A 72,089-nucleotide genomic window follows, 5' to 3' on the forward strand; every position below is an offset into this window, starting at 1 on the left:
TTCCACTGTAGGGTGAAGCCCTTTACAGAAAAGTATCAAGTGTTCAGCTGTTTCCTCCTCCTCTCCGCACGCAATGCACAAAGTGTCTATCTCCTGGTACCTGACTCTATACGTCTTAGTCCGCAAAACTCCAGTCCTGGCCTCAAACAACAAAGAACTTCCCCTACAATTATCATAGATATTTTCTTTGACAATTTCCTGTTTAAAGGTCCGGTATGTTTCTAGTGCCGATTTCGTCAGCATCCCTGTTTTCCACAAAGCTCTCTCTGTTCCTTTAACCTTTTTCTTAACCGATAATTGCTGATTTGCCCCCTTACTGCTGTCCAGATATTTGCTTGTCAATTTTCTAGTTCGCTTTCTCCATTTCGTGTCAACATTCTTTATATACAGGTATCTGAAAACTTTCCTAGCCCACCGCTTTTCCTCCATCCTTCTCAATCGTTCCTCAAATGCTATCTTACTGCTAGCCTCTCTGCTCTCGAAAGACGCCCATCCCATATCACCCTGTACCCCCTGATTTGGTGTATTGCCATGTGCTCCCAAAGCTAACCTCCCTACTCCCCGTTGCCTAATTTCCAGCCTTGCTTGAACATCTGGCCTCATACACAGGACCGCATTCCCGAAGGTCAGGCTAGGGACCATCACCCCTTTCCAGATTCCTCTTACCACCTCATACCTATTGTAATTCCACAGTGCCCTATTTTTCATGACAGCTGCATTCCTACTAGCTTTATTCATTACATATTTTTCATACTCTGTCAGATACTCAACACTGTTATTTATCCACACCCCAAGATACTTGTACTCATTCACTACTTTTAGCACGAATTCCTGTATTCTATGCTCGCCGCCCTCTTCATTAAATGTCATGACTGCAGATTTTTCCTTACTATACTTGAAGCCTAATCTATCTCCCTCTGTACTGCATATGTCTAACAACTTCTGCAGGTCTTCCTTGTTGTCAGCCATTATCACTATATCGTCCGCATATATTAGTCCCGGTAATGTCTGTTTAATCAATTCCCCTTGCTTGAAAAAAGATAGGTTGAAACCTAGTCCGCTCCCCTCTAGCTTGGACTCCAAACCTTGCAGGTACAACATGAACAACAAAGGGGACAGAGGACATCCTTGTCTAAGCCCCCGCTGTATCTCTACAGGCCCTGATACATTTTTTTCCCATTTTATGAGCACTCTGTTACCTCTATATATATCTTTTAAAAGATTAATTACTCCATTTTCCACATCCAATGTGCCCAATATGTCCCACAAATGCTCCTGAGTAACGTTGTCATAGGCTCCCCTAATATCCAGAAATGCTAGCAATAAGAGCCTATGTTCCTTTTCCGCAATTTCTATACACTGTGTCAATGAAAATAGATTGTCCTCCAACCTCCTTTGTTTCCGGAACCCATTCTGTAGTTCCCCTAACACCCCCTCGTTCTCCACCCAAGCCTGCAGTCTATCCTTTATAATTTGCATCACCACCCTGTAAACCACAGATGTCACTGTTATGGGGCGATAGTTACTTACGTCTGCTTTGTCCCCCTTTCCCTTATATATCATGTTCATTCTACTTAATCGCCATTCATCGGGAACTTTCTCATCCACTATCATTTTATTCACTACCTGTATTAATGTTTGCTTGGATTTTGGTCCTAACTTCTTTATCAACATAATCGGGATACCATCTGGTCCTGTTGATGTGCCACTAGGAACCTTCTTCTCTGCCCTTTCCCACTCTCCTTGCTCAAGTGAAGCTATTGCTGCAACCGGTTTATCCTCCTTCGATAAATTATGTACCACGTGCTTTGCTGAAAATTTTTCCGTCATCCTTGTTCCTATGTGTTTTATTGCTTCATCTCCTTCTAGTCGAATACCCTCATCTGTAACAATAAACCTTTGTTCTAGCCTAGTTTTATTACTCATTGCATTTAGATGTTTCCAGAATTTTTGGGCTGCTTTTCTATCCTTTTTATTTACTTTTGACATCCATTGGGCACCCTTTCTTCTAATTTTCTCATTAATCAAATAGGATGCGTCCCTTCTACACTTTATGAAGGTATCCCATTTTCTGTCTACTTCGGGTTTTGGTTCCCCCCTCTTTTTGGAATATCTGTGTTCCCTGGATGCTTCCTTGCACTTTTCTATTGCCCTCTTGACCTCCTCATCCCACCAACTCTTGGGTTTGCATCTTTTCCCATTTAGCTTTACTCGCACCTTAGCTAGCTCTTGCTCCAGTAATCGAGTTAATTTGGTATAAGTCCATTCTGTTTCACTATCCTCAAAAATTACTTTCTCGATTTGTTTGGCTGCTACTTCCAATTGCTTTTCTGAGTAAAAATTTCCCCCTGATTGTTTATCATGATTCAGTCCTACATTGCTTTTTCTTCTGAAGCTCAACTTGATACGCTTGTGGTCACTACCTAGACTTCTGGAACCATCTTCATCTATGCTCATTACCCCTAATCTGTTATACATCCTCTGTGACATTAGTGCATAATCTATCGTCGAGTGCAGACTCCCCGCCTCCCATGTTATGAGCCCTTCGCACTTCTCGGTGCTGTTGCATACAACTAAATCATGCCTGTCACACATGTCCTGCAGCATGCTTCCTGTCGAATCCGTGTACCCATCCAGGTCTTCTCTGTGTGCATTCATGTCGCCTAATATAATTATCTCGCCCTGTCCTCCTAGCTCATCAATGTCGCTTGCAATACATTCTAACATTTTCCTGTTTTCCTCTTTCGCATTAACCCCTGTCCACAGGTATACAAAGCCAAGGAGTGTTTGCTTGCCTGCCACTGTTCCTTTTAGCCATAAATGTTCCCTGCATCCCAGTCTAACCCTTTGAAAATTCATACTTTTGTGAATGAATGCCCCAATTCCACCTCCCTTTCTGCTGCCCTCTGTTCTATTGCAATATTCCCATGCGTAGTCTGGGTTACAGGGTGGTTGCTCCATGTCTCTAAGATGTGTTTCCGCTAAACCATATACCATTAATTCCTCCTGTCTTAACTGTTCTTCTATTTCCTCCCATTTCAGTCTATTCCTGCCACCTTGCATGTTAATGAAACCTATATCTGAATTAACATGGCCCTGGCGCTTGCGTCTCTTTCTTCCCCTATGGTTCCATTGTCCGTTTGATCTTAATTCTTCCTTCTCTACACTGGTTCCTTCAGAGCTCTGGGTCCCCCCAAAAAAGCTGTTGCCTGGCGACCTATCCTCTGCGAAGCATGTCAGCGCCATCTAACGTTAGGCTCTGGTGTTTGAGTTATGCGTCCCGTGCGCATGCGAGGCAAAAACAGATGGATACGTGCTCATCGCTTCCCTGTCCAGCCCCCACATTGCGAGTTCGTTTCGTGCCGCCAGGGACGCGTTGCATGCATTTGTGACGCTGTGACGGTGGCCAGGGCGTCGCCATGCCGCCGTGTTCCACGAGTGTAACGAGACGGTCAGGAAAGCAAGCGCGAATGATAGCGGATGATCGCGCGTTTCTTCATCCAGGTTCCTAGATCTGCACGGATGCCAAATGCGGTGTCCCTTGTCGCTGATAACACAGCGCCAAGACACACCATCAAACAATACGCCTGCAATGCATGGTGCGTGGTGGTAACGCGCACGGACAACAAACAACCAACTAAGCCCCATTCTCGCACTCTTAGCCTGGTGCGTTTGAAACGCGCTATCATCCGCTCTCACTTGATTTTGAAACGCGCGATCACCCGACATAACTTGCAGTTGCTTGCCTAGGCGCCTTGTGATTCGCGTGAAACGCGTTGGTTTTCCGGTCGCTATTACATAATATTCAGCGCGACCTTGGCGGCGTAAAGCGCAAGCAATGAGGGGAAATGGGGCCGAGAACCCACGAGCAGGCACCGCTTTATTTTGGCCGCGCATGCGCACGGGACGAATAACTCAAACCCGGAGCCTAACGTTACATAGCACCGACTTAATCCGCAGAGCACCGTCGGCGCGCTCTAGACAAGGCTGTTCACCACTGTACATGCAACACAAATACTGGCAAGAATCGTAATTGAAAAAACGAAGCAAAGATTGCAGACAGAAACGCAGAACGATACAGAACTGAAGGAATAGAGATTTGCACCTAGGTAAATTAACTGGCCGTTACGCCGGTCTCCGTGGATGGAATACTGATGAAAGGCTGAAAATTGGCAATACCCAGGATAATGCGTAAGATGCTGGAACGCCTTCATGAAGGGCATCTTGGTATAAATAAAATGAAAGCGAGAGCACGGCTACCGATGTTTTGGTCTGGGTCCGGAATACAGAAACATAGTGGGCATGACTCCAAAGTGCAAAATGTGCTGCCATTTCACGTATACCATCAACCAGAAGAGCCAGTCATCAAAAGCCCTGCAGCACTTTTCCCGTGGGAAAGAGTTGGGATCGATCTCTGTGACCATTCAGGAGCTTCCTACCTATAGTTGTCTATGATACGTACTCAGGAGCGTGCCATCCAGGCTTACGTGCTCTCAAGACTTTCAACAATTGCCCTAAACTTTCATTTATGTGTTTGTCTCTATCCTATCCTTTCTGTCCCTTCACCTCCATTTCATTTCTCCATTCTGCCTGCTATCCTTTATTACCGCTGCCCCAGCTCAGGTGCTTCAGTATCGATGGCAGATGCAGGGTCTAGCAAAAATCTTTTCTTTCATTTTTATTATTTTAATAAAACCACTTACTACTACTACTTGTCTCTACTCTGCTCTGTTCTACTATATCCTGCTCTCTGTACTCTATTTTCCCTGCGGAAGAGAAGATGTATTGACATGTAGCGTGTTAGGCTATGGTCTTCTGGCCACACTGGTCAGACTTACGGGGTATAAAAGGAAGCGCAACGCCGTAAAGGTGGTTCTTCCCCTGTCAGTCACAGTGGAAGCGTCTTGACATCTGAAGCGCTAACCGGACCGCATGTCGAGGCTGGAGAAAAATTCGGCTCCTTGTAAGCAGTCAAGGGCGTCGTCAATGCGAGGAAAGACACGGGCTTCTTCAAGACGGCAACCAATGCTTGTGCCTGGTATGAGGTGAGGTCGGGGCTGATGGTAGCAGGAAGTGTCTCACCAAAGGAAGCAGAGGAGGAAGCTGGTTGTGCGGCTTTGTAAAGCGAGAGAATAGTCACAGGCTGAGCGCTGGCGATTGAAGCAACAGTAGATCCTTGACGCAGAATAGGCGCAGGCGTAGTGTTTGAGACGGCCAGTAGACAGACCGCGCGAAAAACGAAGCGACGTAACAGTGAAAATTCCTCGGGACATAAAGCGCAGGCTCGGTACAACCAATGCGTCCCCATCGGCAATGTGGGCGGAGAAAACTGAAATGACATCGTTGTCGCCAGAATACAGGACATGGTCAGCGGCAGTAACCATGCGATGAGGCATCCGGTCAGATAGGTCACCCCCCCCCCCCCCCCCGATGGCGGTTTTAATTTTTCTCGTTCTTCAAAATGCTTTTTTTTTTCTTATATGATTGTTTTATACTTTTCGCTCTTTACACTATTCTGCATGTCCGCCTCATTCCTCTCCCTCGCAATCACCTGCGATTTTTCTTGGCATTCACCACCAACTCAGGCAAATCCCTCTGCGTCGGTATGTGCCATGTCTACAGGTGTCGAAAACCAAACTTGAGTAGACATGTATCTCCTGTTTGAGTTTGTAATGCGCCCTGGCCAAATCCCTACCGTGGGTATGTGCCACTCCAACAGCGGGCAACAATAGCAGCAACAACCGTCCGCACGCCGTCATTACAATTATACATGTGGGAGGGCAGCCGTATACTGACTGTTGCATACATCAGAGAAAATTTTAAGAATCTCTCGGTCTAATCGCACGTTTGTTCGGGCTCGAATTTCGCAGAGGTTGCATTTGGTGGTCAGTTTTGTTTTATACTACAATTAGGCGGGGAACTTGCCTGATTCGGTTAGAATTAATCGAAAATCTCTATTGTCTGCGGTGACGGCGGACCGAAACGGAAAACTTTCGCAGCAATCGTACCCGTAGCGCCATCTGTGCTCGCCGAAGGAGCAAGCACTCTACCACTGAGGCTCCGGCGAAACGCAAAGGGGAGAAAGCGGCTGTGCGGCTGGTTTGAAAGTGCTTTGTCGGCTATTTTATTAAAATTGGGCCTAGAAAACGCTGTTGCACGCAAGTGCCTCCCTCCCCGCACCTTGCGTTTCTCCCACGAGTTTCTCCGCAGCCTCACTGCACGGTAGAGTGCTCGTTCTTCTGGAGAGCTCATGATGGCGCTGCCAGCATCATTACTTCGAAAGCTCGCAGTTTCGGTTCGCCGTCGCCACAGACTAAGGTCTCCGATTAATTTTGACCGAATCAGGCAATTGAGTACTCCACCCAAACGTAATATAAAACAAAACTGACTACCAAATGTCACCTTTGTGCGAATTTTGAGCACTAACGAGCAGGCGGTTAAGCCGAGGCAATTTTTTTTTTCAATTCCCTCTGATTTTGCGCAACAGTCAGTGTACAGCCGATCGCGATGCGGATAGTGTCCTCTTCGTTGCCAAACTTCCGTCTGCCATGTCGCTTGTCCCTCGAAGAAAGTGGAAGGTCACTTGCTGCGATGCAGAGCCCGGCAGCGCCTACTGCAGGTGTGAACCAAGACCCATTTGAATATCTTTGCGCGGTGCAGGTCCACGTTGTCAGTGTGTTCAGTTGTGCAAATTCCTGGAGAATTGGGATGGGGGTAAGTTTATATGGACCCCACCGCCACATACCTCAAAGTGTCTACTGAGCCAGGGAGGCAGTTATGCGGCTTTCCCTTAAAATCAACCGCGTTTAAACCTTCTGCTAGATTTCTGAAAAGGAAAGCCGCATAACTGCCTCAATCAGTAGGTGGATGCTAGTGGTGCCTACTCACAGCGCGGTTGAGGTGTCCACTGACCCCGCGAGCCAGTTACACTTGCTGCTTAGAGGCTTCAGACACACCGCTGAACGGGGAGTGCGGCTAGAAGTGCTTTCACACAAAAATATCTAGAATTCCTCGCTTTGACTATAGATGGCTTGCACCGACATCACAGTGGCCACCACGTTAGACACCAGGAGCATGGCAAAAATGCAACCCGCTCCACCCTGTACCATGGAAGCTGTGCATGCGCATGGGTCACCACCCTAGCATCCGTGACATCACACATAAGGCATCCATGGCTGTGCATCCATAGCTGAAAGCTCACTGCATGGGCACCATGAGCTGTTTCACTAATACTAGTACTACATTTGGACACCCTCATGAGCTGTCGGCACCAGATTTACAAAGCATAGTACAATGGTGCCTGAAGGTCACTGCGGTAAGGCTTTTGTCCCAGTGACAAAAGAGAAATTTTTAGTTCTTTGGTTCCTTAGAGGCTTTGGTTTTTATCATTTAAGTTGAACCTTGCTTGAAAAACAAAAATAAAGCCAAAATATTACCAAGAGAATACAATTACTATACAGTAAATATCCACAGTGGCAGCCAAATTTGCCAGTTAATGCGGTGGTATGTGGGATTTAACATCCTGAAACTGCATACAGGCTACAAGAGACTAGTGAAGGGCTCCATATTAAGATCATCTGGGGTTCTTTAACGTGCACTAACGTCACACAGCACACAACCGTTTTTGCATTTTGCCTCCATCGAAAAGCAGCCACCACGTCCTTGGGACCAAGCGTCCTTGTGCTCAGCAGCCAAACACCATAACCACAGAGCCACTACACTGAGTAATGTTTATGACGGGCGGTAGATAGGGCTAGTCAGTGCTCAAACATCATTTCGGGAGCGTTAATATTCGACATGCACACAGGGACAGGCATGGACGAGGGCTCAGTGCCCATGTCGAATTTTTGCACTTCTAAAATAATGTATATGGTTTGTTGGAATAAACATATGCATATTTTGATGCCTTGTGGCTAGTGATTGCCGCAAGGCCGTGTTGTTTGACAGCACAGAAATCAAGAATGCTCCAGGTTCGCAATGCATATAAGAAGCTACTGCACATCTAGGGTGCAACTTAATTTTGGGAGGGAACATGTGAGCATTGCAGTGGTAATGCACACATTGAGCAGTTTCTCCGAAAACCTACCAAACTAATTTAACCATTATCATGCCTAGTCTGTAAAATTCTAGACAACCAAAGTTCCTCGGCTAAAGTACAGCATGCCTGATGGGTGCCTACTCTTTTCGTTGTTTGCCTACCCCATCCCACCAGCAGCACTACATTTTCTGTTGTGTTTTACGCTGTGCAGCCATCTATGCAGATGCAGGCACAGAGAAAGATTTCTTCACAGTTTATATTCGCAGTCATTACAAAACGAATAAAGCCCACACACTATAGCAAAAAAGCAAAGCAGCACTCATCTTGCGCATGCTAACAGTGCAACAGACTTGTGGCTGCCACAGATGAATGTTCCTCCCACATGTTCCTCCAAGACGCACTAAGGAGAAACAAGACAGGGAAGTACCTTGAAAAGGTGCCTATTCCTCTGTCTCACGCCTTTTTATTTCCTGGAATTTTCATACCGCTATAGAAACTGCAGATGATTTCAAAAATGCCCTCTATTTAAAAAAATGAAAATACAGGCTTCAATTCTGTAGCATGTCTAATAGCAATTTCAGTAATTTAGAAAACTGCAAAGACTAGATGTGACATTGTTAACTCTGTCCCTTGAAGACTACACACAACCAGCTTGATATGTGAGAACAAAAGTGCAAACAATTATCACCCCTGCAGCTTAAAATAGTAGAAACTCATCGTTTTTGTATAAGACCATCTCAAAAAGCATTCTTTAGTGCACCTAAAAGCTAGGGCACACAGAGGCACTGTCTCATATTCCTGGCACAATTCATTGAGGGCAATAGCGATTCCTGGCACAATTCATTCAGGGCAATAGCGTGCAGAACACTTTGATGAGCTCCAATTACCCCCTAGCGGACTTAGACAAGCAAGGCTAGTCATAAGCAGACTGTCATTTCTGGCTCATGACGAATCCAGCTTGTGTGTTTTCTGGCACTCTGTGTCTGGTTTAAGGTGTGTAAGACCTGGGCTAAGCACTTTTTTGGTTTGCCAACAGATGGCAGCACAGGTACTAAATGACCATTTTGGTACCACTTTTGAAAAAAAAAGGCCTATTAACGAGTTAAACATATTTCACCACACATTTCTCTATACAGATAGGCAACAGAAAAACTGAAAAGCACAAGAATTCAACACTTTCAAGCACAACCTAAAATGCTCAACAGCAAAAACTAAGAGGCCCACAGAGACATGGGAGCCTTGGCATGAAGACATACTGCTGACAGTACAATACAAACTAGAGTACAGAATAAGAGGCAACAGAAACTACCATGTACTGCCATGTATAAGCTGATGATACACGGAGCCCATTCTTGCCAGGATACATGCAGCTCAATGCATAAAAAAAAAATGCTGATTCAAGCAAGAATCGATTCTCCTACGAAAATTTAAACCGTGCCATTCACCTGGCTCGCTATCACTGACGATCATTTTCACTGACAAGTGGTAGACAGCGCTGGAATCCGAAACTACAGGACCATTGACAGTTTGGTCTGCCGTTAGCTGGCTTTACGTAAGTATGGAAGGCAGAATGGGGCACCGTTTCATTGCCTTTGATCTCCATCTCCCTCCTACTGCTGGCCTTGTGCTTGCATAATTACGAGCTTTTTTGCTTTGAGCGTGCACTCGCTGCAACGCCATCCGACGGAAGAGGGGCACAAACATCAACTTATATTTAGAGGCAACTTTTTTTCATCAGCGAGGGCTACGATTTGGAGGGTCAACTTATATTCGAAGTCGACTTATTGCAGCAATAGTATACGCTAATTTTAGCAGTATTGCTCAGAAACTTATAAGAGAAATCACTCACAACAGACCTCAAACTCTCTTTGCAATAGCAACATGCTTGCTCTAATACAATAGATGTGCAGTTACAGTAGAGCCCCGCTGTTACGTTCCTCACTGCTGCGTTTTCCCGCCTGCTACGTCGTTTTCATCTGGTCCCGGCATAGCTTCCATAGGATCCAATGTATAAGGAACCCCACTGTTACGTAGTAGCTGTGAAAACGTTCCCGCACGATACGTCGCAACTTAGCACCCCAAACACGCCTGGGCTGAAGTAGGCAACGCGCTCCAACCGCCATTTTGGCTTTTGGCGAGTTTTGGCCGGGCTTGGCTATGGAACTGGCTGCAAGAAGCCGCACGCCAGTTCGAGAGGCCGCCACTAGGTGGCCGTTCGTGAACAATGCTCTCACTTTTATGATCGCCGCATGGTTGCTGGACGGGTCGACTCCTCTTCTATCGTGCTATCGTCATTGTGCATTAAGCCTCGTGAACGTCGAACTTGTGCTTAGATGGCGTGCGGAAGAGAGTCGACATTGCCAAGGACCTTGGTCTCCCACCCTCGACGCTTAACAGCATCGCCTCGAAGCGTGCCGAGATAGAGGGGAATGCCGCGCTCTTCGGCCCGAAAGCAAAGCAGGCTCGTGGCAGAAACGGCAAGCCACCATTCTGGACTTTTGTAAGTCCTAAGCGCACTCTCTGGAAATAAATTGTCTATAGTTGAAACTGCACTTTTTTCAATCATTTTCAGAGCTTTCCTCACTGTTGCATTTTCCCGGCTGTTACGTTTTTTTTCCCCGGTCCGGTGAAAAACGCATGAATGGGGTTCCACTGTATAACCAGCTTCCAACTGCCACAGTTGTAGCATGAGCCTAACGCAACAGCTCACATGATTAATCAGACTACAATAGCCACCACACAGCAGTTAGCACAAACACATGCACTCTATACAAGCTGAAGTACCAAAAGTCCTCTCTGTACAACCTGCATTTTTGGCAAGGCTTCACAAATGCAGCTTGGTTACATATCAGTGTGATTCCTCTTGGCTATGGGAAGTATATTTAAGCCAAGTGTTGTGCACATGGGAACAAAGTTTTGGGAATGGGACAGGCAGCCAAAGCAGCATCCATGTCCATAACCAAAGGCACCGCAAAAAAACCAGTTACATTACCTGTCTTACTAGTTACATGCAATCTATAAAAGTTGAAGCCAAGTGTGAATGGGTAGACAGCCACTCTATCCACTATTTCATACAACACTTCTACAAGTTACTGAGATATTTCCAGTCTTCAAAAGCCCTGGAAATGGTAACTTCAAAGCTGTTGTGCTGTCTGACGCAATTTACTTTTCCACAAAAGCTGAATGAAATACATTAGCTCAGCTAATTATCTGGTTCCTGTATCCTGCATCGTCATATTCATTGGAGAAAAAGTGACCATCACACCAGAAAAAACTTATTGGTCCTGTTTGGCCAAAACAAAAGCGATAACCTTAAAATCACGACTGTTTTTCAAGCTGCACACAATGACTATACGAATGCAGCTTTGTAGCACCAACACTAACTTGGCAATTTTTGACACTCCAAACCACATGAAGTTAAGATGCAGTAAAAGCCAGCATCATGAAATTGGCATGTTTACATTAGGGTGAAGTGAGAAAGGCATTTTCCTGTTTCTTGTGTGGTGAAAGCTTTCCCAGCTGAAAAAGTCCATTGGTTCCAATTGGAATTTTTCCACTTGGGACCAGTTAGGTTTTCGGACACCAATTGGACGTGGTTCCAATTGGTTTCAGGGGTGTCAAAAATCAATTGGTTTCAACTGGAACCAATTAGATTTCTTCCCAGGACCACTGGGGAACATTCTGCCAACATTTTACTAGGAAATTGAAATTATGAGGATTGCACACTGTTAAGGAAGTGAAGCCAAACAAACCATCACAAAAGCATCACACACAAGGAACATAAGCTCAATACATATCCACAGAACACACTTTTGCTTCTACTTATATATTCCATTAATGGAACCCTCCTGCTGGAGCCAGTGATGTTTAAGGCACATAAGCTCAATACATATCCACAGAACACACTTTTGCTTCCACTTATATACTCCATTAATGAAACCCTCCTGCTGGAGCCAGTGACGTTTGTCCGTTGAGCAAAATTATTTCATTTACTCATGCTCGCGGTGATGGTGGAAATGATGAAAACAATTCAGCAGGCAAAGCTGCTAATATATTTTTAACAGAAACCTCTTTAGTTCACTGTTGTATGTCAATAATGAGCAAAATGCAGCTGTGACACCCAGCACTTGACACCTCTGTAACCTACTGGAATGTCCAATTGGAATCTCAAGAATCAATTGAATTTATCCAGTTGGACAAGCTGCAGCCAAATGGGTCCGAGTGACTCCAACTGGTTCCAGATAACATCAGTTGGCAAAACCAGCAGGATAAGCTGCTGGCAATTAGAACCCAATAACTGCAATTGGTTCCAGTTAATGCCACTTGGAAGACCAGTTGGACAAGCTGCTACCAATTAAAACCTAGTGACACCAATTGGTTCCACTTAATACCGGTTGGAATTCCAATTGGGACCAATGGACTTTTTCAGCTGGGTTGCTTTCCTTTGGAAGGAATATTGCTTCTGTGCATCTTTAGTGGTGCACATTGCGGGCAACTTCAAGTGCCCAGAATGCAGCTTCACATTCTGACATGAACGCGTATTCTCCCGTAACATGGGCTGTCACTGCAGAGCATTTTAGACTGATGGGAACCATGCTCCCATTCGCTGTCTTACTAATTCTGTGCAAACAGTTGTGTGCTGTGCCAGAGGTATGAAAGTTCCTTCTTTAGCACATGCAAAATTAGGCAATGTGGTACATGAGAGAATGCCTCCTGAAAATTTTCGAAATAAAAGAAAGGGCTACATATGATGATGATGATTGATCAACTTGGTGTTTAAATCTACTCCAAGTTCATAACCTGCAGCTCCAGGTTTTGTGGTGCCCAGCTAAACTTGTGAGCATGAGCAATAGTGTAATCATTGTTCAGAATTAATTGCTTTCATGCTTTGCTTTTATGTTTTCTGTATTGCTTGCTGTGGGAGATTACACTTACACACTTCAACCTTGAGCAAGGAGGTCTAAATTTTTAACTGTAAGCTACTCTTCATAGTCGTTTTTCCTTTCCACACAGCTTACAGCGCTGTCATTTTCTGGGCTCTAAAGGCTTTTAAGTGCTAACCTGTAGGGAATTCTATTCGCATGCACTGATGGCACTATCCTGGGGCAGTGAACTCAAAAGGTGCTTAAGCATGCATAAAAAAAAGAGGCTCTAAAATTTGGTAAGGTATTCATACCTGGATCTGGTGGCAAAAAGTGACATAACAAATGAAAAGCAAGCATAAAATCAACCACCATTACACAGCAACTCAAAAAGCGATACTTCTTTAAGTCACACATATGCAATGAAGCTTTCCACTCCACATGGCCTGCAATGACACCAAGGTAAAATAAAGCAGTTACTGCAGTTAAACCTGGATGTCACAAAGCTCTACATACCGAATTGCTCAATATTACAAAGTTTCTCAATTCCCCAATGCCACCCACTGAAGCGTGTATATTAGTGAACTCCATTTAATGAAGGTGTTGCGGCGGTTGGCCCTGATATATAACGAACTCTCCACGCCGACTATCCATTAACTAGTGCTGTGTTCCTTGAAATTTGGATAAATCACACGAAAGTTTCCTAAAATAAAACACAGACTGCCAACAAACTGCCATGAGAGGAACGTCTATGACTGCAATGAGTGAATGCAGTTGATACAACACGCTGTGCTCCAGTGTCTTCAGCGCCTCTCCACAGCTAACGCAGCTGTCGCAATAGCTTTTGCATTTTTTGCAACACACCAAGCAGCACTACAACAGTTATGTACAAATGCAGCACAAAACAACAGAACGAGTAGTGCACACCCATCGCCACCAGTCAGTTGGTTGCGCAATTCACAGCAGACGTGGCGGGAGTGGGGACGGAGGGTGCGCACCGGAAACAATGGACAAACAGACCAAGACTTTTTTTCTTCCTTCCTTTTTCTTTTTTTACAAGTGACGAGCATGTGGAAAGATGCAAGTGCTTCCGACTCTCCTTGCCCGATGTGTAGTGGTGTCGTGCTTACGTCGTGTGGTCCGTGGTGGAGACAGTGGCGGCTGCTGCCAACGCGATCACGAAATACCTCTTCATTTTTAATGATTTTAGGTAACGAGGGTTTACTGTGAATGTTTGATACGCCCTTGTCATCTACATTTATTTTTCATTTTGGCTTCCTTTCTGCACAAGCCTTCCAAGTTTTCATGCAAAAACTGGGTGTAACCAAATCCTTCCTATAAAGAAACAATTGAGGACTTTTCTCGATTTTGTTATATCCACTGCACTGGTAATGTAAATCTACACAGCAAGTAAAAAAATTTCATGCAACACAGAATGACAGGTCTTATCGAATGCACTGCAGCCAGATATGGCTGGCATGCCATAATATACCATTTTCATCACTACAGGCTTAAGTAATAAGCATGTGCAATGCCAGAGGGTCAACATTCCACTGAACAGTCCACAGTGCATAGTTATGTGAACATTAAAAACTTTTGAATATAATGAATTAAAATAATGCTGTATTTGACTCCGCCCTGAACTAGTTTATGGTTTATGGGGGTTTAATGTCCCAAAGTGACTCGGGCTATGAGAGACGCCGTAGTGAAGGGCTCCGGAAATTTCGACCACCTGGGGTTCTTTAACGTGCACTGACATCGCACAGCACACGGGCCTCTAGAATTTCGCCTCCATCGAAATTCGACCGCCGCGGCCGGGATCGAACCCGCGTCTTTCGGACCAGCAGCCGAGCACCATAACCGCTCAGCCACCGTGACGGCCCGCCCTGAACTTAACAGTACTATTCAGGAAGTTGGAATAGTACTTTTTAGAACATTCACTTCCAAATAAAAAAATCACAATTCATGCATTCATAATGGAACGCACTCTTGCAAGGCACATGGGGATAATAACAAAGCCAAATTCTGGAGCACGCATGCCTGCTGGCATGGGCACAAGAACTACTCTTCCACAAGTGTCTTTACACGGAGCAGTCGCAACTTCCTAATCTTTGCTTAAATGAGCAAAGCCTCGGAACAGTTGAGCAAAATCGCAGCACTGTAAAGTCATAGAATTAAAAAAAAAAAAGAAAAGAGTTACATGCCATTCACACATGCCCAAGATTGCATACTGCATAAAGCTAAACTACATGAATATTTCACCTTTTTATGATAATAGCCAGGCACATCTCACCATACCCAAAGGCCACGACTCAGAGTCACAAATCCATGTAGACTTAAATTTATGGCAATACTCTGAGCACACACAGGAAGAAAAGCATATTTATGTGCATAGCTTCATACCATGAGACTATGGTGCGACACTAAGGGAGCTAAAAAAAATTTCTTGTATATCCCAGGTCACTGCACCGTACTAAAGCTGCAGGTGACTAGTTCAGCCAGTGCAGGCAAATTGAAAAGACCCACTGTCTCACATGCACGCAAGTTTGGTCTCTCCTTGAAGGCAAAAATGGGAGGACTGACAAGCATGCACAAAACACACAGGCAGGATGACAGCAGCCTCTTCAGCTGCGCCGCCCAAAGTACACTAGTCGCGTCAGAGTGGAGGTGATGGAAGGCACTTGCTTCTTGCGGTCCATGGCAGGGTCGCCAGGCACACACGATTCATAGTATAGAGCAACACGACGACAGACCACAGTAAGCATGGACAGCAGGTCTGCAGACCGTGCTCGCTCCTGAAGCACTGAGCACAGACCCTGTACGAACCAGGAACCCTGTGTTGTGTTGCGCCACGAGTAGAAGCCTGCACAAATGAGAAACCAAATGCTGCTACATTGAAAACTCAAAACAGAATTTTATCTCACAAGCGAAGCAGCAATGTGACTACAGAACAGTTCTTTGGATGCCAAGAGTTCGTACCTTCATTTGAAATAGAAATTTAGATGAGCAATAACGAACATTTACCACCAGTAATGAAGACTCTTACGTATGAAACCATTTCTTGTTACGTATTTTTTCAAGACAAAAATAAGTGCAAGCAAGTAACACTGCAACCCTGAAAGCACGAAGGTTACCTTTTAGATCCCATAAAGACTTCACAGAAGGCTTGAAGTGAACCATACTAAACAGGTACAGTAAAACCTCAATAATTTGGACTTCAAGGGAATGAAAAAAATGTCAGATTTATCCAAATGTCGAATTATAAATGGCACCCCAAACCTGCGAAAAACAGTATGCATAAAAGGAAAATTTATTTGGTGAAACCTGTGCAATTGTTATCCCCTTTTAAGATGAAAACTACTAGACAATGACGATTTTTTGCAGTTCCGTCAAATGCTTTAATTCCTGCACAATATCAAGAGTGTTGGAAGCAGAACTTCCCCGTAACTACGCGACTTTTTTCAGCATGTGACGTGGTAGTGCTGGAGCTTTTTTGCATGTGGCGTTGCATCTGACGAGACTGCACAGCACAAACAGCGAACAGCACATGGCGAGCACAGACATTCAATCCGCTGCAAGAGCAGAAATACCACGCGCACGAAATCGAGGCAAGCATGCAATGGTATCAGAGTGGCAAGACGCCTTCGAAAAAAAAAAAAAGCAAAACATGATAACAGATGACACAATCATCATACCAAATGATGCATGCGTGGCCACTAGCCGTGGCTGCAGGCTGGTGGTAAAGCTTCGAAAACTAAATTACGTGGCTGGACACTCAGCCTATCGACGGGGGCCTACTGATCGTCAACACGCCTGCTGTTGTGCGCATGTCAGAGGGGTGAGGGAAACAATGTAATATACGGTTCAGTCTTGACGACGAATATTTGGCTGATCACCCATTGAGCTGGTCATACTCCGACACAGCGAAACTTCAGGAGCCTGTCCAAATTAACCAATGCCAGCCACAGGATGTCTGAATAAACGAACTTCTAACGCCATAGACTTACACAAGCATTTGGAGGAACTTCAGCGCCAGTCCGAATTATCCAAATCCCTGAATTAACAGAGGCCGAATAAATGATGTTTTACTGTGTTGTTACTCCCCATACTTTTCCACCTCGAAGTAAAGAAGTTAGGCAGAAAGCGATGCTCCAGATGTTTCATTACTGTTATGTTTTTTCAGTTTGATCTTTGGATTCCTACGCCATTCACTGTGTGCAGCACACTTCACAGACTTGCGCACATATTCTCCACAGAACGTTATCATTTGCTTCGATACCTTTGATACTTTGCCTTTCAGGCAGTAGCAAGGCTTCCATGTGTAACAGCAGCAGTTGAAAGCCACACTAAGCATAACCGGAATAAGCTAAAGCCTGAATGATATGCACTGTTTATAATGCTGAACAGGGAAGTTGTGCTTTTCTTTCTTCATAGTCATGGCACTTTTAATGACGTTAAGCACTGGTGTGGCACCCGCGCATGTCAGAGGTCAGTGCAGGTCTGCCACTTGCCCTCCGTGCTGAGTGGCCACACACACGTGTACTGGCCTGGCATGCATTGATGAATTTCCAATGCTTTTACCTGTGCAATGTACTACATCAGCCTCTTGTGCAAATGAGGCTCCCTATAATTCAAACCCCAAGTAATCTGAACAAAGTTTCAGCCACTTTCAAGTTGAAGTTACTAGAATTTGACTGCAATGTCCAGCTGAACAACTTATGTTTAACTTCCATACACAAAAATAGGACTCGCAGTAATGCAAGGTTTTAAGCTACATTCTGAAATGCTGTGATAGTAGACAAGTGTCCCTCTTGCTCAACCTGGTGCTTTCACCATGGCTCCCATTGATATGACTTCAGTTTTGATTTTCTGATGTGCTACATTCTCTTATGAAGTTAATGATAACTGTAAGCTACAGCAATGTTCCGACCTGACAGCAGACCATTGCAGTTCATGCTAAGGTATTCTGTCACATAATGCCTCAGTGTCAACCCCTACATTACAAGTGGTTGAGCACTGTGCTACTCCTCACACTAGTAGAGCCAGCCTGTGGGGCTGCTTCTTAAAGCATTCTTCATCGATGCCTCCTCCACCACATGAAAAAATATTGTCACAGCAGGATGAACGTGGCACATTAAGTGCTGGTTCCATTTGAAGTCACTAACTACCAGAACACAACTTTATCAACCCAAAGTGCTAACCTTCAGTCACATTTAGCCATGTTCATAAAAATAATTTTTCTGATGATGTGCACTGCTCTCCGCAGTAATAACTGTTCTGATTTCGATGGCCGGAAAGCCCAAGTCAGCCTAGTGACCACCACTGTGCTCAGCAAATACTGTGGTGCAAGCTCTTGAGAGCATCTTGTAGTCTGTTCCTTGCCAGAAGCAGCAGCAATGTGTCCATTACAACAAAGTCCTCACAAGAAGCACGGACTACCCTAGGGCCTTTTTGTTTCAGTTTGTTTTTGCACCACTTAGCTCCAGTTCTGGGTGCCTTTCCCTTCACCAACCAAGGCAACCTCTCAGTTGCCAACAGTTGCAAAGGCCAGTATTTCCCAAGATGCAGTTGACTCATATATGCTGAAACTTCAGAAGTTCGAAAAAGTTGCAAAATTTTTCTATATAAAATGTTTATTTCACTTGACAATTCAGAATTATCCTTTTATTGGTGGAAATATCTTTCTCAACACCGAATTTCAGCCATCCTACAATGTAGGATACTAAGCAAATACGCTAACTGTTATGTGCGGTAAAGCTTCAAGCATCTGACATTGACTTTAAAATCACGTTTCTCATCACACGCAGTGGTTTCCTTATGACAATGCGCAAAAATTATTTGTTTTTTTTTTTCAGAATTACAATGTCGTTTATGGAGTCAAACATCCAGAGAAGACTGGCGGATATTTCTGAATGCACACAACGCACAAAACTGAACCCACACAACACAAGTCTTGCACAGAAGTTTAGACCCTCTTGAACCGAAATTAGCAGGTGCAGGGTTTTACACAATAACCTATTAGAGTTGCTGTCCAAAAAAGCGAGGTCCAACATGTAGGGTGCTAGGCATACAGGATGTTTCACCTAAAATTTTACACACTTTCTAAAAATAGACTTTTTAAGTTAGAAGAGCACCTTTTTCGGCACTACATTGACAGCGGTGTAGTACATCAGAATACAGCTAAAAGGGGCTAACTAGCAGGCTAGTTAGCTCATTGAATAGTTAACCTTTTAACTATTAATATTAGGGTCCTTAATTACTGAACAGGCATGTACCCAACCGTAAGTGATATCCATATCAGTTTTTATGATTTCGAAAATGCGGTTACCCTCGGTGCTGTGGCCCAACAAATTTTGGCTATTTTGACGAGTTACATGCACTGCAGAGGTTGCTTTACCTGCAAGCTCGTCAAAAGCACATGTATTTTGGCGCGATGTAGCCAAAATTTGTTCGGCTACAGCGTCGAAGATAACCGTGTTTTCAAAATTCTAAAAACTGATATGCATATTACTTACAGTGGGCTACACGCCTCTAAATAATTAAGGAGCCTAAGAGTAATAGTTCAAATATTAACTATCCAATATTAGTTAACTAGCCTGCTAGATAGCACGTCTTAGCTGTGTTCTGATGCACTACACCGCTTGCAATGCTATGCCGAAAAAAGCGCTCTACTAACTAAAAAAGCCTATTTTAAAAATTGTGTAAAGTCTTAGACGAAACACCCCGTATATGGGTTAAATGTGGGAACGAATTCGTAACATTAAGATGAAAAATGAAATTTTGTGCAATGAGACACAGCAAGAAAGTTCCCAAAGGGTACCCTGACAGTACAGCCTGACCTGTTAGACTTTACTCCCCTATTAGGATACATGCTTGGTCAATGAGGAAGGCAGAATGCCCAAAAATCTCCTTGACAAAACTAAAGAACTTACAGTTAATATTAAAATCAACAGTTTCTAAAATGGTTAAGATGCAGCACTCCAATAAGGGTAGACAGCTTTCCCCCCCCGCCCCCCCCAACCCGTAATACTGCCTTGTGGTTGCTCCACATTCTCACCTGCAGATTTGGCTGGACAGCAAATTATGGCGAGCATTAGGACTGGTGCTGTCTTCAGCCAGAACCTGCCAGCTTGAACACTCGGGTTTAGTAAAAGTGTGGACTGTACTCAGTGCACAGCTCAAGTAATGCACAGACCACAAGTTCACAGCACTGACAGCTCATGCACACGCAGCGAGAGCCCAGTTAGATACCAAAGGCTCACAACTCAAGCACTGGGCACAATGTCTGGCATCCTTTTAGCACAGGAATCTGCTGGAATCTGACACATGTTCTCAACTAGGCTAGCACCGTAACAGGCTGCAGCAGCAATGCCAACTGCATGACCTTTTTGTGATGTGCACAAGAAATAGTCGGATTTTTGAACGCGGTGCGTCAACAGTGGTGCATCAAACAGCAGAGCCTTGCGCGTGCCAGCCCAGCGTTGCGCGTGTGAATGGTGTGTGCGAGGCGACGGCGACGAAGAGCGTGGCGAGCATGAGGAGCGGAGAGCTGACGTGTCCGAAAACCAAGGTGTAAAGGTAAAGGAAGACAGCGCAGCGGAGATCGGGTCATTCAAGCAAGGCAGTGGCAGCCGTCGGATGTTGGGTCCGTGCTGCAGTGACCTCCCTTGGATCACTGACGCAAGCCTCCTGCATTCTTTGCATATGTGGAGGTGACTGAGGGTCTGCGCTGCCGAAAGGCACTCTTGGATAGACCGCTTTAAGCCTCTGGCGTTTCATGATGCCGTTGACGGGACCTGGCTACGCAATTCCTGCTGCTGCCAAGTTCCTGCGGCTGTTGACGGGAGACCAGCGGCGTCTCCCTGTGTTCCTCTCCGCTCCTACTACCAGCTGGCTCCCTTCCGCCGCTTCCTTCAGATGCGTCCCACTACAACCACCCGCGTTCGCCCTGTCTGCAAAACATCCCCACTTCACCTGGGATGCTCAGTACCTGGTGAACTCTTTCCTTTATTCTGTAGAGTTGTACGTGTGTTGAGTGTGCGTTTTTCTTGTTTTCGTTTCCGTTTCTTATTGGCCTCTTTCCTTTAAATTATAAATACGGCTTCGTTTTGTTTTCTCTGATCTCTTTGTTGTTTTGTTCGAACCTGTACGCGATAACGTTCCCCTTCGGAAAGTAGGGGACGCGTTACCAATTCGCGACATTTTTACTCCTGCTTACCGGGCACTGTGGAGTAAGCAGCCAAGAAATCAGCATGCGTTGGAATGCGATAAATCTGGCCAGGTGAGTCGGAAGTGTCCAAGACTGCCGGAGTGCCTGCATCCAACCTGTCGCCCCGACAGGCCTGCAAAGCATAGTAAAATGCATTACAGTTAGCAGCAAAAATTCTGCACAATCAAAATAGCAAGACTTTATTTGGTCAAGCGGCTCAAGTAAAAGCAACTCACCTCACACAGCACTATATTTTGCCAGGCTTTCTCATGCAACCCGAAAAACTGTAGATGCACTGCTACGCTGCAGTTTCAGTGCTACACAATTACATCAGGCAATATTCGAAAGGAGCCTGAAACACCACAGCATCAATCAAAAGAAATGTTTCGGAATGAGTAAGTGGCCTTGTGAGCAGTGCGGTTCCAAAAGAATTTCTTGCCAAGCGATGAATAACAGCAGAAAAACTAAAGGTGCATTATCTGCCTTCTGGCCCTTCCTGAACTCAAAACTCTTCCCTTTTTCCATGGATTCGTGCAGATAAGACAGGTTAAAGCTTGTTTGAGCTGACTGGAGCAATTTTCTCCATGGGTGCCTCAGCTCCAAGAAATTTCAGAAATTAAGGTAGCTACTGCTTAGTTAAACAAAATGTTTTTTCACTTCAAATATAGCAACAAATTCCAGTGCACTTGAGCACATTTCTGAGGAGCATGTTCACATTACTGAGGGGACTGTTTGCAAGAGAGTGAAACCCAGAGAGTTTGTACTTCAAGTTGATGCACGTCACGCCTTGAGTGGGAGGCGTTCATGACAGCACTTACTGCACTACTTTCCTCAATTTTCAATGGTACTTGCCCACTGAAATAACACTGCCTGAGAAAGTGATTGTAACAGTCATCACAGTCACTGGAATTTACTAGAGGTTGCACTAAATGTCTGTTGCTTTTACCTAATTTTGTGGCTTATCCAAGATCTGCTCTGGATAAAGTGAGATAGCTGCTACCTTAGGACCCAAACCTCTCAATCTAGCTAGACTCAGTAGAGTAAAATTGCGATAATCCAAACTCGGATAATTTGAATTTTCGGTTATTTCAAACAAACTTCAAAATTTTCTTTGGCTGGCTGTACGGAAAACAGGTTCCAGAAATCATCCCAGACTCGCGATGGCTTCGTTGAGCTCACCCGGCAAAGAATTTGCTCCATCTTCTCCGGGAAAGCAGAGATCAGAATGTCGGAAACAGATCTGTACAGTTTCTTTTGGACATCATTCCACAACCCACTCAAAACAGACAGGGCACCTAAGAGGTAGATTTCTGGGTCCTTTCTAATGCTCGGGTTCTGTAGGGGCCGGTATATCAGATGTTTCATAAACCAAGTTTCATCACGCAGATTATTTCCTGGTCCAAAGGTTTAGGCACCGACGCTGCATTTGGCGGCAGGAAGCAAAGTGCGATGTTGCTGGAACTAGCACTGCAGCGGTGGGCATAGACATTGCAATCCTGGCCTATCAAGTCATCGTTATGGCAAAAAGTTTGCGGGTTATCCATGCTGCTCGACTGGACCTGTAGGTCACCAGAATCGAAATCGCGTTATGCAAGCATCGCAGAGACTTGCTTTTTTCGACCACGAGTGATCAGAGCTTCGTTGATCCATCAAGGTTGGTGGCGAGCAACTTCAGATTTCTTCTCACCTTGTTCACCTCGCTTGATAATTTCCAGTTTCATGGAAAAGGTGATGTTCTGCAGTTTCGCGGCTGCCATCGCGTGCACACACAGATAGTGAAAACCTTGCAAAATTTCCGATGGCAACACAACATACCGAATGTGCGAACTACACAAGAACGCAGCAGACACAGGCACAACTGATGCAACGCACTAAAAGCGCATATTCTGGTTGGCTGGGTATGCGCCCGCTGCCTTCGTCATGAAAAATCTGTGCAATCATTTGTCTGTGCATGCTGTGTAGCACCAATAGCACCCGCACGTACATGCAGGAAAGCTAACCTTCTGTGATGTGTTGAGGGAAAGCCAACTTCTTGAATCGACCGATGTTGTCCTAAGTTCGATCTGTCAGATGTGACTGCTCATTTTTGTACAATATAGCCATACATTTCCCAGTAAATTCACATTATGCCTTTACGGTGCTGAGAAATTATTCAATATAAAGATTTTGATCTAAATGAGTTCAATTTAATCAGGTTCCACTGTACTTTTTCGCGTGTTTGGATAAAAAGACTAGGCTCTGAGGAGTTCCACATCTACACCACGGACAGGTGCACCCAGTGCCGCGCAGCAGCTCATATGGCAAGGAAAGAGGGCATGCTCTCATCTCCTTGCGCCTCCAGCCAGCACATGCTGACAACGCACCTTCATCCGGAGCAGCGCAACACGCAACATTTCAATGGTGAACTATGCAAGGACATCTGGGAACACATCTCAGAAATCGCGTGCATCCCGTCCTTAGACTGGTGCAGGTTGGCGTGCCGCTTCTAGCGCGTGCACAAACATCGTTCGACTCTTTGTGGACCAGAAAACGTCTGGACAATGCACAAATGATGTGTGCATAATGCAGTCACATGACCATATGCCACGCAAGTGAGGTCGAAAAAATTGAGCAATCAGTTGCAACGAGTCCAAAATTTCAGCCGCTGTTATACACTAACTCAGTGGGACGTGTGACTCAGTGCTGTGCAGGTCTGGAAAATTAATCGTCTGAAAAATTTATCACACCCCTTATATTAAAAACGACCAGCATATGAAGAATCACGTGGCAAGGGCTTGAGACTATGATGGCTTGTGTATTTTGGCTTGCTGCCATTTGAACATTGCTGAATGGAAGTTTAAAAGCAGTTATCTTTATGTTGTTTCAATTTATTATTTCAAATAACTAGTGAACTTCACAAACCACCTCTTTTGGTCTCTAATTGATCTCTAATGCATTGCCTCTTTTTCCACCACTAAGTTTCCATCCGCAAAGTACTCACTTAAATTCGAAAATATTTGCTTTGGTTTGGAACTATTCGAACAAAATAATTATTTGCTTCATTTTCGCTTCGAACCGGGAATTCACTATTCCCACGTGCCTAGTAGTAGACCACCGCAAGCGACCTTTGTCTTGCAGTAAACTTAGCTAGGCCTTCTGTGATGATGGCCCAGTAAGTCAAATCCGAATATAACGAACTCGGATAGAGCAATATATGCTTTACACTGAGCACTAAGAAGTTCTTTTATCATATTTTTTATAACGAACTACACATTGGATACACTGAACACCGAGCGGACTGCAATCAGTCACCAAACGCCAGTGATCGGTCACCAAACACCCGCCAACGCACTGTTGAACAGGCTCCAGGTAGTTTCTGGGAAACCACGCTGCTTGACCGCACTTCAGTGAATCCTGTAAACCGCAGGAGGAGCAGGAGCAGCCCTTTAAAATCCGTGCCACCAGCCAGACTCGCTTTGCAGCCGCCTACCACATGATCAAGTACGTGTGAGGAGCTCTGGACCTATCAGCGTGCTTCAGGAGATGAAAGCAGCCCAATAGCCTACAAATGCTACCAGACATCGTCCTCCATCCTCAATGCTTTCTTTCTTTGAGCTTGCGAGCCATGCAGTCGTTCTGCTCTCTCGACTCTGGCTGTGCTTGTGTTGCTGCACACTTGCTTTCCAGCGCTCCATCCTGCACGATGACAGCGAAACAGCGGCAAGCCCTGCTGCTTTCTAACAAACTTCAGATTAGTCACCACGTCGAGAGTGCCGAAAAAAAGTAGGACATTGCCCAGCATTTCAAGATTCCGAGGAGTATGCTAAGCACCATTTTGAAAAATAAGTCGCCCATCAGAGACAATGCACAAGAATGCCCGAATACTGATGGCCGCAGCCTCATGCCCAGAACTGCTTCTTTCATGCTGGACTGTGTCATGAGGTTGCGAGTGTGGTGCACGCAGTGCAAGATGACAGTGACGCTTCCACACTGTGGAAAGAACTTTGCGATGTTCCAGACGCCAAGCAACAGAAGCAGCCTGCAAGGATTTTGTCATGGTTGATGATATCACATCACTGCGACAGCGAGCCTGTTGGACTCTGAAACTGTTTCAGGTGCACTGGTATCTGGCGCTACCAAGGAGAGTGAGGAGCAGCTGCCAAATGATGTCGCATGTCGAAAATGCAATTCTCATTGATGGAGCTAAACGCAGTGTTCAGGCAAAAATTCCTGCCTTCTGCAAATAGGTGTATATTTCTCGCCAATGAATTATTTTTGAAATAAATCATTCATGATGAGTGGCATGGTTTTTCTTTCATCGGCGTGTTCTCACTCCACTGTTCACACCCTCGTGTATAATGAATTTCGTACCGAAGTTTACTGAAGTTCATTAAAAGTGGGTTCAGGTATATCGAATTATTACATATACCAAACAAATTGCATTGAAATATGCTGTTCATTATAACCGGGTTTGAATGGAAGCCCACTGTTGCATTCCCGTGTGCCAAATTTTCCCAGCTGCAAAGTTCTCATGAGCCAGATCCATGCAATACAGCCTCGGCTGTTAAGTCGCAACTGAGGCAGCGTTCCCACATGCTACATCACGAATGTCCCTTTGCATTATAGTTTTACACCATGCCCACATTTTGACAGCCTACCGTATTTACTCGATTGTAAGTCGACCTATTTTTCGAAATTTGAAAATCCGAGAGGCTTGACTTAAAATCGAAACGAAAGCATCGAGCCACAAATAAAGGCGAGACAAACGAGATATCAGGCATGCTACAGCGTGGTTGCATGTTTGCTGCGTGGCTCTGTCGCATTGCCCTTGGTGCTGGCCTTGAGCAGCTGCTATGTAAACGCGCAGAACTGGCATGCCCACCCCACGCGAGGCGGCCGATGGTAGCTGTCGATAAGCAGCAAACTGCCACCGGCCCACTCCCCACACATGGCCACAGATTGCGTCTGCTGATAAGCTGCGGCAGCCCGATAATGCATTCGCTTTCTACTCTTTCTTTTTACTTTCAACTGCGCACTCGGCACTCAAGAGGCATCAATAGTCGATGGAAGGGCGGCCGTTCCAATCGCGGCAGCACTCCCACTCGGAACCACAGCAGCGCCGGGGGTGTCGGTGGCCGACGGAAGAGCCGACGCCGCTCTCGCGTAGTTTCTCTTTGGCTCCGACGCATTCGACAACTGTCGGCCGTGTTTCACAAGTTTTAATGTAGTGCTTCGTCATTCGTCATTTGTGCTCTGGGTCCAGTAATCGACCGGCACTCGTTAACGGCTACATTCAAGATGGCTATCATTCTTTACGCCGAAGAAACGAACTGCGTGCCGGGCAACAAGTTCGACATTCACAACGGGTGATACACGTGAGGCAGCTGCAGAGACCTTCGAATAACCTGGGCATTTCTGTCAGTTCTGTGAACTCCGAATTAATGAGGTTTTACAAGCCATCACGTTATTTTTGTTTCCAGTCTTGTCATGTTATGGATTTCATTTTGCCTGACCACATTACAGGTTGGATACTGTTACGCTGTTAAATTAAGTAGTATACATGTCTGCGCACATATCATGTTTTTTTTTTTTGTATACGGTGCTCAGGCAGCCTAGTTTTGTTTATATCAGCTGCAAAGGACATACACTATTTTGAAAAAAAATATGAGCAACAATGTTTGCTTGTTTATCTTTTAGAATTTATTTTTGTGCTGACCAGATATTCGATATTCGATTCGATATTCGAAGCCATTTTTTCTTCATATTCGTATTCGAAAATTTCAATATTCGCAAACCCCTACAAAAAAGTAATGCCATGCAATTAAGCAAGTTTCTTGCAGCAACATTACTTCAAAGCTCTCTGTAAAAATTTACATAACATATTACATAAGTGTACAAGGATTTGTTTTACATGAAATTAAATGGCATACTTAGAATCAGCACACGAAAATACATGTCCCCTAAAGGCTGTGTAACTAATTTTTTAAAGAGCAAGGTACCCCCTTAACTCTTTCGCTACCGCGCCATAGGCGACCGGGCATATATGACCGACATTTTGAAAAAACCGCCGAAAATTCATTTCGGCGCTTGACACGCTACGCGATCTAGGTTGTTTCTACCGAAACAAGTTCATAATTGCAGCTTTTGTTTTCAGTTTAGAACGTGAGGGGGCGCCGTGAAAAATGAAACTGAACGGCCGCAGCAGCGTTGGCCAGCAAACATGGCGTCCACATTGCCACCCGCTGCTCGATATCGAAATCCGACACCAAGTGCTTCGGCTGGTGTCGGTTCTGGTGTTTGCGACGAAAGCAGTGGTCATAAATCAGACAACGATGTACAAACGTCGGATTTTGGTTCCGACAGCGAGACTTCATCTCAGGGGCCTGGAACATCAGCATGTATTCACACATAAGTTTTGTTTTCGTTCGCTCTACGTTTTCTGCAGTGCATGCGGTCTGTAATTGATGAAAGTGGTTTATTTTTGTGCTTCAGGGCCTTCACAACAAATCTCCGAAACAGTTTGCCAAATGCTCAAGGTCGTGTCACGTTTTTTGAACCGAGACAACGGCCAGGTGTCTATGTCGGCGCATCGCTGCAGAGCGACATTCGGAGATTCCCTCGACCTCTCGGCTTCTTCTTGATGTTCTTCATGGCGGAGGTGATGAAGACTGTACGAAAACACTAATAAGTATGCTTGGATGAAGTTTTTGGACAGGCAAACATACACTCAGCGTGACGGCTCATGGGAAGAGGTGAATCCGTTGGACAAGTTCATTGGAATCGTCATACACATGGGAATTGTCAACCTGCCACGACTATATCTCTGTTGGAATACAGGAATCATCTATTCTGGCCTTCAGACATCAAATAACATTTTCCGAAATCAGTTTTTCGCTTTGCTTGCCTTTCTACACATAGCGGACACGGAGGATTCAGTGACGGCTGCTATTGGCAAATTCATCAATCCTGATGTTCCTGAGCTGGCCCATAAGGCCAAATTTGGTCAGCTGGCTTAAGGGGGGACACCCCTCTTAGAACTTTTTTCCTTATTTATGGGTGGATCTGGTTGCAACTTGCACCATTTGTATATTTTTGCATGCTGATTTCAAATATCTGATTAGTTTTTTTGTAGATTAAATAGTTTTCAAAATTTCATCGAATTCATGTTGCTCATTTGGAGGTGGGCTAATTACTAAACACTCTATGGCATGATGAGAATAGACCTGCCAGAGTGATCTAGAAGGATCATAGAGTGCAACAAGACAAGAATTAATGTGCTAGAAGAATTTCAACCAAAGTTACACCTAGTCAAAATTTGTGACAAAAAGCCCAAGTTGGCAACCAAGATTGATAATTAATTTTGTAAATGTTGCCGTGTAATAACTGAACATATTTTAGTCTTAATGCACTGTCCAAGAGTTTTTCTTTCTAACAAAACAAGAATGCGAGCTATAGCACATATAGTTTAAGAGATATCGCTCCTCCAAAATTGCAGAACCCTGAAAATTGCAGTTTTGAGAAAACGAGAAAAAACATCTCACAGTATCTACATGTAAATTATGTCAATGATTGATATGTCAACATGATCAGAAACTAGTGGAAAGTGAACTAAAGCAAAAATTAATGGCTTATGCCGATTTCAGCCTAAGTTATGCAATAGGCAACTTTTGAAAGGAAAGGTCCATTTGGGTACCCAAGACAGATAACCTTCTCAGTAAATTTTTTCTTGTGGTCATTGCATTTACCTTGGTGTCACATGTGACTCACAAGGTTCCCTTTCTAGCAAAAAAAAATTATAGCAATAGCAAGAACAGGACCGGAGATATTAAAGGGACACTGAGGAGAACCCTATCAAAATTTTTTTGTTAGCAATATCTGATAGTTCGGCATTTCATGGCTTTGTTGACGCTTGTCCGGGAGCGAAAGATGCATTTATTTCAAAGAAATTCGGATTCTAAGTTGAAAAATTTTTTCCCGCCGCTCCGATTCAAACTCGAGAACTCTTATGACGACACGGAGAACTCTTTTATGACAACACAGAACGGAGTGACGTGAAACGTGACGTAAACGGAGACTCCGTGATTTTTGGCGGCTAGCGGTGCGGTCTAGCAGCTGCCGAAATGAAAGCTACCGCCGCCGCACGTTGAAGGCTACCGCCGCCGCACGTTGAAGGCATCTATCGGGGGTCGCCACCGTCGCTTCGTTTACGTTTGCACCGGCGTCTTGCCAGCGTTATGATGGATTCCGCTCCCGAACCCGACGACGTGGTTTTCGCAAAAACTCTGGCCTGCATTTCAGCGACCTCAGCCCCACAGAGCGTGCGATGCTTTTGAGGGAGCACGGTTAGGTTAGGCGCCGGCGGGTGGTCAAGATGATCGACTGGAAGCTCTCGTTTGAATTCTGGGTCTTCCCCCGAATGCACCTCTGCAGCAGGCTCTTCTCTGATAAGCGACTGTACACGGGCAAAAGAGCTTCAGCCACATCGCTTGGCAGACTGTACTTATGCTTCGGTTCGGGCTCCTCTTTTGCTTTTGCAGCGTTGTGGCGGCACCAAGACTGCTCACCAGTGGGACACAAAGTGTGATTGGGGCAGTCATCAGAAGACGTGATGTGGTAATATGTCGCCATCACGGCTCGCTGCATAGCATTCACATTACCTACATTTGACCTTAGCGCTCGGCCATAATATATAGCTAGCTTGTCAACTAGATCAGCTGTGAGCCTTCCTCTGCACCCTTGTGCCTCTGCAAGAGGTTGCACAAAGCTGCTCCCATACGCTTGTGCACATGGTTTATGCAATCCTCCTTGACTACTTCAATGTAGCCATAGATTTTAGCATCCTGAAGGGCATTAAACGTGCGACTGTCCCCATCGCATAACATCGTTGTGTAGCGCATGTTGTGGCGCTGTAGAGACCTCTCAAATAGAATTTTGCCTGCCTCTACCTCCATTTGGCCAGCCTTGCAGTTGGTGTTCTTTTGGCACTCGTGGCGCGATCTCCAGAGTTCATAGCCGTCAGTGTTCGGCTTTGGGCCAGTTTCGCAGCCCAGACAAAAGTTTGACAGCACCACATAATCGAGCACATAACCAGTGAAGAGCTCCACTACGGCACCGACGCCTATATGTGACGAGTGTCCGCGCGTCATCCATGTGCCGTCGTAACACACGGCAATGTTTCCCCTGTGTCCAAAACACAAGTCGTCATATACCTTCGCCACTGCCTGCGCGGCCTGTGCCATAGCTGCCGCGGCTGCTCGAGTAGCAGCAGGTTGCAGTGTGTTTTTCAAGTGCCGTTGAAACGTCTTGTCGTGCATGCCACGCCGCGACAATCCCATCGCCGAAAAGATATCGTTCATTGCTGTCTGGGCGTTACCGGTCGACAGCATTGCTCGACTAGCAAGAATATTGAGCTCGAAAGGATTGCACTTTTTCTCACCGTCAACCCTCCGCGAGTTCCACTCGGCCACAATCTCACCACAGTTGTCACATAGCACGATCAGTTTCACGGCGAGGCCATAGCTCTGGTCGCTGGTAATCAACCTCACGCATCCGCGACACGTTTTGCACCGCACAGCATCCAAGAGGACGTTTGCAACACTGAGGTCAATTATTGCATAGGAGGCTGTTCCGTCTGCGTCTGATCCTGCGGACGCACCACTTACATCGGCGAACAGCGCGGTCTTTCGTGCCGTCGCCGGCGTCGATTTCAGCCGATCAAGTGTAGACTGCTCACGGGCACTCGCTTGAGTTATGTCACTGTTAGTGACAGGCGCGGTGTCAATTCGTACGCGACTACAATCGGCACGAAGAACACCGCCGTTATCCAGCGGAGACGGAGAAGCGTCACCGCCCGCAACGTGACCGTCACGCAATCCCGTACCACTGGCGCTTGCTTGTTGCACAGTATGCAACAATGTCGCGTCATTAACACGTTTTTTTCTTTTTGCACGCTTTCGCCCGAACTTGTGGACAGAGCGGTACTTCTTAGCGCCTCCTGGCATGGTTCTCGCGTTGCACTAGCGTGGTCGGCAGAAAGACAAAATGGCGTCGCCGGGCGTCCGCTTTCCATGGCTAGCTTGCCGGAACCTACCAGACGACACCATTTCGATCACGTGCCTAAACCGGCCAATAGCAGCGCGCGCCGCTATTTATTTTTTCTTTCGTTTTTTTGGCAAAGGCGGCATGTACAGGGTTGCTGCTCTAAAGAAAAAAATAAGCCGAAAGCCCGCGCTTTCGAACGAGACCAAAATGGCCGCGGTAGAGCCTTGATCGAAATTGGGTGTCGTTTGTACACAATTTAAAGGGCAGTGGGTGTGATACTGCATTTTTAAATCGCTTAACTTCTTAATTACGTCGGGTATAATGATAAAAATTTGCATACAGATGCAGAATGGTGCGAGGAACACAAAAATTAAAAGATTAAAAATCTGATTTTTTGGGCCGATTTTCGGTACCAAAGAGCCGTGTCCCCCCTTAAAGGAAGCAGCTCATCCAACAAATCTTAGAGTATGTGTGAAGTAGAAGAAGTCCACGCCCCCAATCCTCCCATAGAATCCATTCGTCACCAACCAAAAAAAAAAGGAAAAAAGAAGGAACTGCAAGGTCTGCTATCGGAGAACAAAACATGAACAAAGAGCAAACGTTATGTGCAGCATGTGTCAAGTCTACCTCTGTTTCACATCTTCACGTGATTGCTTTTCACAGTGGCACCACAATAATGACCGCTGACTTGACCGGCTGTGGAAAGTGCAACAATTTTTCCTCAGAGCTGAAACTTGGAGGAATGACAGCTGTAAACATGTAAACCAGTTTGCACATTCCAGTTTTCCTCTAATCAAGTTCGCGCTTAGTGCAGCAGGTAATTTTTTCTTCTGTATACTTTTTCTGTTTTTGCCACTTTGACTAATAAATGTTCAAGTACATTTACAGACACAACTCTGCTGTTTGTTTCATTCACAAGTGTAACTACATAATAAGCTACAATTTCATGTGTTGCAATATGCACTCGATTTTTTACTTCTTGTGAAAAAAATTTTCTTTCAGTACACTCCAAATCGTCCATATTTCGGCGGTAGCAAAAGAGTTGACAAAAAGTTATGCTGCTTATGCTGACACCCTCAAGCCAACATGGTGAAAATGGCATGCAATTTATAACATAAGTAGTCATAAGTACTGATGATGGGGGTAGAATCAGAGACTTTTCTCAGCAGTGCAGTCCCCGTTTCATGCAGAAAAAGCCTCCACAGTGTTCCTGAACAGCAATCCAACAGTCTGGCACACAGCTTCTCGTTTCTGTAACAGCATCTTTCTTCAGTGTCTGTCTCTTCAAGGAAATGACCTCGTAGCACAAAAGAAAAGGGGGGGCGGGGCACTCACTGGGTAGACTATGCTACCTGCCCTCCTGCCCTTCAAACACAGGGCACAGCACTTCTCTTCATGGCAAGTCATATCAGGGGAGACCACATCACACGCTTAAATTAAACCACCGGATGCGACGTATCTTGTCCCTCAGTTGCTCTACTTTTCACCGTGTATGCCAATCTCCAATTCCTTCGAAGTCTCATCTAAACAAACCTGCAAGCCACTTCGCCAAATAGGCGCAAGTGCATGGCTCTTGGCCTACAGCAGACGGGCGTACACCTTTGCTGCCTGCCATCGCAATTACCAATACCTGCTTTTGCATGGCATCTGTGTGGAACTCGCTTAGTGCCATGCCTTTCACTGCGCCCCACATCAGTTCATGCTAGTTTTAATAAAGCCCAAATGACATGGAATGGAATGTTTACTATGTTTGGAGGCTTGCCACTACACCTGCACATTGCATACGGCAATGCGTCCCCTCTTCCCGAGGGATTGTTAGTGCTGCTTGTTATACTGTTTGTTAGTACTGTTTGTTAGTACTGTTAGTTATAAGCAGGCCTGACCATACACATTACTGGTAGCTACATTCCATTTCTTTTCAAAGGCCAATCCTCAAATGAAACATGACAGCTAAAGAAGCTGTCCAATACAGTATAACCCCGCTATAGTAAACTCGGATATGGCAAAAATTCTGACATAGTGAATTGAAACTGCAGTCCCATTTCACCTTCCACAGATATCTTACTTTTATTTTTGTTCACAGTAAAGACATATTTTATAAAGAAATGGTTATAGTAAAGCTATCACCTGGCCACGGCAATTTACTTCCTACAGAATAGTGACATCGCAGCAAGCGCAGTCCAAGACTTCTCAGAGCCACAAACAGGCAACAGCATAATTGCAAGGCCAACAGTTGGAGGCAAATGGTTATAAAACTGCGCTTTTTGAGATAGCTTAACCACCCAGCTCGGGGCTGAGAGGAGAAGCCAACTTCCTGAAGACCTTGGGGTCGTGAGGCAAGGAGAGGTAGTAAAAGTGCAGTGAGGAGTAGGGCAGGCGAAAAGAAGGGCGAACAATCACACCACATGGCAGTACGGAGCACGCGTCAGTGGTGGCAAAAAGAAGAGGCGCAACAGCACTGGGTGGGCGGGTTTGCCAGGCTCAATTGTGTCGCACGCGTTTTTTAACTATTAGCTCCTAAATAACACCGAGGCTGCAGACGACAACGCTGTGTTCATGCAAAACTTTGGTCTTCATATAGAATCAAACTCCCCCACCGCCAGTCGTGTTATATCCATGCAAATACAGCTTAGACCATTTATAACGTAACCGCTTATAATGCGGGACCGCATTATATGCGGCCTTTTGTGACAACTGCTTCGCTTCCCATTGAGTTCCATGTATTGGCGTACCGCTTAATACATGGCAGCGCATAACCAGACACCGCATATAGTGCAGTTTCTGGAAGACCTCGCGGCCCGCGTACCGGCGCGGGCTCGTGGGTACCGGCGGGCGCGACGAGCGTGCTTCCCCCAGATTACGCAAGGGGGCAACAGGCGGGGTGGGGGAGCGTTGTCGGCATGGTTCAAAGCAAGGCAGAAGGCAGGAGAGGAGAGGAGAGGCCTCTGTTGGGCACAATGATCGGACAAAACTTGAAAGCACGTGATGGCACGACCAGACTAGACTGTACCAGAATGTTTTGAATGGAGCAGCGGAGACCGGTTCTATTGTTAGCCGCGGCCCCTGCTTGTGTAGAAAGTTGCGGCGGCGCTGTCGTTGCCCGCACATGAAGAGCCTAGCTTGCTGGGTTTGGTCGTTGTGCTTGCTTCTGGCAGTTATTGCTATCGAGAAATCTCTACTGGCCTACTCTTCACCTGTGATGCCTCCCAAGCGACGGCTAAATCACTGCTACGCGACAGGGTGCAAGACGAGATATGCTCGAACTTGCCCACCCAAGCCCACAGCAATTCCTAATAACCATCAACTGCCTCAATTATTACAATCTGGCAAAGAGTATCGTTGGGTCAAATGTTCCTGAGGTTATGGTCAGCTCGCTTCTATCAGTCAAGGACCAGGCGGCAGGTTCTCACAAGCAGCAGAAACTTATTGATATGTTGATCAACATGGGCAATCTTGATGAAGCAGAAAGAGCTCTTAACAACAAAGAAGCTATGACAGAACATTCTTATAACAATCAGAGGAGTGACTCAAGGCTTACTTACTATATTGCACGGTACATTGCAAGAAAGTGCATCTTGAAAACAAAATGTCATGTGTGCATAGATCAGCTTCTGTTACCAGCTCCCGATGGCAAAAATTTGAATGCTGCCACATTTACAAAAGCATGAGATTTTGGTGGCTTGCTCTACCCAGAACTGCACCACGACAGCATCATGGATGTGCTTGCTCTTCTGAACAAGAAAGGCATGAACAGTATTGGATGCGATCAGCACTTCAAGGAGCTCATCTCAAATATGACTGGGTTTTACCTTGCGACCAGAATGCATTTTTTTTGTAAAAGGTCTCAACAAGTCTCGCGATTTCACCCGAAGGAAAGCACAGCAGCATTTAAAGTTGAGCCGTGTGTAGAAAATCGAGATGGAAGATTTTGTTGAAGACTAAGTGGGGCACAGTATATGTAAATAAAATTAGTCGTGTCATGCATATTCGTGTATTTTTTTTAAGCAGGGGGGGGGGGGGGGGGGGGGGGGATGGTGGGCGGCTACTGGTGCCTTAAAGGGCCATTTACCACCCTCTGGTCGAAAATATTGTCTACAATCTGTGGTAGTGAGGCATCGTGCTCGGATGGCGCGGCCGCAAATATTTTTTTAAAAGACTCATCAAAAGCGTAGTTACAGCCATCTCAATCAAGCTACTCCGCCATGCTCCTCTCCTTCCTTTCCCTCCCTGAGATTTTTCTCTCTCGCGCCTCGTCGAGTAGGCTCCGCAAGGAAAATTCGCCCTTCTTCCTCCGATGTTAGCTGGAGGCATGGTGTCTGGTGGAGTACATCACATGTCTCCCACATGTCTATGTCATGGCCCCGCCTTGCAAAGAATTCTTTTCTTTCTTTTTCCTACCCGGGATATTTCATGGCGCGAGGGAACGGGGGGAGGGGGGGGGGTTAGCGGCGAGGTTTCCCAACACTTTCTCTATTTTGCTCCTCGGGTTCCCTCTTGGTGTTTCCTCGCGCTTTGTTTCTTTGTCCTTTTTCGCCATAGTCATTTTTGTTTGTTTCAAGCATTTTTTCACCTTGTCCACTCCCTACCCTGCCCTTCCCGGTTGGGTATGCAACAAAACAGCTTGATCCCTGCCTTTTCCCGACCTGTGTTCGTCCCCCACTCCTCCACCGTCAATGCGCATTGCTTGGCGCACGTGCCTTGGCGGCCTTGCTCCGCTGTGCTCACAGATGTTTTTCTGCACTCTGCGCCTTAGATGCGCTTTCCTTCTAAGTCCGGGCGCTCACACTAATCCCATGAAACTACAGAATAAGCTGGATGAGCTCCTAGATGTGGGACGTCTCAACGAAGTTCATGAATTGATTGTGGCATGTGAAGCACTCCCTGAGCACGCTGAAATCGTTGAACGCAAAAGTGACTCCTGGATCACTTATTACGTCATGTGGCCCGGAAGATGTTGAAAAAGACGAAGTAGCAGGCTGTTGCTTCACACGGAGGACTCGAGCTTGCTTCCAGCAGAGTCGTGCCTCGCACGTTACATTAATAGGGGTGGCCTCCTGTACCCGTCTGAGTCCCTAGCAGACCTGGTCAAAGCTATGGAGGATGTTTTTACTTACTGCTTCAGTTTCAACAAGTTGAAAACTGATAGCATCATGGACCTCATCTCTTGCCTGTCTGTGAAGAGGTTAAATATGGTCGGCTGTGAGCAGCACAAAGTAGAAGTGACGAATCAAATCATTCGCTTCTTCACATTGACAAGGATGCATTTTCTTGTTGCTGGAGAAAATGCGTGCAACCAAAAAAAGAGAAAAGATAATGTTCTTGAAGTTGAGACGTACTACATAACTTTCATAATGTTAACACAGCCAACAAAGTTTTCTTTTTTCATGGTATTGTACATTACCCACATTGTGTCTTCTGTTGTGACTTTTTATTAATGTCTTATTCGCATTGTTACAAAGGTCCCATTAGTAAATTTGATGTCACAATTTGGCTGTGTTTGACACAGGTAGAAATCAATTTTTGTAAGCTGGTTTATGACTGCATCTGTGTTTTCCAATCAAATCTCAATGCCATGTGTGTATGCCTATTTTAGCATTGCATATTGACTTCTTTTTACTTGCCTTGTTTACTTTTTAGCTCAGTTTTTGTATAACTTGCAGTTCTCACCTACATTGATGCGTATTTTCTGTTCATTTTCTGTTGATGATGTTTTTGACGTTTAATTGTGTGTGTCAAAATAAATGTCTTGCTAGACCTTGCTTTTCGATGAAGTCATCAAAATAAAGCGTTCAAGTATGGTTTCTAATGCTTCTACTTGAATTGAGACGTCATGGATAACACTGCAGCATCAAATCGAAACTGTACAGACGTTGTTTTGGTGACAAACTCATGGCAAGTCATTCGATTCGTCATCTTCCAGCGCTTCGGGGTGCCAGCGGCGCACGCAGCGAATATACAGGGAAGCAAGTTCAAACATGGTTTTCAGTGCCTATACACGCTTTGCTTCGAGCCGTCAGAAAAGTGTGCCAACTAGCCTTTGTTGTAATCCGCGCGGTATCCTGAAATAGCTGCGACAGAAAGCGGCTGCTACGGGCGCGCGCGTGCGCGGGGAGCGTCTCGGAGCCGACAGCAGCGCCGCCGCGTCTGGATGAATTCTCGCTCCTTCTCCGGCGCGCCGATGCTGACACCTCTCCCTTCTAGCCACCATAGCTAGGCTCGAAGTGCGTACGAGGCGGCCATTTTGAAATGCCGATGGCGATATGATATCGGAGATTTAGTGTCGTACTCGATTCTAACGCGCACCCAATTTTTGGACCCGATATATCGGAAAAAAGGTGCGCGTTAGATTTGAGTAAATACGGTAATCAGCCTATGCTGTACTTCCACAAGACTTAGATGAAATAGAAAACCTGATAACTAAAAACGTGACAACTGAAAATAAATAATTAGCACATAATGGGATGATAAGAGCAGGATTGAAGGCATTTTTACGAGTTTCTTTTCTTAATCAACACTATGTGTTTAGTAGTAGCCAAATTGCCAGAGCCAGCATCCTGAGAGCCATGCCTTCACCAACAACTAATAGTAAACACACTGATATAGAAGAGAGTTTTATTAGTTCTAATGACTTTAATATAAAGGGGTCTACTGTAGTAGATACCCTCAAAGGAGCATAATTTAGCAGTGCCACCGCACCCTATCCCAGACACCAGTTGATGGCAAAATTTTTGTCAGATGAACAAGAGGGTTCGTCACAGCTATCAATAGCAAAAAATGCACAAGTAAAGCAGTCAGTGAGATTAAATTGGTCCAATGTTAAGGGAATTCCTAAACATAGTGTAAGGAGAGTAAGAGGCAACACAAGGGTAGGTCAACGCCTGTCTCATGATGACCCCTCCAGCTGGCACAACCAAAATGACACTGTTTTGAGAGTGAGAGCAGAATGTCTCAGCTACAACCCTACTCTAGTGTGTTTTGAACAAACCCAAAAGCTGCCCACCTGAATGAAGAACAGTTTAGGCTTGCCAAGAAGGGTGGGGCAGACATCACCACGGAAAGGATCCATCACATTGTCTACTGGAAACTTGCCGTCAGTTGCATATAGGACATCACGGTCACCATGTGTTAGGATGCAGCAGACAAAGCAGTCATCATTGGAGTAGTCCTGCCTGCCCACTGCAAGAAAAAAAAAAAAGAGGGGATAAGGAAATGGCGAGGCACAATAACCAAGAAATAAACGAAATAATACTAAAATGAATGTTCTTATCTTTTTCATTCATACTGTTTGACTTGTCTGCTGCACAACAGCTTCTACAAGCTCATCTCCACCAAAGAATCGCACATTCGCACCGACACCAATAAGATATGATTGCACAATATGAGAAGCCTCCGTATGCAAACAGCACACTCTTGCCATCTTTCTTTACCTGAAAAAGGCCTATGCCATTACATAGCAAAGCCTAGCAGAGGCAGGCTTGTTTGCAGCAAGCTACCAAACTGTTTTGAGTTCTTTTCTTTCAAAACGCACATTTAAAGTATGGCTAGATACAACTCTTTCAAAAAGTTTTGTGAAAGGAAATGATGTACTGCAAGGGTGTATCCTAAGCGCCACACTGTTTGTAGTAAAAATGAACTCTCCATCAAATATATTACTTCAGTTGGCCATGTAATCAGCCTTCGCTAACGATCTAAGATAGCCTGTACTTCCTCAAACATAATAAAACGATCTAAGATAGCCTGTACTTCCTCAAACATAATAAATCATAGAAGACAAATACAACTTACATTAAACTACGTATAAACGCGTGTAAGGGCCGCACTTTTTTTCCCAGCTTCGGGGGGCAAATTTCGGGGTGCAGCCCATACACGCGATTTTCGAAAAAAAATTTTTTTTTTTTCTAGTGAAAGCAAACCAATCTGGAATGCGCGGCATTTATTTACCGTTCAGGCATCACTCACGGAGTCTTCAGACTCCGAGCTGGTGCTGTGTTCAGGTAAATGTTCAGGCCACAGAAAGTCGTCTTCGGTTCGTCTAAACTGTTTGAAATTCCGGTCACTTTGAAACTCCGGGTTACAATGTCGGTCGACACGGAATTCCACGCGGACAAAGTCCATCCAAGCACAGTCACGAGCGGTGCCCTCTTAAGCCGCCCTGTCGGCGTCTCGTCGTGATTGCCATTGGCCATCCATTCAGAATATTGCCTTCGAAATTCAACCTTAAAAGGCCGATTGAAGCTTACATCCAGGGGTTGCAGCATGCCGGTGAGGCCGCCCGGTATCACGGCCATGTCTGTGTGGATACCGCGCAGGCGTTCCTTAACCCTACCCGTCAAGTGACCGCGGAAGCTGTCCAAGACGAGGAGCGATCGTCGGGCCAGCATGGCGCCTGGGCACTTCTCCCAAACGCTTTTTACCCAGTCGAGCACAAGCTCATCGTCCATCCAGCCCTTTTCTTGGGCGCGAACTACAATTCCCTTGGGGAAAACGCCTTTAGGGATCGTTTTTCTTTTCAGGATGACATAGGGGGGCAGCTTCCGCCCGTCCGCGGTGACGCACAGCATAACGGTACACCGTTGGCGCTCCACGCCGGTTGTCCGCACGAAAACACTCTCCTTTCCTTTCAGTTCAACTGTGCAGCTCTCGGGACAGTCGAACCACACGGGGGTCTGGTCGGCATTCGCTATCTGCGAAAATATATAGTTGTGCTCACGACGCAGACCGATGACATACTTCTGAAAGCTGAGCACCTTGTCGGTGTAGTCGGGGGGCAGCCGCTGGCACAGCGTGGTCCTTCGCCGAAATGATAGGCCCTTCCTCTTCAGAAATCTTCGTACCCAGCCGGCACTAGCCTTGAAGTCCTCGTGCGGTATGCTTTTAGCACGCGCCAAGGCTTGTGCCCTCACGCGCAGCATGTCCGTTGTCAACGCGTAGCCGTTGTTCCGCACTTCCATTGAATAGCATAGCAGCTCTTCTTCTAGCTCAGGAAATTTGCATGGCTTGCCTCGGAAAGCGCGCTTTTTGGAGCTCGTATTCTTCAACGCATCCCTTTGTCCGCACCACCGTCGGACACACTTCTCGTCCACGTCAAATTTTCTGTCCGCGGCACGCTTGCCGTGTTCGAGAGCGAACTCCACTACTTTCAGTTTAAAGCCCGCCGTGTAGCTGTTGAGGTGCTTGCCCATCGTGCAACAGTGACAATGCTCGGAGGCAGTTCATGAAAAAGTGAAGAACGACAGCGCACGAGAGCAACAACTATGCCGAGCGACCACGCTAACACAACCACCATAAAACGCATGCTTCGACAGCCAGAACAGAACAAAGTTAGACCTGGCGATACAGATGCCGATACGGATAGCGAAAGTACAGTAGCAGAAGCTCGCGGCAGAAGAAAAGATGATGATAATGACCCGCGGCCTCGGGCGCCATCCATGGCCGGCACCTCGAAGCTCCTGTGCGCATGTATTTCGAAGGCTATTCTTGCGTGTTTCCTGGAAAGTTTGGGTGCGGCCCTTACACGGATTTTTTTTTTTTTCAAATATTTCCTTTGGGAACACGGGGTGCGGCCCTTACACGGGTGCGGCCCTTACACGCGTTTATACGGTACGTAGCAGACTAGTAAGGAAAAAATAAGTTTAAGTTCTCCCCAGAAAAAACAGCGGTAATCATTTTTTCATTAAAACAAGCCATACAACCAAACCTCATTCTCTATATAAACAAGGCGACACTGCCTGTAAAACACCAACATAAAGTTTAAGGTTGGATTATAGGGTTTAACATCCCAAAAGAGACTCAGGCTATGAGGGACGCCATAGTGGAGGACTTCCGAATAATTTTGACCACCTGGCATTCTTTAATGTGCACTGACGGCACACAGTATGCGGGCCTCTAGCATATGACCTCCACCAAAATGCGACCGCCGCGGCTGAAATCGAACCCGCGTCTTTTGGGTCAGCGGCCGTGCGCCATAGCCACTGAGCCACCGTGGCGGCTAAAGCTTTAGGTGCAACCTTTGACAAAAAGGACACTTTTCTACTATGCAAATGCATCAAAAGAAAGCCTCTCTCACCTTCAACATTCTAAAGATGTTCTCAAAGAAATGCTGGGGCTCCGAAAGAACATGTCTATTACACATTTATTGTTCTATTGCACACTCTGTTCTAGATTAAGGAGGAGCAGTTTATGGGCCCGCAAGAATGTCATACGTGAAATGGTTACACCTGGTCCATACTGCAGGTCTGCATCATTCCATCAGTGCATACAAAACATCTCCTGTAAACGGCCTCTATGTGGAAACCAATGAACAGTCTCTATCAGGCAAAAGAACCACACTTACATGTGCATACATCGTTAATACCCCTGTCAAACAGGCAGGCACTGCAAAGGACTTTGTGTTGGTCCAGTGTTTAAGGGGATCCCCTAAGGTGGAGTAGATTTTAGTAAGTTATAAACAAAAACGTAGCATATGGACGGGACGAAGAAGGGCGAAGACAGGACGGTAGCTACACTTACAACTGAATAGAATGAGACGGTAAACCACGCCCCATTCCAGAGCAACAACACGCATGCGCATGACTTAAAACAAGGTCAAAAAAACTGATAATCTTAAAACGTGTGTAAAAAGAGAGAAAAAAAAAGAAAAAGCGATAGATGATAAAAGGTGCTAAGAAAACTCAAGTGCGTTTCAAAAACTTCAATTCCTTCTCCATCAGATACACAGATGGGGTACTAATGCACGTGCTTTCCCTGCATATCGAAATTTCCTGGGCTTCCAAGATTTCCCTAGCCAATTGGTCTTTACCACGCCCTACAATCTTAGTACGATTAAGCAGAGGAAAACAACCATTGCACTTCTTGCAATGCTATGGTACGTGTTCCCCAGTTTGCTGGCGAAGTGAAGAGGCATGTTCGCCCAGCCTCACGTTTGTACACCTGCCCGTCTGCCCAATCTACGCAGACCCACTACGCAGACCCACAACGCAGAGGGACCTGATAAACAATATCTGTTGCGCATGAGACGTGCGGTTTTCTATGTTTTGTGCCATAACCTGGTTCTCTTTCACTCTCTCGATCTGCTAAAGCACATAGCATTGCCATCTTGAGGGGCGTAGAAAACACGACGTCAACCCCAACTTTCGCTGCCACTCGCTTCAAGTTGTAGGAGAGCCTGTGTACATATGGGATAACCTCAAACTTCCTTTTCTTTTGTTCACCTGGTGTGATATCACGTAACAGGAGCTCTTGTTTTTCTTTTAGCAGTTTCGTCTTGAGAGCCTCTACAACTGCCACAAGAACATCGGCAGGGAAGCCTGCTTCCTTAAGTCTCTCGACCTGAATTTCAAAACTTCAGGAAGTTCTAGCCGCATCTTCATTACGACACTTCTCGAGTCGTGCGGCGCGCTCTTCTGGCGTCTCTTGAGCGCGTTGTCGCTTCCTCGCTTCATTCTGTCGCTGTTGCATCTCTTTCGCGCTCTCCATGACAACTACAATACACTGAGGCGAAGCGCGCATATATATATATATATATATATATATATATATATATATATATATATATATATATATATATATATACCCCCTGCGAGGTGACACCTCCTCTCCCTCTACCCCAGAGGAGCACATCTGTTGGAGCGCGGCTGCGGCGTTGCTAGGCAACGGCGGCTCAAGGTCAGGCCACGTGCATACGGCTGAAGTGCACAACGAGCCGAAATGGCTCGCTCGCTGGAGTAGTAAAGCTTTCGCTTAAAAAAAAGAACAGGTCGCAATTGCAGACCTCAAGCAGAATGGCTGCATCACCAGCTTTATTTGCTGCATGGCACGTTCTCCAGGCTCGCTCTCTTTCGCTATGGTCCCAGGAAACATTTTCCCTCCTTTTCAAACCAACCGCCTTCTCCTATTGCATAGGCATCAAACCAGTCTGCCACTAGGCTGTGCCTAGCTATTCATTAATTATGTTAAAGGTTAGTAGTGAGCAGGTCTTGAATGTATTCACTTGGAAAGAAAGGCATCCATCTAGTCCGCAGCCAATTTTCAACGTTCGGACCCTCCCTCCTCCTCCCACAACTTGAAAATCGCCTGTCAAAAGAAAATGCCGAAGAAGTGGTTTATCGAAGGTTATCTGCTCAGTGCCCTTGCATTGGCAATATGACAAGCTTCTCGGAAAGACCTCATCAATACAAAGTGATATCCGAAGAACGACCACAGGATAGGTTTTGCTCACATGAAAGACCTGCAGTCCCTCTGAGCGCTGCACCCGGTACGGTAGTGGAGACTTGGGGGATGGAGGGTGCTGCCAAATTCATACACCCGGGCCTACGCCTTGTTACGAACCGCGACAATAACCTGCCGTGCTCAAAAATTTTTCCTGCAGAACAAACTGAACCGGTCTCAACACCTGGAAACCTTTTCTGGCCTATGTTCCAGGTGACATATCAGTCACGTGTGATTGGCATGGCCTGGCTTGGTTTCCGAAAAAATCCAGCTGCTGGTTTCATGATGCAGTGGACCTCGTTTAGAGACAGCAAGCTGTACTTTTCTCGGTACTATAGTGCATTGGTGCACAGTGCAACACATTCATTCTATGCAGAATGAAGCAGCGAACTTGGTTTTTTTGGCTTTTTGGATGATAAAAAAGAGGGAAAATGTGCTTGCAAGTGATACAAACAGCAATATGATAGCGGTCAAAACCTGACAGGATCTGTGGCATGCACTTCATTAATTGTAATCACAGCAATTTTGTCATGCATATACGTCTTTCAACATATTTTTTAGTGAACATGCAAGCAGGTCATTTGTTCTATTATTCTCCTGAAGTGCCAAATGCATCTGACAGCTACCATGGCACTCATAAGCCTGACTTCTCAATGTATCACTAGCACACAAGAAATCATCATCACAAAGCTCTTTGACATGCAGCTCCACAGAGAGGCTCAATCAGAAAGGACGCTTTGGCCAATCAAGGCAGAACTTTGGCACACCCACAACAACCCATGTTGTGGTCACAGTGTTTGCAAACAGGGAGAGGTTGTCGCTTTTCCTCTTTATACTGAAGCGTTTCTGAAAAATTTATTTGTTACGGCAGGGCATCTTCACGGCCCTCTCCTGTTTTCACATGGTTGTGCAGCCAGTAACACGGACCAATCACTTTCTTGAAAGGACACAAAACGGACACCAGAAAACCTTCCGAGCGCCTGCTATTACATGCACCACAGAGCCTTTTTTTTTACTCATTTTTTTGTTGTTTTTTTCTGTAGTGCCTCCCCACCGCCCCATTCTCACCATTCATCTGTACCGAGCCCCACCTAAGAAAATTTTCTGGCTACACCACAGCACTGCACGGTCTGCACATACACTTTGAGAGGAGGTGACAGGAATTAGGCCTAATGAACAGGCTAACACTGCAGAGGGACATGATCTACTACTACCTTAGTACACTCTCCCCACTGCATGTCATGTCACCTTTAACGTCCTTCCTTTTTGACAAGAATACCTCACACTAAAGGAAGAATATAAGGATTATACAAAATTCTATACAGATGGTTCAAAACTGGCAATTTATGCAGAAAGTGAAATAGTACAAGATAAATAGAAAAGCTAACAAGACTGCTACAATGCACATCAGTTTTTACTCTCAAATGGTTTGCTGTCTGTGCTGTGGAAAAATTAAAGATGAGAACATTATTAACAGCATTATCTACACCTATTCCCTGAGCCTACTCACAGCACTACAGTCCGAAAACACACTCAAACCATAAATACCATTAAAAAAAACAGTCAATACACAAGGACATATGAAAAGGTTCTGCTGGGTTGGGATAAGTGGTAATGAGAGAGCTTATGCATGTGCTACACAAGCTGGTAGCAGTACAATCAAAAGGAAGCAGACGAGGTGTGTTCGGCTGCGGTGATAGCCAGTGCACTCGCGCAGCGGCCTTTGAAGCTGATCTGTTCGCGCTTCCATGGGTCCAACTCCCAGTCATGAATGTCAATGCGATTTCTTTTTCAATTTTCTAACGTGGCGTCGCTCTTGCTAGGCAATGGCACAAGATCTAAAAATGACAAGATTCTTGGCCGGCGTTAGTGAGCGTATGGGTACTTTTGCACTAATACACTGCAGAAGAACTTGAAAATCATATGTAGCACCATTCAATGCATAGCCATTATTTTCACCATGACTGGCTCTTGCTTCCATGAAAACCATGCAAGATCAGTGGTTCAACTTACGTCGTTCCAGTTCCTCCAGCATGTCTTTGCGAGACTTGTTTGCATGAATGACTGGCTCAAAGCCCAATTCCCGGAAGCGAAAGTAGAGATTATCAGCATCCAGGTCTGTGCCTCGACGTTCACTCAGCTTCGTGTGGGGCTCAAAATACTGCAAAGTCAGAGCAGAGCAGTGTAAAAATGCAAGAGGCTTTGCTTTCACATCCTGAGGAGATAGGAACTTTATTATTATGTAGTCAAAAAGTTTCTCAAAAAAAAAAAAAGCACAGTAAACAACACAATAATTTTCATGAAAAGCAAAATAAATATCAAATATTTACTCAGCATGTGAGGACAGGGTTAATTGGAGAGATATGGGAGAGGCCTTTGTCCTGTAGTGGCATAGTCAGGCTGATGATGATAGCCCAGCCCTCCTGACAAGCCCTTAACTGTGTTCTTATTTCTAGCTTGTACGAGTTTGGTCTCGGCGAAACAGACACGGACTCCCGTGCCTTATATTCTTACCTGGTAAGTCCCAATATGCGCCATTATTTCCACATGTCAAAGTCACCATTCTTATGCAGAGATATTTAAAAATTATGGTGTCACAGTAAAAATGATAATTCACTAAGTTATTCACAGAGGCCCTTGCATTTCCAGGGTTTGCTATAGTAGGATACAACTTAAAAAAACAGCAGTTGATAACACTGGTCCATGGACCACGGCGCACTGTGTTACTCTGCTGGCTGATGAAAATAGTAAACGAAATCAACTTTTTAATGATTGGCTATATCAGACAAGTGATGCATCAAAGTTCTAAAACTTTCAATTTTTTTTTCTCGTGATTAGCTTCTTGCTTAGGTAAAAAGAAAGTTTTAACAACTGTCGGGGAGGAATTCTATGCGGCGGTCCTAAATGTGGGCAAAGCTTCACTGCAGACATAAGTTGTATCCAACTTTAGGGTGCAGACATGCAAAGAGTAGTCTCCACACAGGAGCACCACACCAGTTGTGCATTACCAACACCATTACCATCACACTATCTGCACGTACTTAAAGCAGTTGCAAGTCCAAACATGTGGATACTTCATGGCTCCTTCCATTAATGTCTGCACCCTGCCTTATCATGCTAGACGCACCGCATTCACTTTTCATTGAGTTCTCAATAGTTCACACCTGTTCTATAAGCGCGAGTTAAGACGTTTACCCAGAGGGGACCTGCTCACGGTTAGCCACTCCTGCCAAGTGCCATCCAAAAGGCCAGAACACAAACTGGCATAAGCAAGCTGCAAATGAGAAAGCAAGCCTCATCCCAGATCCCAAACCTGCTCACAATTTTGGCAGGTCCTGCTGATGATGTATGATGGCAACACCTCATGAAAAAAATTCAAGATTAATGAGATGTGAATTGGAATAACACCTGCAAGCCCTGGAGCTGAGTTTGTCACACTGTAGGCGACAAGTGCAGTATGTTTTTCTCAAGTGCTAGAACTAAAATTAGGACAAATAAACTTTCAATAACTGAAACTATGGCTTAATCACCTATTTTAAGACTGAGCAATACATGTAGACTATATTTTCCGCCAGTTGCTGTCCTTATTTAGCAAAGATGTTAGAAGCATATGAACAAGGCTTTCATTGTGCAAAGCTATAATCACTGCTTTTCAAATGTGAGGCTCACAAGTAACCTTGGTAACCTTCCTGCAATATTTTCAAACCTCTCAAGAAAAGTTTCTTTCCATTCAAGACAGGAAAAAGACCAGTCCACCGAGCGATATAATGAAAATCAAGAAAAATCTCGAAAAAAAATCAAATTTTAGAAAACACCAGATTTCATATCTATAAGGTCTTTCTAAATAGGTACACAGTAGGTAATTCGGACTCCAATAATTCGGACTTGTAGGATATTTCGGACCTCGATGAGGCACCGTCAGTCACCCCATAGAAGCGCATACATATTCACGATGGATATTTCGGACTTCAAAAGTCCGAAAGTTCGATTTTTCGGGCTAATTTCAGTCACCTGCGGGCCAAAATCGGCCATCTTGTTGGCTTTTCAACGGCGCAAAAGGCGCCATCTTGGATTGAGGTGGAGATTTACGCTGCCGTTGCCTTGGCTTGACACACTTTCAGTACCTCATTGTTGCCTGTAGAGGTCCCTACGATCTCTGACACTTCGAGGTGGCAGCCGGATTGTCATCGCCGTCAACTTGCTTTTGTCGCCGATGTTGTCGCGGGCAGTTATTGCTTGTCCCATACGTTGAAAATTGGTTGTTGGGAGAAGGAAATTGTGCAAGAGCTATCTCACATCTCGGCAGGAAGGGAGGAGGGACTGAGAGAAGAAAGGAAGAAAGAGGTGCCGTAATGGAGGGCTCCGGGATAATTTCGACCACCTGGGAATCTTTAACGTGCACTGACATCACACAGCACATGGGCGCCTTTGCACTTCGCCTCCATCGAAACGCAGCCACGGCAGTCGGGTTCCAACCCGGGTACTCCAGATCAGTAGCTGAGCGCCCTAACCACTGAGCCACCGCGGCGGGTCTCATATGTTTGCCCTTTGACATTTCGTCACTTGGGCTTCTCTGACCGCATCGACCGAGTGGCGCTCAGTCTTCACGAAGTTACATCTGTTCGCCGTTTTGTGATTGCATCTGTCGGTTCCGCCGCTTTGAAAGAAAAGTACCTTATCTTTGCGTGTGTTAAACGAGCGGAGTGGTGCACACTTGGGTTTTGGACAACATGGGCCCGCCGGGTCCGTCAAAGAAGCGTGGGAAGTATTCCAACTAAATGCGGTGACCTTTCTGTCTAGCGTGTACAGTGAAAGCACAACTTTGGCACAAATACAGGCGCAAATCGTCGCCAGGAAGAGAAATTTTCCGCAAGGTAAAATCAGTGACATTTTTAAGCCAATTTCATCTTAATAAAGTGATTTTTTTGTACTTCACAGATTTTTCGGACTGTTCGATTATTCGGACCATTTTTCAGGTCGCTTCGAGTCCGAAAAATCGGTCGGCGACTGTATCCCAAAAACTTTTCCCCAAAAACAACCCAGAAATAACTTCAAAAAATGATTTTGGGATCGTAGGTAACAAAAAGTTGACTGAAATCTCCGTGAAAATGCAGTTATCTCATAAGTTTTTTTTTTTTTATCTGACCGCCCTGCTTGCAGAAAGTATAGCATGACAATAGCTTCATGGATTTTTATGCCGTTTATTGTATTGCGTTCCCTGACAAATTCTTTATGCAGTGATGTCCTTATATTTTTATTTATGTTTTCATTTTTTTTATTCTTATTCTGTCACAAATTTGATGTAACAATAATGAGTGCATTATGCAAGCATAGATATAAAATTCAGTGTTGAAAAATGTCAGGCTGCTGAAAGTATTTGGAGAATGTCACTGTATCAACCATTCCTTTGCATAAAACTTAAGAGCATCTGCTGACTCCGACCAAGCATTGTTGTCACGCAAGGCTTTCTGCAAGTTTGGTACAGCATTGAAACATATAAATATTTACAAAGTAAAAACCACTTAAGATATTTCAGTGAAATTTCGTATTTAAGCATTCAGTGGACTCTCCAATAAGCACACCAAAGTTCATTGCTCTACGGAAAAAAATAAAAACGTTCACCTCCAAAACCCACGTCCCCCTTTAAAGATTTTTAGGCGCCTTATTTTAACAAACACAAATAAGCTTTCATAAAGCATGAAGCACTTGCAAGTGGCATTTCACAAGCTACAATGAGCAAGTTTTAAAAACCAAAAGCAAACTTCACAGTGAAGCTTGATATCTGCCAATCAGAACTGTCACATCAGTGCTAGAAAAAATTCCAATAAGTACAGTCAAACCAATGGCCTTGGAAGCAGAAACTTCAATGCAATAAAGTCAGTCACATGGAAAGCTGTCCTTCACAATGAAGAAAAAAAATATGCACTGGAAAGACAGGGGACAAAAAAGAAAAGTGGAAAATGCGATATGTGGCGTGCATCCCACACGTACCACACGTGTATTTTTCGCTCTTTTTCGTTGTAACCTATCTTTCCAAGCATGTTATCTGTTTTTGTTTTTTTCATCACATTGGATGAATTCCAACTCTGCCAACGACCTGCTTAGTTGCACAAAGGCAACCAGACACTGAAGGTCTGATGATGGTACGGCAATGAATACTAGGCTACACACTGCAAACATTTCACGCTTGCACCCACAATCAGAAATGCACCTGACTAGTGGTCTTTCTCCAGCGAAAAAAAGTATGTCAACAGTACTCCCTCGATCATCACTCACCCTATTGTTGAAGATGACACATTTCCCACGGTTGGGGTGCACCATGTTATACTCCTCTGCCTCCAGCGATGTGGGCAGCACGGGGTAATGAGTGGCCGGCCGCTTGGTGAACATTCTGGGCATACAGCAGCCCGAAGACAGACTGCCACACCCATAATTGCGACATTGGGGAAGGACGGCACAGGGAGCACCCCAACACAGAAGCAGCACACACACAGCACACTCGACAGTACAATGCCAGTGAGGGACACCACAGAGAACATTGAGAGAGCATACACAAGTGTTGGACCTTTCAGTTTTTATTTTTTTACTTTTACAGTGTCTTTTTTAGAACGAAAGTTTCGTTGCCCTTTTAGGCAAATATCTCCCGACAAATGAATAACTGACTATTTTCGATGATTTACTGTGGCAGTCCTGTGTGGTCAAAAGTTACTCAGAGTCTATCTCGGCATTTTAATCTGCATGAACAGTTTATTTACCAGTAATTAAAGTCGAAATGACAGTGCTTGATGGTATTCTTGTAGAAGGAATTGCTATTGTCATTGAAAGAGTAATGCAAGTTAATAAGACAGCTGGCAGACAAGAACACAAGTGGACGTTTACTTCTAAGAACTAGGTTGACACATTATCGTTGTGTTGTCATGCTGGGCTGAATAAGAGGGCGGGGCATCCCGTGGTCTGCACATTCATGACAGCAATGGAACTACAGATAAATTGCTCCTGTAGCCAAAACAAGACACTTTTTATTGATGGCCATAGATATTTCCAAATCAGTGTCGTACATGCAGTCGATAAACCTATTTAACTAACTGCTCTAAACGGGTGACAATAGTGAGAAAACAGTGCTTAGCTATAGTCAGATACAACTCAAGAACAAAAATGGCTATATCGTCAATAATTTCTTTCGTTTTAAACCGAAAAGTCCAACCCCTAATTATACACAAGATGCATGTACAGAATGCCAAGAAACTCATTCAAATAAACCTTTTTGAAAATTTCAAGTTTGGTTCAATTTTTTACTTTTTAAGGCAAGGGTTCCGCACTTTCACCACCACTGCCTATTTTTCACAATGCACAATCGCTGAGGTCCTCCCACTTATGAGAGAAAGACAACTTTTAGCTCACTGGATAGGTAAGTATATTTGCGTTTCAACCGTATGGATTGCCAAAAGCAATAATTGTTGGTATGAGTGTAGTGAGCAAAAAATGCAGTACATAAAACAATACTTTTGTTTGACTTGCCTGCTTGCAGGATGCATTTGGGAAAAAGTACTGCACCAAAAAGAGCGCTGCTTCTGCAGCATTTAAAGGAAATGTTAATCTCGGAACTTTAAGAGCAGTTTTTGGCTCCAGTGGGTAGCTATTTAGAAGCGGTGCTCTATAAAAAAAGACCAAAAATTATGCATATTACAGGCTCAATGGCTTAACATCTAATTGAAAAGCATATGCATATCTGGCACATTTGTGGGACAAGCACATATTGTTAAATGCGCAATTTTTTTTTTAGCTGCATTTAACAGTTTTTAATTTTCGTTGTTCAAAGCCAACCGTAATTACTAAAATGCAACCCATGGCCAGACCTCCATGGGTGGCATTTTCACAATGACGGCAGAAGTAACTGACCTGCGCTTACTATTTACCTACATACACAAACAACTACTGAACAGTAAAGAAACCCAATTCTGGTACGTCCGCCACTCTCAATTACAATTTACATCATTAATTCTTTCAGTAGCACTATTATTACAGGCTTACTGCTGCATACAGAAGTTTCATGTTCAGTCACATCTTCCAAGTTCTGGGCCCCGTTTTTAGTACTGGCTTGATGAAGGCACGATCTGACAATGTTTCTTCATTAAAAGGTGTGTTTCAGCCCTCAGGGATTCGGTGCTTCACCTCATGCCACAGGTATTCATGTAATACTAAGGGCCACTCCAACTGGTGGCTCCGGCTGCCCTCCATATGAGGCTCATCTGCTGAAATGAATGTCATTCAAGTTAATCCTCGACTGTCTCTGCAATCTATCAGTGCCTGCTTTCTCTGCCTTGTACTTGGTGCTGTTAGACAAAACAAATGTCACGTACCCCCCGAAAATGCTCCTGGCATCAGCCTCACTGTTGCTGTTGGCTGGAGAAGAAAGAGCAAAACAATAAATTAATATTCTTAAACAATGTAGGTACCAGAAGCATACACTGAATCACACTGCAAGGACAAGTTTTTTTTTTTGCAACAATCTGCAATGGCATATGCATTTGCAACGACTAGCCCATAAAGAACTGCCACAAAGCAACTGTGACCTAAAGCAGCGCATCAACAGTGTTGATCAGTATCTCATTCTTGGCCATGAATATGCCATCCCACATGTCCCAAGTCTGGACAAAGAGGGAAGACATGGCCAAGCATCACACCCCTCCTGAACTGCCTGCAAGAGCTTAGTTTTAAGTGTCCGTCAATGTGAAATTGTGCCTGCCTTATACCACCCCATAAACGTTTTGCACTAGTCTCTACCCCCACCCAAACTCTGACAGGTCGGCCCCACGCACATGGATCATGTCCTTGGACCTTGGAGGAACGCGGCTTCGGGTGTGCACGGGACAAAAGCATTTTTAGTTTTTAAGAGACACGGGTTTGGTGGACATTCTTTGGCGCGCGCGTGTGTGCGTGTGCGCGCAAGCGCTTGATTTCACCATTCACCCTTTCTTTTTTCTTTTCCTTTTCTGTTCATCATCCTCTTCTCTACTCTTCTTTCAGCCTCACCTGGAGTAGAATGCCAGGCTAACAACCAGGCAGACCTCTCCTGTTCCATTAAAGTTCTCCTCCTCCTCCCCCCCCCCCCCCAAAAAAAAACTAATCAAACAGCAAATTGCATTCATTTTTGCACCCCTCCTCTTCTTTCTCATTAGGTCTACTAAATTGGCATGCACTGGCAAAGGTCAGCCTTATTCACTTCACTGGTGCAGCATGAGCTGGAGTCTCCGAGTATGTGAGCTACTCTGTGTACGATCAGACTTGCCCCCACGTGGCCCAAAGTAAGGGACCTGGCATACTGCAAATATGTTGATAATTTAAAGACAGAGCACATGAGTAGCACACTCGCTGAGGCTTCGCAGCACCGCCAGTACCACAAAAGCTGCATACGCATACCGTGCTCTCAATTATGTTAATTTAATTTATAGATAAAACGGCCACTGCAATTTTCACACAGACTGCAAGGCGCGATTAATTTCATACAAGCAGTCCCCATGCTATCACATGAATTTAATCCTAGCTGACACACATGGATCAAAAAACATTCCTTATCATATGAATGAAACCACCATGTGTTGCATGCTTTGTTACCTTCAGCAACATAATAATTTTAGTACATATTAAGCACGGTGGTAGCACCCATAAGTGACAAAAAAAAACACTCATTTATGATTCTCTTTTCGTGTACACAGTAGAGCTTTTGTCAATGACACAGTAAAAGGCTGAGTAATACGAGCAAAATATCAGTTTTTGTCAACAAGCATAGCTTGCTCTTACATGAAAGAACGAAATGACAAAACAGCAGAAGAAACTGACCAGGATGTCCATGAGTGGCAGAAAGAGATAAACAGCATTAGGCACATACCAGAAACACATTAACTGCAGTTTGTATTAACAACTTTTCATCAACACAAAGTCCACCAAAAATGTCACACAGATCTTCCACAGCATCTTTAGACCTTACATCAACAGTTATTTTTCATTTTATGAACATGGTGAGCAAATCATCCCTTTTGCACACAAGGCACACCAGTTAAGATTGAGCACAAAAATAAAGATATTCACTGAGAATCTCTTGTTTCAAGAGAAGGAAACAAAAAAAACATTTCAAGAGCTAGGAGACTGTTACTTTAGCTGTTACATTAAGAGGGCTCTAAAAGAAAAAAAAAACTGCAGTTACTCTGACTGCGAGCCCCTGGACAGTGCACTTAGGCCAGAAAAAAAAGAAAGAACGATTAAAGGTGAAAATAAAGCCATGTCACAGCACATTAAAATTGAATAAATTTCTGCTCTATTCTCAGCAAATTACTGCTATCTATATATTGTCAAGAAGAGCTCATTGAGAAGAAACACTGAATGAAACATACCAAACATAAAATACCCAAACTGGAGCAAAATGCACACACTAAAAATGGGCTTCTTTTGAATAAAGAGCTGTAAGTCCCAAGTGTTGTAATCACATCCGTCCAGCAAAAATTAGAATGCACAATTCTGGGCTTCACAAAAGCCTAAAGAGAACAGAACAATAGCTGTGACTGTCAGCTAGTGAGCTCTAGCACTGTGTATCAAGCCAGAATAAGCTGCTGTGCCTGCATTCTCCTCAATACTGATGTGCAAACAACCAGGCAACTCAGATATGCAGGTATCATATGATGCACAGTATGACAAGGTTATCTCTTATAAGTGACCTTAAACATAGAGAAGAGGTGCAAGTGCTGCATGGAAAGGCAATGCAGCTGTAAGAGGTCACGAATAAGGCTGTCTGAAGCTTTTACAAGTTACTACTTCAGCTTATAGAGAAGGAACTATGCTAATGCATTTTCAACTTGCAACACTCCTCTGTACTTAGACTTACATAAATTTCAGTCACTGTGTGCCCAGTAACGACATAGGCCGCACTTCAATCAGTGGACTGGATCTAATAAGTGCACTTCGGTTACAAGAAATCTTACAGCATTAAGCATTGAGAAGCAGAGGACAAGGAATTCTCAATATCCTCATGGGGTACATGGCTTTCGCTGCATACAAGGCACGTTTAATCGTAATGACAACAGCCACTCAATCGAGGAATACGGCTGATCAAGCAAACAAAAAATCTATAAAATTCGGCTGCCCTTCACTTTCTTTTTTTCACGCTTCATTATAACGCCAGCCAACGGCACATTTTGTCCCAGTGAACGTGCGACATTCGGAACTCGTAGAGAAAACAACCAGACCACACGCAAATCAGCAAGTCAGCGAGCCAAAGCTGTTTGACGCAAGCACGTTGATCGCGGGAAATCCGCTAGAACACAACAATGCGATGAGATTGTGCAACTCGCCCACAAAATATGCACCGCTGCGGCGTGCTTTAGGGCTCTACCGATTGAGTTAAACGGGAACATTTTATGCGACATCAGCAGCCACGATGAAGCAGATCGAACCAGCATATTGTGTGCAACCCGCACGACGTACAGCATCGAAAACAAAGAAAGCCATGCAGAGAGCTCGAGGCCGTGTCAATGCGCTGACAAGCGAAATCTCTTCACAAAAGCTTCGATAGTGAGCTAACTTTGTCATACATACCGTTTCTATCATTTCCCTGAAGGCTGTCTCCACTCACGTTGGCCATCCTGGAAAGTCGCTTGCAACGCACAGACTCCTCAAAGTTACCGCTCAGCAGCTTCCGCCGCTTACTTTGCGAACAACGCACGCGTCCTACCAAAAATCTCAAAACTCCCCAAAGTTTCAGCCGCACAAAGCTCCTTGAACAAACCGCACAGCTCTCGCTGACTGCTGCCGCTGCTCAGTTGCCGTAATCGACCGAAACCTGCGTGCTCGTGGACGAATGAGTGTTACGAGAACAGATAAAAGTAACCGTCCCTACGGAGTCTGGCAGCTTCCTCACTTGCCTCACTCCACAGCCCCTCTTTCTCGCTGCTCTCCGCACGCACCGCAGCGCCACCATCTGCCGCTTAGGTACAAGTTTCGGTTTCATGCAAGCGCCTCGTTTTCTCCTGCCTCAGTGTGAAATCACAAGTTGCGACCGTAATGCGATCTTATGTATGAGGGATTACGATAAACTTTAGTCATAGCATATCGCTAGTGCAGCCCTATACCCGCCGGGTTAATTTATATAAATTAGCATTTGTTGCAACATGCGCTGCATTAAACGAAAAAGCCTGCAGCAACAACTTTCATTCCCTGTTAAATTCATTTAACACTCAGCGGTGTTGTGAGCACTAAATCTACAATTTTAATGCAAGAATAAGTTTAACGACTACATTTCCACCTCTCTTTGCCCACAGATTGCGTCCGTGCGTTCAAAACGCGGGAAAATGCCGCCTGCAGACAGAAAGGAGTTCGAAAAAAGAGTTACGAAAGAAAGTATTAAAAGAATAGATGCGTCGCAGAAACCACGTCTGCCGAAGCGATCGCTGCAGCAAAAGATGCACCAAATACCCCCTCCCCTCCAAGAAAAAAAAAATGAAATACAGGCGTCGCGGCAACTAATGGTGACTTCCAAACGCAGAGTTGGAGCACTTCTGGAACAACGTTTCCTGCTCTTTTCGGAGCAACTCTATTCCAAACGCAGATCTGAGGCACGGATCGCGTCTTCCAAACGTAGACAGGGAGCGGTTGCCGCGCCGAGATTGCTCCGTGGAGCAGTCGGGACTGCTCCGCCGAAATCGTCGGATCCGGCCCGAAGTTTGTGTGACGTTCTTTTTCAGCGGCGCTAGCGGCGCCCTACAGGCAGTGACTGGGGGCCTATTCTCGACACAAGCGTTTGTTTTGTTTCTCGACACTACAGTGAACTAGAATATGGGTAGTGGGTTCAGGGAGCGGCCAGCGATGAGGCCACTTGTGTCGACGATACCAGATGGCGCCACCAGAGCATGGCTGTATGAAATGCGGCGCGCCGCGCCGTGGATGCGCGCTGTGCATAGAATCGTCGGAGAAATAAGCAAGGCTCTGTCTTTTAAAACAGGTCCTACAAATAGGTGAAGCTGTATACAGATATTGTCGGCGAATCAAGAAAATTAGATGTAGTAGTAGCCAACAGCCGATAGCGCGGCTGATCGTGCTCTTTTGCAGGTACGGCTCCCATATTTCAACGTTAGTGCATACTAGTATTATCGCCGCCCATAGGAAAGGCTGAGTACAGGGAGAGGAGCAAACATTCTATCGATCATCGGGGTTATCCAGCGGCCAACTCGAAGCTGTCGGCAAACGTGGCCGAGTGTACTCCAGCCTGAGCCATCGGAAGTGTTTCAGTAGAGGGGCGGGGCAACAAGAAATTGGAATAAAAAAAAACGCTTCACTTAGAGAGCGTTGTGTGTACAGCGTACTATATGTGAATGCGATAATTTTAAGTGTGGTATGCATGCCTCTGTTTTGTAAAAAGGAAAGGAACGCCGACCAAAGGTTGTTGTTAAAAAAGAAGACGTTCTGGCTTCCCTATGGAAGCCTTGATAACTCTGATCAAGGCTTCCGTAGGGAAGCCGAAACGTCTTTTTTTCTAACAACCTTTGGTCGGCGTTCCTTTCCTTTTTACATGAATCTTCTACCTAACCGGACGAGTTTTCGTCGAACTTTAGATTTCATGCACCTGTTTTAATTGTTGTTTTGATGCATGCATTTTTTTTCATCAAAACGAAGGGTCAATTGCCGCCGATGTATAAACGCTGATGAATGCAAGACAAGATAAAATAACTTTTATAAAACAAAGCACTCCTTTATTGCAGCGCTCCAACTATGCACAGTGTGAGACATATTCTTGAATTTCTCAAAGGAATGCCGTGTTTTCTTGCTTGCACAGTACATTTAGCCGCGCGACTATGAGCACTTGCCCATCTTAGCATGAAGCTTCTTTTTCCTTCGAGCTTCTCGCGACTCATTGATTTATTTAACATAAAAATGCAGCCTTGTCAAAACAAAACTTGAGGATGCTGACTGTGAGCGCTTCTGAGTGCTGGCTGCACCCTACACCACATGAAATCTGAGATTTTCCCAGCACCATAACATCTACTATGCTGTTACTGCACAGCTTTTCCTGACTAAAAAAAGTTGTGAAAAGGTTTTCCAGCCTTCTCACCATCAAAAAAAGCACACGAGACGGGTAGAGCAACCCTCCTTTGTCACAAATTGCAGTAAACTCACTGTCCTGGCTTTCCTCATTTGGCGCCTGTAGAAGCAAGTTTTTGCATTCGACACAGTCATTGCGTGCAATGAACTTGCGCGCTACATAACCTGCCATGTAGTGTATTAGCCGGTCATCGCTGTTTTCAATAACATAACCGCTGTGATCTGGAGATATTTGGCGTAGTTTGCCTTCAGCCAATGAGAGATTGCCCGACTCTATGAGTTTGTCAATATCTTCCTCTGCAGTGTTGGCATTATATGCGTCCAGCAAGGAACTAAGTGGCTCATTGCTGTCGGCGTTGCCTGATCTCACTACTCTCGCTAGATTGTAAAGCGAAAGACAATTCACTACAATCAAAAATTGGGTTGGTGTAGGGTGATCGTTAGATCCACAGGACTGCCTAACTATATACCGAAAAAGTTCTCCAATGGATCCTGACTCAAGCGCGATGTCATTAAATACTTAAAGCCCTGTGTACTCAGGAAGTCCAATAGTTCGATGGTGGCAGTAAGTGTGACCTTAAAGCCAACTGCTGTTGACAAACTTATGAATCCTGCACCATTTGCATGCGTTTCCCAGCGTGATAACAGCTGCAGGAAGTCCTTGATTTGCTGTACACTATGAGATCCTGGACGCAATGCTTGCGCTGTAAACCGAGACGTCATGATCCTTATGAGACTGCTGACAGTTTTGAAAAAATGAAAAGCGAACTTTAGTGCAGACATAGGACACCACATGGTACAATAACCAAATTACGTTGCTGTCGAAACGATACCTTAAATAAGCATAGGAGCAAGAACGCAGTTATGCGGAAAAGTGAGAAATGAACATTGAGGTTAACTTGTCCGGCAATCATGAACAAATGCTATTGCTGTCAGTGCTATAATGTCACGTGGTGGTGACAATGCCGCAGGCAACAAATGAACTGGCAGGTAGGTGTAGCACTCGTATGAACTCTTTTATGGGGGCTGACTCGCGCCCGCAAATCTACTCGGCGTTGGCGATAGCCACAAACGTACTCGCTGGTCATCGAACAGAGAATACCCATTTACCCGTCGAACAGAGAATACATATATAAATGATCCGCGCGCTACAATCACACTGATAAGGCCACATGCCGATGGCAGCTAAAAAACAGAGCTTTGAATGGTTCGCGATAATATCTTAGTGCCCTTCAATCCAATTACGAATAGGTAGTGATGTTTCTGAAAAAGCGCTTGCTTACCTGAAGAATGATATTGTTGCATCAATGTTGCCCCAAGACGATTCTAACTTCTCCTTGTAGAAGTGTAGGCCATTGATGACACGATTTCCAAATAGCTGGAATGCAAGTGTCACCCTCATCTTTTCAAACCCATTAGGTTCCAAGTGTGCAGATGTCAAGCCAGGCATTGCCTTTAGAATGAGCTGGCTCGAGTCGAGCTTGAAGGCCTGTTTTACAGGCTGGATGGAAACCTGGAACAGTTAACATACCACATGTTGAGCTGTCAAAAAATGCAGTAGCTAGAACGCAGCTTTCATAAGACTTGCTAGGACAACTGCTATTATACAAGGATGGGCACTTACCATACCAGTTGGAGTGTTCAGAGGACCTTTGAGTAGAGAGTTCCTCAGGCATTTTAGGAGATGCGGAAAATCCGATAGGAAAAACAGCTGTCGAGAAGGGTCCACAGGGTGTTCTCGGCTGCACGTAATATTTCCATTTTTTACGCCAATTCCCAATAGGTTCCACATACGACGATTCCATGACGCACCATCACATGTAATGAAATCAACCAGAAGTCCACTGGCCTCGGTGACAATTGTGGCTTCTATTAGAATTTTTGCCAGCATTTCAGCCTTGACATTGCCACTAGTAGCAAAAGTGCCAATAACTTGCGACCATCGTCCAGTAAAGGGCACAAACATTACGACCATCCCATGGTCAGATGGAACATATGTCAGTGCACTTCAAAGAACCCCCAGATGGTCAAAATTCCCGGAGCCCTTCACTATGGCATCCCTCATAGCCCGAGTCGATTGCTTTGGGACATTAAACCCCCATATACCCTACCTTTGCTTTGTATATGCTCATCTCCACAAACACGAGGCCAAAGCATGGCAGATACGAGGAGAAGCATGGACTCGGTATGCAGCAAAAGTAATATCGCTAGTAATTAATTACTTTTCCGTGAAATTACTGCTTGAAGGTAGTTCATTACATTACTAAATTGCCAGGCCACAAAAGTAATGACTTACATTAAAAATTACAGCGAAAAGTAATTTAATTACTGTAATTTTATTACAGTAATTTAATTGCTGGCTAATCTGCCACACACTGATTTCAAGGTGATTGCACACTGCTTTTCAATGAATGCGAAATCCTGACATGATAGCTTTTGCAAATGGTACGAAGCAACGCCTTTTGCATTTTTAAGGCAAAGGTTTGTGCCACCTTCCCTTTTATTTTTTCTCCCCCCCCCTTTCCCCCTTCATATGTTTTTTTTTGATGTTATGAATGCAATGTTTTAGCAATAAGCTTGAATTAGCCCCTATGAAAAGTTTTTTTGCTCGTCTGCACGTGACTGTCTCTATGTCCAGGTTTTGCGCCATTTCCTAGTCCCTGGCATTTATTGGCACTTTCACTTCAATAAAACTTTTGTGAATGTGCTGGCACAAATTTTGAAAAGTTCCTTTGCTAGCGCTTGCAAGTTGTTTCCATATTTTTGTTTTCTATGGGGGTGAAGTTTCATGGCATGTCCAGTCCGTCAACTTTTTCTTACCGTTCTCAGATACTTTGTCCCGTTACACTTGCGCATTGTGGAAGAGCCGCAGCTGCTCTTTAGATGCTTTGTGTCCTTGCCTTTGCGCAGGGCAGCAGCGGCGTCTTCTCCGCAGTGCTCCGTTGCATGTGGACAAAGCATCCAAAAATGATGACTATCTTGGCTGGCATTTTCTCTTGGTCTCTGAATGCATCATGTGGTCAGAATTTGGCAAAATTATGGACATGTATACCAGGGAATCGTTTCAAAAAGTTTTCCAGGATTTGTATTGCGAATAAAAATAGCACAACACGCATAATTTTTGGTTTTGTGATACTGCAGATTACACGAATCAAGAACAGAACAGCAAGGTTCTACTGTATTTCTTTGAAGGGCTGTGACGGTTTTAAAGGGTGTCTAGCAACCTAGAATTGTCAAGAGGAATTTCGTTTACCTGGAAAAATCTGGCAGTTGTGAGGGATACCATCAAGAAAGTGGTCAAGTCTCGGAAAAGGACGGACTGAAATTAACGCAGAGGTCTGCTGCGAGTTTTAACGATACTGTGAGTGTCCAGCACACGGTCCGTTCTTATTGGCATGACATAGTTTTGCTTCTAATGAGTATTAGGCATGGCAGCCTGTCTGTTTTAGCTGTCTTTTTCTTGTCTTCAATTAAGTGAGCATTGTATATACCGTATTTACGCACATAATTTGCGCACTTTTTATTTACAAATTAGGGCTCTAAGAAGGGGGTGCGCAAATTACGTGGGGATTTCGCGAGCGCGACTTAAAAAACTCCACAAAGGTCATAACGCGCAATATAGGTATAGTGTATGTTGCTGCGTACACGTCAGCACCCGAACCCGCACCCTACGCTGGCCGGTCCCCGAAAAAAAGCCAGCCAATTGTTCGATAGTTCCGGATTCCGTAAGTTTGCTTTCGCAACTTCGTCTGGGAAAGCAACCGCGAATCAATAAATCAATTATCAGACCACACAATTCTTTAACAGTACTGCGCGAGTATCGACCAAACTGCTTGTCAGCGCCTTATCACGACGCGGAGCTGAGAAGCCAGCGAGAATAGTGTTCCTGTATATGCTCCCGCAGGGAACAGAGTTGCGCGACTGTTTTCCTCGCGCCGCTCTTGACGCCATTCGCCGAGCGGCCGTCACGTGATTCCGCTGACGACGTTTGTTCCATTTTGAAATGGAGCAGCCGACTTTCCAGGCGCAACGCCGGTTCCTCGCCAGCCCCAGTACCCTCTCGGCTGCCACCGTGATCGGACGCGTTCGGTGCAGTCGGCAGCGGTGTGTTCCCGCCTTTTCCGTGCGCTCCAGTTGTATATATTTGGATAGTGTGCAGTGACGGCAGCGTAGTCTGATAAAAATTACAGTTCAATATAAATTATAAATTGTTCAGCAGGCACGCTTAAGCTCCATGCGGCGAATAATGCTTGCCATCAACAAATTATCTTCATTTTTCCTGCAACGCTAAAAGTTCAAAATGAAAATATGAACAAAGGTTTTGTTCCTAACCTAACTGTACGTGACAGAGCATTTCTCATGTGCAGCCGCTGCCAGCCTGTCTGCTTATTCTGCTGCCACCTCCAGCATTTTGCAGAAATGGTTTGTTTTGTGAAATAAAGAATGTTTGACAAGCAAACTGTATGTGAAATTTTGTTGAAGTACTTACTGTTCAGCTAGTTGGTTCATCATAAAGTTTAATGGTGCAAGGGAACGAACACAAGGGAACGAACGAGAGACAGAAATAGCGCTTCTTTCTGTCTCTGTGTCTTCCTGTGTTCGTTCCCTTGCGCCATTCAACTTTATTAGAAATTTTGTTCTAGTCCCAGTCTACTACACAGAAGTGGGAGGCCAGTCTCTCTGCATAAGAAGAAGCTTTGCCTAGGCTATCTAACTATTTTATTTGTTAAGAATACCCTTAAGGTTCCACTGACAAGGATGTTAACACTGGAGGAGAGGGGAACAAAAATAGCATGAAATACTTGAAAGCAAAATTGGATATTCAGATAATTATTTTTCCTTGAGTAAAAGCATGGAGCAGTCGAAAACAAAGACATTCCAGAATGCAGTGATAGTACATATCTTTCATGTAGGTCTAGAGAAAACGCAATAGTGCTTAGGGAAAAACTAGCAAATAACAGCACCAGAAAGAGATACACATCACTTTTCGAGATCCTTGGAAACTATTAAAGAAGTACGGCACGTGATGTGTTTGGCTTGAAAAGATGACCATGGCATAGGAAAAATGCAATGGAGGGCTAGAATTCAGAGCAACAAATGACACATATATTTTGCGAAAGATAAGCGCGCGAGTTCGAGATATCTGTGCCGGTGGTTGGTTAGATTTATTTGCGTGCAAAATGCATTGTTTTAGACTGCTCGCATTCACATCGTATGCAGCGTGGTTTCACAAGCTTCGTGCAACATCGGCGGTCGCAACCGTGTAGAATAATGTATTTCAATGTGGTTCTGCAGGGAGATGCAATACCGCACTTCTCTTCATCGCGCAACTCACGCAGGTTTTTTTTCATTTTCAAGCATTTCTGCGCCATTAATGTCCGTACTGCGAGCTATCGCTGTCATTCCGCGATCTTTCTGTCATGCTGTATGATATTTTCGACAAATCAGATTATTTTTCGGCGTTTTTTTCAACGAAGTATGATGGGCTTAGCATCGATCCCTGAGCACTGAGACAGTAAAAGGAAAAAAAGGATGTCCGCAATCCAGCGCCGTTTGTAAGTTTTTCAAAAAAAAAAAGCGAACTGCTCTACAACGCCAGCCCCGTCATGATCCCAGCGCATGTGAGCTCGAGGACCTGCTTTCCCGCACAGCTTGGAACAAAATGGCGGACCTTCGCGCAACTCTGCTCCCTGCGGGAGCATATACAGGAACACTAAGCGAGAATAACCACATACACACAAGTTTGCCGACAAAAATTGTCGTCTATGGACAAACTTGTGCGCACTCGGTTATTCTCGCTGGCTTCGCCGCTCCGCGCCATGATAAGGCGCTGACAAGCAATTTGAAACTTGCCGTATAGTTGTGATATCCCATCGCAAGACACGACCGAACAAACAAACACAAGCCGACAGAGCGACAGAGATAAGCGTAGCCGGCAGTCGAGTCACATGCATCAGCCAAACAAACAGCAGTGTTGGCTCTTCTATCAGCTGCCGATCCTCCCTGAAAGCGCTGCTGGCCGTTCCGAGTGGCGATGCCGCTGGTGCCACCGCGATTGTAACAGCGGCCCGACACCACCATCAATACCCAGTGCACAAAAGATTCAAAAAGCCTTCCGAACAAACACGCGCAATAGCCGAATGCTACTGGGTAGAGCCCGCATGCATGATGGTGGTCTAGCGCAGCACGGTGCGTAAAATATGCGAGTAAAAATTTTTTTTGTAAACCCGGGTGATAAGTTAAGGGTGTGCAAATTATGCGCGTAAATGCGGTACTAGTTGGTTCTGTACAGGTTGCCACACTCCTCATTAAGTTTGGTCTGGTGCATATGAATAGACACAGCAACGTTCAAAAGTATTTTCTGTGGAATAAGCCGTAGTCATAGGAATGTGCAGAATTCATGGACTTTCAGTATACTGATGCGAGGTGCCACGCCACCCCCGTGTGGCATCAAAATCGATCTGTAAATCTTGCTCTCAGGTCTCGTCAATCTTGTAGGCTATTGTAGAAACAAACAAACAGAGTCTAGTTTCTCTGCGGTTCGAGCTGTGATGACGAGGTCGTAAAAAGCTGTTACTTTTTGTGGATATGCTTGGTGCTTGTCCTGTGGCATTGCTGCTATCGAAAGGGATGCCATAGTGTGCCTTCATTGGAAAAGCAGTAAAAGGCAGTGCTTCTCAGTGATGAGCAAACCAACCTTTGTCAGCCCTCTTGTTCAAGGGTTCCTTCTTGAAAGCCTGAAATATTCTTTTGCAGTACAATGAACAGTGTATGGAGTCCCTGAAAGCATGGAGAGTGTTCCGTTTAGAAATTTTCCTGAATTTTCTCAGAGTTTTGTTTCTTTTGTGAAAGCACATGTAATGTCAGCACATATGGCCACCATTCTTATGAACCATTAAAAGAAAGCAAAAACTTGTGAGCATAATTTTAACAAACTTCCAAATCTAAGAGTCCGGACCAGTCAGGCACTTTTCGTCCAGTGAGAAGGAAAACAGCTGCTGAAATTTCAGCACAGATTCCTAGTTGAAATGTGCCAGCATCTGTGGGTCCGTTACGGCCAGGGATTCCAGTGTGGTGAAACCCATACACAAGAGTTAGGTGGGCCATGTCCCGTTAAGAATGCCGCATCTGGGGCAGCATTCCACAGCTGGAGGTGTCACAAGAAAGTGTGGAAGAGGTCGTCTTGTTAATGCTCTCACTCTTGTTGTAGCGTAAGCTGCTGTTCATCGCTTTTTTGTGTCATTAATGTTTCTCAACAATGCCACATCACGTCATACGCCTTTTCAGTGTCTGAACTGTGACAAGAGCATCCCCACCGCAGCCGTGGCCTCGAGCTTGAGTGCTCGCCTCGGCTACGGGAGGTCGTGGGTACGATTCCCGCGGCCTCCGGTCCACCAGCCAATTAATCCAATAGGAACAGGCGGTTCCCCGGCCTAGTGCTCGGCTTTCCAGGGCTGCACTGCGTGGGAAGGATAGCCTGCGCTTCAAAATTACCGTCAAATGCGGGCACAAAAACGTCTCCACGTGGTTAAAACCCGCAGTCCAAAACTCTCGCCTTGTGCCAGTTACAAAACTCACAACGTTCACTTCTCTAGCCTCAAGATAGATGTGCCATAAGCACTCTCCGCTCACAAACCCCCTTCGAGCAAAGTGCGGCGGTATTTGATTGCTACCGTTGTGGCTGGCTCACACGCATCAGCAGGTGTGCATGACGGGTTAAAAAAAAGATGGGCTTCTACCGCACAAGGTGGATTTAGGGTTGCTTGACGGCGGAACTTATCTCTGATCCAAGGCAAAGGTTTGGTCGAAGACCCTTCTCCAAAGCATCTCACTCTAGATGAGCCGAGCACCATGGCGGGGAAATCTTAAAACCGGTGGGTACCCGGCGGCACTGGGAATCGAACACAGTACCTCCCGAATGTGAGGCGGATGCTCTGCCACAAGGTCGCGCTTCGGTGCTATGATCTTCGCCAAAGGGCCGAGAAATGAAAAGCCGAAAGATTGTCGTTCGGCAGCTTACAAAGTCAAGCTGTCATGTTTTTTTTCCTGAACACAGTTATGGCTCAGGCTAATTGTACCATTCTACATGATTTTCCCTAATTCATTGAGACGCTCAATAAGCTTTAGGATGCGATAAATTATGAAGAGGAATGAAATATTTGTATGAAATGTTCCTTTTCATCACTGCATTTTGTGGAAACATGTTTGTATTGTAATTTCAAATGTCTTATAATTTCAAATACTCGAAAATAAAGCATATCGCAGTACTGGCCGGCATTTCGAAAGGCCCTGATATGCACAGCATGTGTACGAGAGCAGACGATGCAGCGGTCCCTGTGTCATTACTTTTGGAGCCCACATGACCAGGGTTGCTGCTCTTCCTCTGGAGTGACGTCATAATGCACCCCGACACTCAGAAACCGAAATCGCTCAGTATAAACAATGCGGTAATATTTAATGTTCATATTTAAATTGCGGAGCACGTATCACGCACCGGGTGGGAGTATGCAATGTTTGAAACTAAGAACCCTCCAACCAAAAATTTGATGTCTCCGCCTCTTTAAGGTTTTTGGTTTAGCATATGGAGCTTGTGACCTCCTGTGTGCCAGCGTCAGAAGCCTTTCAGAAACCCTTTCGTTGTTTGTCTTGACTGTTTTTATTCATTCTTGGTCTCTGCCTTGTACACACTTCTTTTTGTGTGTGGTTTCTCTGGCACATCTTGAACAATGTTCCTTTTATTCTTTTTTTAATGATCTTTCTAATGTACATATGCAAAACCACTACAGGTGTGCGTGGGCTGCTGCTGTAGCCTGTTGGGAGATGTCCTTATCTTTTTTCCCTCATATGCATTCCATTTTTGTGTATTTGTTTGTGGTTTTCTCTTAGTGGTTTATTAGTTGCATTTTATTGTTCTGAGCTTGCATACTTTTTTCTCTTTTCATGGCATCCAACCCTGTGAATGACTGACACTAGTGGAGGAACTGCAGCAGCCTACCTTGCATGGCGCGGCAGTCTCTGGTCCAAGGCACCTATTCCCCGTTCCAGGCTATTGGCTCAAGATTGTGCCCACAAGTCTGCACCCTGGCCTACAGGCAGACTCGCATCAGGCCCACGTCGGCCAGGACTTCCTTGCCAAATAAAGTATTCCTACCGACGCGCCTTGTCAGTAATTGATGAAGCGTGTGAATAAATGAGTAACAACTTCGTTGGCCGTATAGAAAAACCGTGTTACAGAGCAGTTTTTTTTAAGGCCATACCCAGCCACCATATTGTTTCCTCTGAGCAACCTACTCATCTTTGAGGTAAGTGCTTGCCGTGTGTCGCATCACAGTCTGAAGTGTTGCTGCAAAACCGCATATTGCCTTCCTGTTTATGCCATTGCAGCAGGAAATGCTCCACAAAGCTAATGAAAAAAAAAATTTCGTCAACATACTGATTTGAGACAACTGCTAAACGGGTGCTGAAGCCCACTGAGCATTGTAATTGAGGCTCTTTGAATTGAATGTTCTTTGTAGGTATTTTACAAAGGCAAGATAGCAGTGCTACTGGGATTGCAACTCGCTGCAAACGAGGTGGATTCTGTAGCACTGGGCTCTTGTTGGCAGTTTGTGAAATTCGCATTACCCGAAACTGCACTGTAAAAGAGCATAAAGAAAATGATGTCTTCCTCGGTAATTCATGACATGGAAACCATCGCATAGCCAGTTTATCCAATGCCTTCAGGTTCAAGACATCTGCCAGTTTCTATACGGTAGCTTGAGACTGTTGCACTGGAAAATTACATTTCTCTTGAAGGCACTTTTTGATCAGGAATTGGGTTTACCCTGGTTTTCGTGATTTATGTTTTGGGTGCACAAACTGAGTAATATCAGGCTTTAACTGCTAACAAGAGGCCCTAAATATTAGCTAAATTTGATTTATAGTCTTCTCTTACTGTTGTAACCTATCTTTCCTCAAGCAGGACGGTAGCTGAGTGAATTCGCATGACCTGTTAATGTCAGATTTTTTCTTTTCTCAGCTGCTGAGGGCCATTATTGCCAGAGGGGTATGTAAGGTGTGTACTGTAGACAGGTAAATCGCTTAATTCAATCCGACGGTATTTACAAACTAGCACTTCGCTCCCGTCAAAATCGCGTATTTCAGTGCGACAAAGCTGCCGGTAATAGAAGCATACGCAACGGCCGTACAGGTTACCTGTCCTGACCGATGAAGCATGGCAATGCTGCATGCGGCCATCGTGGAGAACCACTCGTATACTACCCCTGTCACACGGTGCTTTCGAAGTGCAGTTTCTCTCCCCAACTGCGCTCCTGTTCCTGCGACGACGTGGGACCAGTTTATTTTACCGTATGCGGGGCCTATCGAGTGGAATCTATGAGCCGCCGCTGACAGTGCTGATGAGCGGTCGCATAAGAATGAAAAGACCCGTACCAACTCCTGTGGTCGGGCTCTCTTTATCCCGAACTCTGCGTAAAGAACTATTTTTCGGTCCACTTACCCTTTGTTTCTAATCAGCATAGTTTGAACAAATTTTCGGTCACTTAATAGTTTGAAGTATCGAGGCGTCGAATGCCTGACCATTGGTACGGGGCTATATATATATATATATATATATATATATATATATATATATATATATATATATATATATATATATATATATATATATATATATATATATATATATTTCCCACCCATGGCGCGCGCACAATATATATATATATATATATATATATATATATATATATATATATATATATATATATATATATATATATATATATATATATATTTCCCACCCATGGCGCGCGCACAATTTGTCCCTAAACGTAATGACCGTTGGATATATTGTCTTCATCTTCAAAAGACCTGTCGAAAATCTCAAAAGTTTATTATAGCGACAAATTTATATATAAGACTGCTCAAAGGGAGCACGACTACAAAACCGCCGCACACACGCGTTCACTCTTGGCGCTCTTAATTCAGTTCGAATAGATTGACCGAAAGTTAGAGCTATAAAAGTGAGCACGAAACAACGAGAATTCACTGTGTGTGCGTGTATTTGAGGAAGGATCGCGCATAAAAGGTTTTGCCACTAAACGCACTGATCATGCGGCACAGCGAAACGGTGATATCAATATAAGATGGAGTTCCGCATCTGGCGCTTCTAGCCCTCGCAATGAAAAGAGGCAGGATTAATTTTTCCCTTTGCAAAACAAACATCTAGTAGAACCCGCTGTTACGTTCGCGGTTGCTGCGTTTTTCCCGGTACGTTTTTTTTTATTCATATGAGCTAGATAGTCAGCTGCCACAGAAGCCCCTTCAACTGAAACTCGATCGCCTATATCTGTTACATAATGCAATTGTTGCATAATTCCCTTGTCGTACGTCGCGAAAGTCATCTCACGATGGTAGTTTACACCGTCCCGGAATTCGTTCAATGTGCGCGTAATGGCGACGCCGGCGAGAAAAAGCGATACTATACACGTACTCTATATAGGCACTTGTTCGCCGCTGCGTTCGGCGACGTCTGGAACCACCCAGGCCAACGCCAACATACAGACCATGTGATTTTTTGTGCATCTGTTGGCACAGTTACATCGACGCTGCGACACTAGCGCGAACGACAGCACAAAAACGAAACTATGCCACGGCAGACGGCACAAACAGCGCTGTACGAAATTCGCTTGCGTGGGTTCGCTTTGACAGTTTTGTTTCTGCCATCCGCTTTATTCTTGTCGCCTGCACCTTAAAATACACAATTTCCAGATTCCAATATAGCGATGATTCTATGGGATTAATGCGGCCACCGCGATAGCAGCGAAGAAGCGCACGTGTATCGCATCTTCGCACGCTCCAGGTATGCTCCCTCTTCATTGCTAAATACCTTCCACAGACAGCTGCTCAAGCTAACTGAGACTCGTCGCAGTGCGTTTCTGAAGGACGTTATTTGATTAGGTCAGCTTTGTCCCCCTTTCCCTTATATATCGTGTTCATTCTACTTGATCACCATTGGATGTGCCATACTGGGCACTTCCAATGTCCCACAAATCCTCTTGAATAACGTTGCCGTAGGCTCGCCTGATATTCAGAAATGCTATCCACAGGGGCCTGTGTTCCTTTTCAGCAATCTCTATATAATGCGTCAATGAAAACAGATTGTCGATAGCTCCAACCTCCTCTGTTTCCGGAACCCATTCTGTAGTTCCCCTAGCACCCCCTCGTTCTCCACCCAAGCCTGCAGTCTGTCCTTTATAATCTGCATCACCACCCTATAAACCACACACCTCACTGCTATGGGACGGTATTTGCTTATGTCAGCTTTGTCCCCCTTTCCCTATATATCATGTTCATTCTACTTGATCGCCATTCATCCACTATAATTTTGTTCACTAACTCTATTAATGTTTGCTTGGATTTCGGTCCTAGCTTCTTTATTAACATAATCGGAATACCGCCTGGTCCTGTCGACGTGCCACTAGCAGCCTTCTTCTCTTGTAACGCGAGCGCATGGTTGCGCTCTGTGGAGGGCCACTGCGTCCGACACGGCCGCGCATCGAAGCGAAGTGACAGATAACGGGAAGCGCCACGCCCAGGTCCAACTTCTGCGCCACTCGACTGCGATGAGTGGCCGTGTCGGACGCAGTGGCCCTCCAGAGAGTGCAGCCACGCACTCGCGTGTTCAGGGTGGACGACCCTGTAGTACGTATGGGACCGCTGCTCGCTTCGACTGAAGGATGCCTCGGGGACTGCGAACCACCGTGCCTGATCGTATTTCTGACCATTGCCACACGTTGTAAAGAATTCACATTACTAACTCTGCGCAAATCAGGACGAAAGCTCGGAACGGATGAGCGCACATATGGCCACTCGAACAACCCATAAATTACGCGAAATGAAAGCGTATTTTCATACGGTCAATTACGACAAGATTTTCCTGAGAAAGCTTCGAAAAGACTTTCATTTTTCTGGAGCGCCTTCGAAGGCGCAGGCACTACACAAGTGCGAGCCCACAAACCACACAAGCGTCGTTTCACAACGACTGTGCCACACCACACGTCCAGAGCATCCAGAGGCCGACCAAACAAGCCAGCGATGCAAAACGCCCGCACGAGCGCGATCCACAAATCCCAAATGACGCCAAGCCAATCTATAATCCATGGGTGAACGCTTTCGTTATTACGACGAGGTCGGAATAACGATTTGGCTTTGCTTTCCGTTATTTTCACCTGGTCGAAATAACGCCGGCCCTACATGCTGTGGCCTGCATGCTCTGGCCAGAGCAAGTGTACTCCAATCGCAATTTCAGGTCGCGCGCTCTGCGCCGGATTCAGGCGCTCTGTCTCAGAGCGTGCAGACCGCTCTGGGCCTGCGATTGGAATTCACCATAAGTCCGCCCAAGCGGCTATCGATAAGCCCCCTGTCGTCTGACATGAAGGACACATAGAAGCTTATGCAAAAGGAATGTGCTCATGGTGTAGTTAGCTTGCAATTAGTGCGGCAATAACAACAATAGCGTTGCTATAACCTGACTCTAATTTCGCAGCGCAGAACAACGAGGAAAGCAAAGATTTATATTAAAGACACTGTGAGAAAGATGAAATTTATCCGCTTAAAGGGGCCATGACAGCCTGCATACTCTGCATACCGCATAGTCTGCATACTCACGCATACTCTGCTTATCGCCTTTAATTCCCAACAGGTTACATTAAAATTCCCCGAATTTTCAGTTGATTCTGTGCGGAAAATATTTTTAAAACGATTTTTTTTTCGTTTCTTTTGCGAACTGCTTGCTGGTCTGGAAACCTCTGATCGCTGACGTCACGAGCGCATACACGCCACGCGTCGTCTGCTGCGAGCTGTTGTGCTTGCATGCACACCGTAGACAGCGGTCGCTCTAAATGTTTTTTCTTTTAGTCTGGCGAAATAAAATGCATTTTCCGTGTTCTCTTTTGGGAAGCCTTCAACTTAGTACGCGAGCTGGGTGATCCTTGGGAAAGCAGAGTTGCTCGTGGCGCCCAATTTCTGATTGTTGAGGAAACAGAAATCGATGGACCCCTGCTTTATTATTTACGCTTAGAAGCATGCTGTTCGTATGTTATGAGTGAGGCCTCTTTTGAGCAGTCAAGTGCTCCCCTATGTGAAAAGCGGCACGTGCCGTGCATGCCTTCGCCGATGGGCGCCGTGAAAGCCGCGGCGTTTTGTAGCTAGCTGCCAAGTTCTTGTCCGCTATTCATCGCTCGATAATTAAACTCAAATTATCAAAAGGTGCACTACAGTAACCTTGAGGCACGAAAGGAGCAGAGAAAAGTGCAGAGTGCGACGACTTCCGCGCTGCATGTACGCGTTTGTAAGTCGAACATACCTTTCCTTCGACTCATAGAACCCTTTTGCAGGAACCAAGCCGCTTGCAGAACCCTACGTGACTCGAATGTTTTCACTGTCCGCACCGATGAATAGTCGCAGCCGTCTAAATGAGTGCTTCGAAACAATAGTACCGCATTTTGCTGTGCATGCTCATTGTGCTTCAGGAGTGCGACGATTACAACTGCAGCCCCGCGCTGAGGTTGTTTACATGGCTGTGCGCAAACAGTGCATGCTTGTGTGACATAAAACGCCAGGTGGGTTATCCTTATCTTAAATATTACGTACTCTTGCTCACAAA

At 45.1% G+C, this 72,089-nt stretch overlaps 1 protein-coding gene across 2 annotated transcripts; it reads right to left on the bottom strand.

Annotated features, from left to right (window-relative positions):
• Positions 1-14,076: 14,076 nt before the first annotated feature.
• LOC144115842 (caspase-1-like) lies at positions 14,077-55,269 on the bottom strand. Of its 2 annotated transcripts, none has more exons than XM_077650346.1 (7): positions 54,926-55,269; positions 51,697-51,739; positions 49,613-49,754; positions 45,350-45,497; positions 38,130-38,305; positions 21,119-21,242; positions 14,077-15,763 (listed from the first exon to the last, which is right to left on the bottom strand). In XM_077650346.1, exons 1-7 carry the CDS (start codon positions 54,969-54,971, stop codon positions 15,525-15,527), a joined length of 918 nt encoding a protein of 305 aa, XP_077506472.1. In that variant the 5' UTR covers positions 54,972-55,269; the 3' UTR covers positions 14,077-15,524. The 2 variants fall into 2 exon arrangements, with proteins under 2 accessions (XP_077506472.1, XP_077506473.1); XM_077650347.1 differs by having other exon boundaries at positions 49,613-49,727; positions 54,926-55,254.
• Between the last annotated feature and the right edge of the window lie 16,820 nt (positions 55,270-72,089).

The sequence above is a fragment of the Amblyomma americanum genome, chromosome 1 (assembly GCF_052857255.1).
Source record: "Amblyomma americanum isolate KBUSLIRL-KWMA chromosome 1, ASM5285725v1, whole genome shotgun sequence".
NCBI classification, from domain to species: domain Eukaryota; kingdom Metazoa; phylum Arthropoda; class Arachnida; order Ixodida; family Ixodidae; genus Amblyomma; species Amblyomma americanum.

What these genes read in the sequence shown, in the direction of transcription:
- LOC144115842 (XM_077650346.1), bottom strand. Translation starts at nt 54,971, where the DNA reads ATGGCCAACGTGAGTGGAGACAGCCTTCAGGGAAATGATAGAAACG. An exon ending in GTGTCATCTTCAACAATAGG is followed by an intron (nt 45,498 to 49,612) that starts GTGAGTGATGAT and finishes CTGACTTTGCAG; the next exon opens with TATTTTGAGCCCCACACGAA. An exon ending in CTAAACTGTTCTTCATTCAG is followed by an intron (nt 21,243 to 38,129) that starts GTGGGCAGCTTT and finishes TATGCTTTGCAG; the next exon opens with GCCTGTCGGGGCGACAGGTT.